Source organism: Oreochromis niloticus, unplaced genomic scaffold (assembly GCF_001858045.2).
Source record: "Oreochromis niloticus isolate F11D_XX unplaced genomic scaffold, O_niloticus_UMD_NMBU tig00007375_pilon, whole genome shotgun sequence".
Taxonomy (NCBI): Eukaryota; Metazoa; Chordata; class Actinopteri; order Cichliformes; family Cichlidae; genus Oreochromis; species Oreochromis niloticus.
Window position 1 is genome coordinate 4,234 of NW_020328524.1, and position 72,089 is coordinate 76,322.

Here is a 72,089-nt window from a genome sequence, read left to right on the forward strand (position 1 = left end):
TGACTGTCTGAGGCAAACTTCAGCGATTAAAAGGGAATGGATTGTAGAAATGAGTGAGGATACCAGCCCTGTTAGCAGGTGTCCTCTGGTGGCTCCTTGACTGTCACACAATCATGTGCTGACAGGAAATGTTGCAGCAGCTTCAGTAAATGTTCCTCCCTGAGTTGTGCTCAGTCATGTGGTGGAGAGCTTCAGATGTTCAGAGCAGGAGAGCTCCAACAAGACCAGGACTGTGGATTTCCACCATCTGCTGACATCACAATATAACTGCTTACTGTTAGTAGTGCAGTGTCAGTGGATGCATTTGACCAAAACCAGAGTGGAAACGGTCATAGATGTGGTGTTTCTTCAAGCAGGCTGTGAGGTGGGCAGCAAGCGGCTTCTCAACAAGCTTTGACCTGAAAGAGAAACTGATCTATAATGTTGATGTAATGTTGGATCTAAGCTGGGTTTGCTGAGCTTTGCTTCCACAACGGCATGTTTGAAAAAGCTGGAACACTCCAGTCTGAAGAAAAGCGTTAAAAAGGTTTACAAGGCAAAAAGCTTTGTGGGGAGAATCTCTGAGGGAGCTGAAGACGGCTGATTCTCATCAAATGTCACAGGTGTAAAAGTAGAGCAGCAGTGAGCTGCCACAACAAGAACGCTCTGGGGGGGTTGTCATTGATTTCTGTGATCTACAGAAAATCAGACTTTTGTTGCTGTCTGCTTTAGAGCCACATTTATAGGTGAGGCAGCTCGAGACGCAACAGCTGATTGTGTCAAACAAAACTTTGAATTTCTCCCATTTTCTGATCTGAGTTTTGTTTCTGAAGTTTCAAATAGACTCATTTATCCAATGACACGTCCTCAAGTGAAGGTCAACAAAGACGCAGCTGTGGTCACTCAAAGCTACATCCTCCGCAGACACGTTGCTGATGCTGAGGCCCAAAGAAAGGAAGCCTGTGAGACATGGCCGACTGTGGAGGCTCAGTCTGTCTGTTCTTCTTCATCCAACATGTCTGCAGCTCTTTACAGGACGCTGCAGACTAGTTACCAAAGAACGAGTCAGGAACACATCAGGAACAAACTCAGACACACAAGTTTTACAGAGACCCAACGAAGATGAAGAGAAAGCTGCTGTAACCTGGAGACCTCAGTCTGACCCTGAAATACCCACAGATGGAGACACAAACACCTCCACCTGCACCGTCTGCAGCAGGGAGGGAAACATCCTGCTGAAGAAACAAGTGCTGCTCACTGTCAGGGCTCAGTGCTGTAGATGCAGGTCAAAGGTCAGAGGTCATGGTGGGACCAGTATCAGTTTACTCCATTGAATCCATTCAGCCTGTGGCTGATAATGTTTCTAATAATGACAAACTGTAAACACAACTTTACGGTTGTTTCTTTAACATCATATTTCCTGAAGTATTCAGACACTTATTTGAAGCCCCTTCAGCAGGAATCACAGCAGCAGCTGTTTTTGATGCAACGAGCCTCGTCCACACCTGGAGTTTCTGTCCTTCTACTTTCTAAATACTCACAGGCTCAGGCAGTGGGCTCACAAAGAGGTGGCTCTGAGCCCGTTTGCAGTGCTGATGAACACTCTGATGTTTGCAGACAAAGTTCTGATCTGTAGTGAGAGTGAGGAGGAGAGTCTGGAGAGAAGAGAAAGTACAAACAAGGAGAGATGAGGAGGAGGTCAGGGCTGATTTATGACAGGAGGAGAGCAGTAAGAGTGAAGAGGAGGAGATGGCAGTGAGACCTGCTGTGATGGAGACGGTGGCACACAGACAGGAGGAGCTGCAGGTGGCAGAGCTGAAGATGCTGAGAGTTTGGTTGGAGGTGAGCAGGATGGACAGGATTAGAAAGAAGAAGATCAGAGGGATCGCTCAGGTCCAGCAGAGCTGCAGTCAGACTGTGTGCTGGATGCTCCAGAAACTGACTCAGTGTGTGTGTCAAGTTCACACAGTGCAGAAACAAACTCACTTTACAACATGATCACAGGTTTATTGATCCATCAGAGCAGCTGGAAGGAAGAGACGAGCTCCTGAACATTTCCTGCTGCACAAACAAAGTGATTCATTATTAGTTTGATTAGATCTTTAATGTCACAGCTGTCTGAAACATGCTGATGTCACACAGTTTGATCAGACTGTGCATTGGTGCATAGTGTTGGTTTTACCTGCATGATTTTATTGTCATATTTATGTTTGTTTATTTAAATATCAGGTTTTATCCTGATATTGTGTGTTTTAGTGTTGTTGCACAACATTCTTTTAATCCACTGTGGACTAAGCGCACAATAGTAGAACCTGTGGAGGTGGGGGCGTTCCCCGAGGCGGCCTATCAGCCGCCAGGCTGACCTGTTAAAGGGGATGGTGAGCGCAGAGATGGAAGGCGACGCACGAAAGGCGAGCAGGAGGAAAAGAAATGCGTGCAAGCCAGCATAGTGGGAGGCGATGCAATCCACAGCAGGGCAGGGGTGTCCCTCTGCCTGCATCTGGCGGTGCTACGACGGAGGCCATGTTCAGGTGTGGAGTGGGGCGGGACTGTGACGCGCTGTCAGGAGGAGACAGGTCTGCGACAGGAGCCCCGCCCCCTTGTTCTTCTGGCCGGCGTGGTTTCCATCCCGGAAGAGAAATTCCTCTCCTGTTTCAGATAAGGAACATCTGCCCGCGTGTGGCTGGACTGTGGCATTATGGGAATTTTAGCATATGGAAACATTTGTTTAGCCTTTGTGTTGACAGTGTAGAGTTATTTCTGCCAGCAGGGTTTTTAGCGTGTTGAGACTCTTTTTATTGTATAGGGGGATTTAACCTGTATCTCTGGTTGTGTCTGTTTCCATGGAAATAAATGGTGTGTTTAAGGCCAACTTAGTGTCTGAGCCCTGAGCGCTGACCCACTCACTCCCCTTCTACTTGTATGTGAATGCACTTTGAGGTGCAGATTTAGATCCACCACTTTTAGCGGCTCCACTAACACTGAAGCCTCACACAGGAAGTCATTTCCATGTGACGTTTATTTACTTTCCGGCTCTTTGAAGCTTCGCTGCCAAATGTGGAGGAAAAGTTTTATCTGGAGCTCTGCAGCAGGTATAAACTGATATTAATCTTTAATCTGTCAAAACTGAGAGCAAACAAAAGAACTGCTGTATAATGCCGTCCACCCACTTAGTTTAATTGGTCACGTGACTGCATCATATGATTAAAATGCATCGTTGTTTTCAAAGGGCTCAGTTTTTGCAGTCCAGATTGCAACATGAAAACTGCCTTTTCAAAAAGCTCAGTTTTCCTTGAGCAAAAACGCCATCTCAGTGTGGAGGCCAAAACGGAGAGAAAAAGAAGCTTTTAGAAGGAAAACGTATCAGTGTGGACGTGGCCTCCGTCCTCTGCTCTGATCGGCTTCAGCTTTCTCTACACCTCTGAAACCTGCTGCTGTCTGTACACCTCATGCTGTGTTTGCTGTTCTCTCACAGTGTCAGGTGGAGGTGGAGGTGGAGGAGGGGGCGGAGTCTGTTTGATTATTGATCAGTGATGTCAGAGTGGAGTCAGTGTGATGTTGTTGTTGTGTGTTTGAGGCTTTTAGTGTCCATGAAGGTCTCTGCTGCCGTAGATCCTCTGAACTGTGACAGAGGTCTCACTCTGGAGGAAACTCTCAGCACTTTCCAGCAGCTCCTCCATCATGGAGGACGTTCCCTCACTGTAACAGGTGGAGGAGAGGAAGCACAGGTGGATCCTCTGAGGAAGAGGAGCGTTCCTACAAACCACATGATCACATGACCAGAGGGGCGTGGCCTTCAGTGGTAGTAATAAAGGAACAGTCCACATGTGACACTTTGAAGGCTCCAACAAAGCAGACCTGTGATCACTTTAACTCAGTATGATGGATTGTTTGGATTTGTCTTTGTTTCTCTGGCTTTTCTTGTGTGTCTGTGTGTCTTTGTGTGTTGGATAGAGTCATGTGACCTGCCCAGGGACGACACATGAGCAGCTCAAATCTGGCAGGTTTCCATCTTCTGTTTTTATCCTGATGTCCATGAACATGAACTCTGTCCCTGTCAGATAAATCCAGATAAAAACAGCCGGTTACATTAAATCTGATCCAGTGTTGTTCTTCTTCTGTGGTGTTTGTGATGGAGCAGCTGCTCCTGATGTGTGTGAAGATGAAACCTGGGCTCCTGCAGCTTTCTTTGCTACAGAAAGTTACATTTAAGATGTTTAATGTCACATACAATGAAGTTTAGGACTCATTTAAACCAGCATGAACTAACAGTTGTATCAGGAAAGGGAAATAAATGAGATGTGAACACCAAGAAATAAGTGAAATGATGATGAAGAATGCAGAACTATAATTTAACCAAAACTAGATCCCCCAGAAACATCCTCAGAAATCCAAACCTTGTCTCTAAGACCCAGAAGTAACACAGTCCACACTAGACTGTGGATCCACCACAGCCCTGCAGGACTGTTTGGACAATATGGTCTGGAGTGTATTCACAGAAGGAACAGACTTGGAGGGCCACACATCTGCTGTACTCTCATACATCTGCACTGAGAGTGTAACAACAACAAAGACAAAGTGTTCCCAAAGCAGAAGCCATGGCTCAACAGTGAGGTGCAGCTCTACTGAGAGCAGTGCCTTCAGATCAGGAGACCAACAAACCTACAAAGAGGCGTCTGATCTAAAGGCATCAAAGAATCCAAACGCAGATTCAAACAGCGCATCGAGGAACACTTTAACACAAACCACTCAGAAACATGTGGCAGGGATCAAGACACTCACAGGCTACAAGGACAATCACACACAAACAAACTCCCGCACATCACCTGACACCATAAAGCAGTTCTTCGCCCGCTTTGACCAACAAACAGTGACACCAACACCTATCCTGCGTTACAGAGAGGGACGACGCCCCCATCCAGCTGGAGCAGCATCAGGTCAGAGCCACACTGCGCAGAGTCTATGCGAGGAAAGCAGCTGGTGCTGACGGTGCAGCCGGTGGAGAGCTTAATGCATGTGCAGACCAACTAGCAGAGGTTTTCACCACCATCTTCAACCTCTCACTGCTACAGTCTGTAGAAGGCAAACAGGTGGACAGAGGACGCCATCATTACAGCTCTTCACACAACCCTCACACATCTGGACAGTAGGAAACACGTACGTGAGAATGCTGTTTGTGGACTTTACCTTCAACACAGTTCAAGCCCACAAACTGGTTCATAAACTCAGCAACTTAGGACCCAGCAGCTCACTGTGCAGCTGGATACTGGACTTCCTGAGCAACACACCCCAGAACGTCAGGATGGGAGCCACACCTCCTCCACCCTCACTCTGAACGTGTGTCCTCAGTCCCCTCTTATACTCACTTTTCACCCATGACTGTTCTCCAGTCCACACCAGTAACACCATTATAAAATGTGCTGATGACACCACCATCACAGGACTGATGGACAACAACGATGATTCAGCTACAGAGAGGAGGTTCAGCATCTGAAGCAATGGTGTGACCACAACAACCTGCATCTGAACACAGCCAAGACCAAGGACATGATAATCGACTTCAGCAGAACAAAGTGAGCACTCCACCCTCTACATTGATGGAGGAGGTAGAAAGGGTGGAGAGCTTCAAGTTCCTCGGAGTCCACATCTCGGCCGACCTTACCTGGTCCACAAACATCTCCCACCAGGTAGGGAAAGCACAACAAAGGCTGTACTTCCTCAGGAAGCAATGTCAAGCCCCAAAGCCTGCTAATTAATTTCTACTGCTCCACCATCGAGAGCCTTCTGACCTCCTGCTGCACCCTCTGCTTCAACTGCTGCACTGTGGAGGACAAGAGGAAACTGCAGCGGGTGGTGAGGGCAGCAGAGCGGCCAATCGGCACTTCACTAACTCCCCTCAGAGACATCTATACTGGCAGCCTTCAGCAGGAAGCATCATCATCAAGGACCCCTCCACCCTGGACACTCACTTTCCCACCTTCCCTCTGGTAAACTCTACAGGTCCAACAAAGACAAACAGACTCAGTAGAAGTTTCTACCTCCACCCTGACTGAAGCCCTCTTAAGCCCCAAGGGGGTTTCTGAGCTTCCTGCTCGAAAATGCAATGCCTAAATTAAATTGATTATTTCTCTGCAATTACAAACTCTGTCCTTACAATCTTGGTATCAAAATGAAGCTAACACTTGGGACATTTAATCAGAGGTGTAAATATTAAAGCAGATATTACTGTGTCAAAGTTACTGAGACTGGAACACAGAAAAAGTAAGTAGATTTTATTCTCGCCTAATTTTTTTTTGTAATTTTTAGCATATAACCCTTTTAAAAATATGCCTCAGCTCATATTTGGTTCCAGAAATCCAGTAACCAACATATAAGCATAATCTGTGCAAAGATTTGTGTTTCTAAAGTAAAACAGTGAAAAACTACAGCCCTGTCAATACATGAATATCCAGACGTTGTACAAAAATGTCCAATTTTGGCACACAATTGGACACCATGCCAGTTTATTTTTTTAGGTATTAAAGAGCAGAAATTAATAAATTTTATTAACAGGCCTAAAAATGCTTTTTTTAAAAATATATTTTTGAAGAATTAACCACACATTTAAATGCAATGGTCCTTTTCTGCCGTGCGCATAGAGCGCTTCATTGGCCTCTGGCCCTTTAAATTCTGAGGGGCTGTAACTTTGGTTTCTTTTGGTCAATTTGCATGATTGACACCTCTTTTTAATCGTTTTAGCCAATAGATTCAAAGTAACGATGCCACGTTCACGTCACTTCAACCAATCAGACGTTGTAATGCCAAAACCCACGTGTGTCCAAATTTATTGCATGTGGCGTCTGTCCAGTCACGTGTCTGTAGGTGGGTCTAAAATGGAGGTTGTTGACGGAAAACGGCTCTGATGCGGCTAGGTTGGCATGGTAACTACCGGCTATCACATGGCTACCGGCTACCGGCGAAAATAACGGAGGAAATCGGGACGGTAAGCCAATTTCTGTCTTAGCGCATTTGCGCCGCTGTGTGTTTTTGTGGTCTTCTTTTGCGGCTAATTCAGTGAATTTTGGTCTGATCGTGGTGAAACTTGGTGTGTGGAGTCAGTGATAGCCCTGGAAGCTAACCAGCCTATTTTTAACCGGTTACATGAAGTCTGAAGAATTTCTGGTTTGGTTTTGTGTGTTTAGCGGACTTCTGCGCATTTACGTAACTGCTCGTTTAATCGCGGCTTGTTTTCGGTGTGTTTGGTGGTTGTAGAAATGGTTTATATGACATTTTAGCTGAGATTCTGAGGTTTCTGTGGATACCACACATGTCTGGATTTATATTTCTCAACCGGCGTTATAACCGATTAAACGTGATCTCCTCCTTTTTGCCCCCGGTACCGGGGGCGTGGGGCTTAAGAGGTGTGTTGTTAACACTCATGGACACTTGCACTAGATTTATTTCTAACCAGTATTCATTACAGTAGAATTCCTGCCTCTATTTATAGAACTGTATTCTTTTACAGCAGCAACCAGCATTCCTACCACTTACTCAATGTGCAATCCCACCAATCACAGAGCACCTTATACTGACCTGATTAGGGATGGGTACCGGTATCCGGTGCCGTGATGGCACCGGTTCTGACATAAACGGTAGTAACCAGACCGAAAAGCAGCGCACATTTCGGTGCTTTATTTCGGTGCTTTTTTTCCTGAGCTGTGATACACTTTAGATTATAGCCAATCATTTTACGTTTCTGAGGATAGTAGGCGGGGCCAGGTACGTACATTCTTTTAGAGCAGAGCTACAGATTAAAAATGCCCAAGGCGAAGCGATCAAAAGTCTGGCTGTACTTCACAGCAAAATATGCAAACTCAGCATAGTGATAAGGTGATACTGTGATACTGTCAAAGGAGGTAACACCTCAAATCCGATGAAATGCCTGGCGCCGCATAGCGTTTTTTTTTAAAGCCGAGAAATGCGCCGTGTTTGATAGCTTGCTGCGAGACCTCACACCGAGCACATCTACTGTGGGTGTGGTGCCTGTTATCGCACCCGTAGTTAGCAACATCCCCCAAAAACCCAAAGAGGAGAGTCCTGGCCCCTAGCCCTGTCAGCGTAGCAGAAATGATGACGGATGATGATGGCAGCAGCAGCCGTTCTCCTCTGCGTGAGTAGCTTCATGTTGTTCGTGTGTAATTAACGTTGAGTACGCTAACCACGTTATTACATTAATGCATGTAAGGTGAACTAGCAAACACCGTCGCAGTTACATGCGGCTGTCTTCTTGTTTGATGGCAGATACTCCCTTCACCCTGGCCAAAAAGGCTAAAATGACCAAAGAAAAAGTGGAAAACAGTTAAACATGAGAGGTTTTTGGACAAAGTTTGTGTTTTTTCCATTGTTTAAGCACTGCTTCCAGCCAAGAGTGATACCATATATGCCCTATAGCTGCAGAAAAGGCTAACATTGTTATCTTTTTACAAAAAAACAGCTGAACATGAGAGGTTTTTGGACAAAGTGTGTGTTCTCCATTCTTGAAGCACCGGTTTGAGCACCGTTTAAGCACCGGCACCATTTCAAAAGTACCGGTTTGGCACCGGTATCGGATAAAACCTAAACGATACCCATCCCTAGACCTGATCCTCCTCTTTACACTGTACCTGCAGATATATCTATAGATTTGTTTCTGTATAGAACTTGTGCAGATCCTTTTGTTTAGATACTTCATTTATTGTGCATTACACACATTCCCTGTGTAGGTACCTCTGAAACTTGTTCTTATCTTTATTTATCTTCTTCTATTATCCTGAGAATCTGAATGTAAACAGATACAAGCTGCCAATGGAGAGATGCCAAACTACTCATTGTTCTGGTAACAGTGACAATAAAGATCTTCTATCTTATCCTGATAGGATTTCTATGAATTTCTGTCAAACTGTGGACTCACGGGACGAGTCTTCAGATGACGTCTCTGCTCATCGCAAGAACTCGAGCAACTAACCATAAACGTTCATCCTCTCTGTGTCTGACTTTTAGCTTCAAAATCGCTTCATTTCATTTTCTTCTTTTCTTCTTAACATAGAAAATTCCATTATGAACATTTGGCTGCATATGAATATACTTCACTTTATGAAGCATCAACCCATGCAGTTCATCTTCAGTTAGATTCACCATCAGCTCATTTTCACATCAACATCCACATAATGTCTTTTTGATTCAAACACACAGGAAAACTTTCTTCCCAGAAACAAATATATTCAGTATAACTGATTTGATTTCCATGTTAATGTTAGATTAGTGGCTCCTCCATCCTTTCCACACAGACTCTCAGTGTGGGGCCTACAGAGTTATTATCAGATTTTCTTATTGGTTGCTTTGGTTAAACTTATACCTGATTGTATTCTAAACAGTTTCAGTCAGTTAAGCAGGATTAACTATCAGCACAATCACATATGAATTATGACTCTATTGTTAACTCTTAATATCCTGTCTTTTATCAGGATGGAGTTCTGGCACATTTCTTATCTTCCAACATTCCTGCAGCCACACACACACTAATCTCTCAAAGCTGAGTCTACACACACAACATCTACACATTTAAATCATGTCAATTATTCTCATTCAACATATTCATTAAACTTCTGATTCAGAATGAAGATGATTTACTAACAGCACTTCATATCATTGTAAACACAACAGCCTGAATGTTAAAACCTTTTTATTTCTCTCAGAGCCAATAAGAGGTGAGGGGGGGACGTCTGTCTCTCTCTGTCCCACCTCTCTCAACAAGGGCTCATTAAATTCATCCCACTTTCATCATTCGTTAAAAACATATTTCTGCTGACTATGTGATGTAATGCAAGAAAAGTAGAGGTGAATGGATGGATAATACAATCCAATAATAAAATGTCATATAATAACTGCACCTGTCAGCAGGCGCAGAGCAGCTGAACTAGAACAGCAGTCGTACATTTATTTACAAACCCCACGTGTACAGGGCAGGATGTGCAATGGTCCAGGGGAAAAGGGACAAAGTCCAACACTCGCTCCGCTCACTCGCTCCTCTCGTATTTGTTTTCAGCACACTCACTCTCACTCCACTCCACGCCACCAGGGAAACAGATCGGGGTCGCGGACGAGTCCGAGAACCTGAGCACAAGAGAACTGCGGTGAGCATAAACAGAGTAATCACACGACAAACAGGGTTTATCGGGGCTGTACTGACGAGAGTAAGTCCACCACCCAGCGAAGAAGCCTTCTGAGCCTCAGCTTAAATAGCCCAGGAGTCCAGGTCATCAGGTAGATTCACGGCAGGTGCGTGGGCCAAGGGCGGAGCTCAGCTGGGCTCCGCCCAGGCAGACAGGTGAGAGACAGGAGAGAGAGACATATAACCATAGTATGCTAATAGCAAATTCTTTTGTCAGGTTTAAAGTGAGATCCTGCTTTAAGGGCAGCTTCATCTGCTGGTAATGACAGATGTTTCTAGTATATCAGGCTTGGCCAACATTACAGGGACTTACTTGCAGAGACCCACGAGCTCCAAACTTGGTGCTTTATGATTGGTGCAGATGCTCTAAGCTACTATTAACCAATAAGAACCACGGGGTCAGGGGTCACTACAAGAACTTATCAGCCACCAACTTGTATATATAACTTTACTCACACTTGTAAAACTCTGTAAGTAGAATTCAATGGGGCAGAGTGACCTGAGCACAGGCCCACTCTGTGACACTCAGAGCTTTGTGGATATCATCTGCAGGTGCACGTACTGGGAGTACTGGACACAGTGCATGTGCAGCCAGCTTGCAGCCACTTTGCCACCACTTTAGGACAATGTTTACAGCAGACTGAGCCACACTGACTTTGAGCAGTCATTGTGCTGCTGCATGGCTGATGGCACTGTCCCTGCAGCTGTCAGGGACAACAAGAACCACTCAGCTACCTCAGCCAAGCCAAGACTGTGCTGATGTTGTGACCTGAGACCAAGACACTAACCCAGGATGGTGATATGATGGTGTGAGAGTGGCTGGATGAGCCCATCCCACCTTAAATATGTGTCATATAAATATCTGTAATGCAACACGTGTTTTATGCAACATGAACATATTTCCAGCTGTTTCATGTTGTGTTTCCAAGATTTCAGTTTACTGTAACTTTCATTTGTATTTCCTTCAGTCTGTTAATCTTGGAGCTGTGAGCAGCTTCTTATTACCAGGTGAGAATATGTAACAGTCTGTAGATGTGATGACACTATGGAGCAGGATCTCCTGTCTAGTTCTGCACAGAAAGCTGATGTCACTGCAGCTGCTAATATGTGCTGCAGCCAAGCCTACATGAGAGGGCTGTGCTGTGGAACAGGGTGGTGCAGGTGGTGTTATCTACATGTGAACATTAGACAACAGTCACATGAAGACACTTGTTAGCTAAAGACCTACAATAAGAGAAAGAGAGCAGCAGCACTAGTGCAGCAACAGCAGCTCATGTTATAAAAACACTGATCAATGATTTGACTGTAACTGCTCCAACTGTCTGTGTCAGTGATGCTGTTGGAGATGAATGTTTCAGTAACACTGAGACTGAAATGGTTTAACACTGGTTTCATGTTCAGATAGATTTGACCTGCTGTTAAATGTCACATATTTCTGATATATGTATAACACATAATCATGCTGTTACACACATTCATATGTGACTGTTACTGTATCATATTCAGTCCTCGTCTCACACTCAGGTGTTCATCACAGTCACAGACGTGTCTGTAGTTGTTGTTGTCAGTGTGTGTGTGTGTGTGTGTGTGTGTGTGTGTGTGCGTGTGTGTGTGTGAGACTTTTACTGCTACCTTTCATTACATAATTACCAACAAGAATAAACTGTTATTTACCACCAAAGAACAGCTCACTTCCAGATGTTAGCTGCCAAAAGATTTTGTCAAATGTTTATTATCAACTTATTTTTTATTTTCCAGCCTAAATATCACCTGCTTTAAAGCAGCCTGGTTGTCTAGCAGTACTAGTTTCTGTCACTAGATGGCAGTGTAGGCTTTGGTGTGTGTTTGATCACTTTGTGTTTGTCTGTTTCTGGTGTGATCACAGCTGAGACGTGTTTGGTTCTGTGGGCCTTTCAGTTTCATCTAAAACCTCCTGAAAGTCTGAATAATCGTCACCTTCGTTGAGATCAGACAAAAGCACTAACTAACAATAACGACTAGTAAGTGCCTCAGTTACCAGAAACTACAGTCAGAGATGAGTATTTATGAAACCTCAGAGAAATCAAACTTCACAATATTTATAGAAGCAGAATTATCCTGTATGTTAATCATCTGAAGCATTATTTTTTTTATAATTAAAGTTTTTATTATTTTGAACAATTAAGAAAACCATAACATAACATCCCAAAACAACAAAAAAAACACACTCAGTGAAGAAAAATAAATATATAAATAAAATAAAATAAATAAATAAATGAATAAATAAATAGATAAACTGTTGCACACACAGTTAATTCTTAATTCATACTGTATCTCACATTGTCTTCATGTTGTTGGCCCATATAAACAAAAAAACTGTCCTATTGTTCTGTTAGAGTCTCTGTCTTACTGCTCAATCTTCCCAGCATTTTCTCACATGCGGCGTTTTCAGTCATTTTCTCCTTCCACTTTTTAGGGTTGGAGTCCGAGGGTCTTTCCAAAGTACTAAAATGAGACCAACACACGTCACAATCCCAGTGTTTAACACTCTAAAGCCTGCTTTGTCTAATTTTGGCACCTCGCCTCTGTCCCCCAATAGGTCTTGGTGATCTAGGTAATTTAAGTTTCACCCAACCCTCCATATATTTTAAAACATTTTCCCATATTGGGGAGACCAGTGGACATTTCCATAAAGCATGTACTAACGTACCTTTTCCTTCTTGGCACTTCCAGCACAGGCTATCTTTACGGATTCCCATTTTATGAAGTCTCGTTGGTGTATAATAGTACCTATTGAGAATTTTATATTGAATACATTTGCCTCTAGCTTCTCTAATGTAGAACCCATTTTCAGAAATAATTGAATCCCATGTTCCCTCATCGAAGGAACAATCCAGATCTTTTTCCCAAGCCCTTTTAAGACTTTTACATATGCTGTTTTTAACCCAATGACATAAATGATACCATTTTGATGCCTTTGCAGTTAAGGGTGGAAGTACAAAGAAATTCTCTATGACATTTCTCTCCTGAGACAATTTTATTTTATCTTTCAGACAGTCTCTCATTTGTAAATATCGCCAAAAATGGCCGGGTCCTTCCAAATTAAACTTTACTGTCAAATCATTGAAGGACATAAACATGTTATCTTCATATAATCACTTATTAATCTTATGCCTTTTTTGTGCCACTGTGGCCAATAAATTGTTTGTTTACCTATTTTTATTTTTGGGTTGTGCCACAGGGGTGCATATTTTTTGAAAGTATGGGGAGAGATTACAGCTCTTGTGAACCTCTTGCCACACCATTTTTGAAAACTTTAAAATAGGGTTATCTACCCTATTCCCTTTATTATTCGGTTTTTGAGCCAACACCTCAATGGGAGTGAATGGAAAGACCAGTCCACGTTCCATTAGAACCCAGTCTAGGTCCGAATTTATTGCTGCCCAGTGTTTACACAGCTTGAACATCTCAAATGAGATGCTGTACTGTTTTATGTTGGGTAGGGATAAACCCCCTTCTTTTCTCAGTTGGTACAGTCTACCAAGATTAATCCACGGTCTACCACCATCCCGAAGAAAGTGTTTTATCATATTATCATATTTTGAGAAAATTTGAGGTGAAATACAGATTGGTATCATTCCAATGAAATAATTGATCAGAGGAGCTACTGCCATCTTTATCGTATTTACTTTGCCCCATAATGTCAAGTGCAGCTTACCCCATTTCTCCAAATTAGTTTTAATCCTAGTAAGTAGTTTTCCTACATTATCATTCATAATCTCATCGACATTCGGATTAAGTGTTATTCCTAAGTATTTTATCCCTTTTTCTAACACATTGAAATTGAAAGCTGATAATGAATTAGCAATACATGTTTGAGATATTGGCATTGCCTCCAACTTATGCCAGTTAATTTTGTAGCCTGATATCTTAGAGAATTCACCAATAACATTTAGCAATTTTGTTATAGAATTAGTAGGGTCCTGACACACCACCAAAATATTGTCTGCATATAGAAATAATTTATGTTCTCTCCCCCCTCCATTCACACCCACAATACTTGAATCTTACCTAATTTTAATAGCCAGGGGTTCCAAAAAGATAGTGAACAAGAGTGGGCTAAGACTACAACCCTGACGGGTAGACCTGGAAATATTAAAAAAAGGGGACATCAGTCCATTGGTGAGAACAGAGGCTTTCGGCCCTGAATAGAGTGTCTTAACCCATCTACAAAAATTATCATCAATTCCAAATTTTGACAGTGCGGTGAATAAAAAACTCCATTCAACCCTGTCGAAAGCTTTCTGTGCGTCAAGCGAAATTATTACTACCGGTTTTGGGTTATTTTATTGGCCCACATAATATGTGATAATCTCCTCATGTTATCAGCTGATGATCGATGCTTAATAAACCCCACTTGGTCTTTGTGAACAATCTGTGGCAACACCGTCTCCAGTCTTGCTGCCAAGATCTTTGACAGTATTTTACAATCCACATTTATTAAACTAATAGGTCTAAAATTGGTTGTGTCAGTTAGAGTCAGTCACTTTATCATCTTTTGACAAGACAGTTATAATAGCTTGATTGAAACTTTCAGGAAGCGTTCCATATTGGAAAGCTTCCTGAAATACTTTAGTTAAAAATGAGGCAAGTATATCTGTAAAATTTTGATAATATTCGGCTGTTAAGCCATCTACACCCGGTGACCTCCCAGTTTTCATTGCATTGATGGCTTTTTTAACTTCTGCCTCTCTTATAGGTGCCTCCAATCGGCCCTTTTCTTCTGGAAGAACTTTTAGCATTGTTAATCTATCAAAAAAGGATTCCAATTCTTCTATACTAGCCGTGGTCTCAGAAGTATAGAGATCCTCATAAAACGATTTGAAAACGGCATTAATATCCCAAGATGATGTCAGAAACCTCGAAGCACAGGCCGAGGGGGCGGTGTGGCAGCAATTTTTCACACCAGTCTATTAATTAACGAAAGACCAAGACAGACTTTTAATTCATTTGAAAGCCTGATGCTTAGCCTCGTCCACCCCAGCTGTAAAACTCAGAAACCAGTCTTACTTGTTATCATCTATCGTCCACCTGGGCCTTACACAGAGTTTCTCTCTGATTTCTCAGACTTTTTATCTGATTTAGTGCTCAGCTCAGATAAAATAATTATTGTGGGTGATTTTAACATCCATGTAGATGCTAAAAATGACAGCCTCAACATCGCATTTAATCTGTTATTAGACTCAATTGGCTTCTCTCAAAATGTAAAAGAACCCACCCACCACTTTAATCACACTCTAGATCTTGTTTTAACATATGGCATAGAAACTGAACATTTAACAGTGTTTCCTGAAAACCCTCTGCTGTCTGATCATTTCCTGATAACATTTACATTTACAATAATTGATTACACAGCAGTGGAGAGTAGACTTTATCACAGTAGATGTCTTTCTGAAAGTGCTGTAACTAAGTTTAAGAATATAATCCACCCACTGTTATCATCTTCAATGCCCTGTACCAACATAGAGCAGAGCAGCTATCTCAACGCTACTCCAACAGAGGTCGATTATCTTGTTAATAATTTTACCTCCTCACTACGTACGACTCTGGATACTGTAGCTCCTGTGAAAACTAAGGCCTCAAATCCGAAGTACCTGACTCCGTGGTATAATTCTCAAACATGTAGCCTAAAGCAGATAACTCGTAAGCTGGAGAGGAAATGGCGTGTCACAAATTTAGAGGATCATCATTTAGCCTGGAGAAATAGTTTGCTGCTTTATAAGAAAGCCCTCCACAAAGCCAGAACATCTTACTATTCGTCACTGATTGAAGAAAATAAGAACAACCCCAGGTTTCTCTTCAGCACTGTAGCCAGGCTGGCAAACAATCAGAGCTCTACTGAGCCAACAATCCCTTTAACATTAACTAGTAATGACTTCATGAACTTCTTCACGAGTAAAATTTTTATCATTAGAGAAAAAATTACCAATAATCATCCCACAGATGTAATATTATCTACAGCTACTTTTAGTACCATCGATGTTAAGTTAGACTCTTTTTCTCCAATTGATCTTTCGGAGTTAACTTCAATAATTAATTCCTCCAAACCATCAACGTGTCTTTTAGACCCCATTCCTACAAAACTGCTTAAAGAAGTCCTGCCATTAATTAATGCTTCAGTCTTAAATATGATCAACCTATCTCTAATAATCAGCTATGTACCACAGGCCTTCAAGGTGGCTGTAGTTAAACCTTTACTTAAAAAGCCATCCCTAGACCCAGCAGTCTTAGCTAATTATAGGCCAATCTCCAACCTTCCTTTCATATCAAACATCCTTGAAAGAGTAGTTGTCAAACAGCTAACAGATCATCTGCAGAGGAATGGCTTATTTGAAGAGTTTCAGTCAGGTTTCAGAGCTCATCACAGCACAGAAACAGCTTTAGTGAAGGTTACAAATGATCTTCTTATGGCCTCTGACAGTGGACTCATCTCTGTGCTCGTCCTGCTAGACCTCAGTGCTGCGTTCGATACTGTTGACCATAATATCCTATTAGAGCGATTAGAACATGCTGTAGGTATTACAGGTACTGCACTGCAGTGGTTTGTATCATATCTATCTAATAGACTCCAATTTGTTCAAGTAAATGGAGAGTCCTCTTCACACACTAAGGTCAATTATGGTGTTCCACAGGGTTCAGTGCTAGGACCAATTCTGTTTACATTATACATGCTTCCCTTAGGCAGCATCATTAGAAGACATAGCATAAATTTTCACTGCTATGCAGATGACATGCAGCTCTATCTATCCATGAAGCCAGGTAACACACACCAATTAGTTAAACTGCAGGAATGTCTTAAAGACATAAAGACCTCGATGGCCACTAACTTTCTGCTTCTTAATTCAGATAAAACTGAGGTTATTGTACTCGGCCCTGAAAATCTTAGAAATATGGTATCTAACCAGATTCTTACTCTGGATGGCATTACCTTGGCCTCCAGTAATGCTGTGAGGAACCTTGGAGTCATTTTTGACCAGGACATGTCCTTCAACGCACATATTAAACAAATATGTAAGACTGCTTTCTTCCATTTGCGCAACATCTCTAAAATTAGAAATATCCTGTCTCAGAGTGATGCTGAAAAACTAGTTCATGCATTTATTACTTCTAGGCTGGACTACTGTAATTCATTATTATCAGGATGTCCTAAAAACTCCCTGAAAAGCCTTCAGCTAATCCAAAATGCTGCAGCAAGAGTCCTGACAGGGACTAGAAAGAGAGAGCATATTTCTCCTGTTTTGGCTTCCCTTCATTGGCTTCCTGTTAAATCCAGAATTGAATTCAAAATCCTGCTCCTCGCATACAAGGTCTTAAATAATCAACCCCCATCTTATCTTAATGACCTTGTAGTACCATATCACCCTATTAGAGCACTTCGCTCTCGCTCTGCAGGCCTACTTGTTGTTCCTAGAGTATTTAAAAGTAGAATGGGAGGGAGAGCCTTCAGTTTTCAGGCCCCTCTTCTGTGGAACCAGCTTCCAGCTTGGATTCAGGAGACAGACACTATCTCTACTTTCAAGATTAGGCTTAAAACTTTCCTTTTTGCTAAAGCATATAGTTAGGGCTGGACCAGGTGACCCTGAATCCTCCCTTAGTGATGCTGCAATAGACGTAGGCTGCCGGGGATTCCCATGATGCACTGAGTTTTTCCTTTCCAGTCACCTTTCTCACTCACTATGTGTTAACAGACCTCTCTGCATCGAATCATATCTGTTATTAATCTCTGTCTCTCTTCCACAGCATGTCTATATCCTGTCTTCCTTCTTTCACCCCAACCGGTTGCAGCAGATGGCCGCCCCTCCCTGAGCCTGGTTCTGCCGGAGGTTTCTTCCTGTTGAAAGGGAGTTTTTCCTTCCCACTGTCGCCAAAGTGCTTGCTCATAGGGGGTCATATGATTGTTGGGTTTTTCTCTGTATTTATTATTGTGCGATCTACTGTACAATATAAAGCGCCTTGAGGTGACTTTTGTTGTGATTTGGCGCTATATAAATAAAATTGACTTGAATTGAATTGAATTGAATCAATTTATCATCTTTTTTAATTGCTGTGATCACACTTTGATTTTCTAGCCATTTAAGTTGTCTGGCCAGTAATTGTCCTGTATTTTCCCCATTCTCATAGAAATTTGTTTTAAGTCTGAACAATGCATACTCTGCTTTCTTATTATAAATTTCATAAAGATTAAACTTCAATTGGCATATTTTCCTGAAGTTACTCTCTACATAATTTTCTGCCAATTGTTTTTCCAAATGACTTATCTGTTTTACCAAAGTCTCTATTTTTTGTTTACTTTCTTTTGCCTTCTTTGAAATATATACCAGACATTGCCCCTAATAAAGGCCTTTAGGTCGTCCCATACAGTAGCCAATCTCTCTGTGGTCCCAATATTTACATCCCCAAAAAAGTTAATATCATCTTTTAATGCTGCCACGAATTGTTCATCCCGTAAAAGACTTGGGTTTAGTTTCCACCTGCCCCGATTATATTTCTCAACCTGTAAGTCTATATTTAGTTCTACTGGGGCATGATCTGATATTATGATTATACCTATATCACAGTTTACAACCAGATCAGCGCTCAGACTAGATATTAAAAAAATAATCAATTCGGGAATAACTTTTATGAGAATGTGAGTAAAACGTATATTCCCTTTCTAAAGGATGTACTAGTCTCCAGATATCAACCAATCCAGCTTCCTCTTTAAAGATAGCTGCTGCTGATTTATTTTTTGTACTAGGGCCTAGATTTGCACCACTCCTATCCAAATACTGATCCGGAACCTGATTAAAATCTCCTCCCAGCACAATCTGGCCCTCAAAATCACCTAATATCTTAATTATTTTGGCAACAAAGTTGGGGTCTTCCCTATTTGGGGCATATATGTTACATAGTATTACTTTTGCACCATTTATAAGTACTTGGAGACATATTACTCGTCTTTCAGTATCTTTAAACTCTCGCAATGGTACAAAGTTGATTTTCTTATTAATAAGTATTATAACTCCATGGCTTTTTCTAGATACAGAGTTATGAAACACCTTCCCAACCCAATCTCGTTTCATTTTCAGGGCTTCTGTTTCATTTTCAAAATGCGTTTCTTGTAAAAATGCTATATCTGTACTACGGGACTTAAGATAGCTTAGGATTTTTTTCCTTTTAACTGCTGTACTACAACCATTGATATTCCATGTCACAATATTAATATCTAATTTACATATTCATGAATGATTGCTTGCTGGCAATAAAACGGGCTGTAGCGAAGGAATCAGTCAAAGTTGGTTGAGTTCAGGTGAAGGAATCTTTTCTCAACTTTGACTGACTTCCCTCGCGAGCCACAAAGACAAAGAGCTGTGTCTTGTCTTGTTTTGTCGTGCAGTTTGTTGGTCTCGTGTTCCAAGTTTGTGCCTAGATAAACCCAACAGTTTGCCGTCCTGAATATCACGGCACAAGCAGGATTCACTGCACTGTAAAGGTTAGCTATGTTATATTGCTGCTTCTTGTTAGAATGAAGTTACCTGAAGTGCTTCAATGCTGTGCCTTATATTAATCTTATATTATCCAAAATGCCATATAATCATATAGTCTAGTATTAAGTGGACACGGCCCTGAAAAATAAAGGCATTAGACTACGTGTCCTTGGGAGATAGAAATATAGTAGACTTTCGCTTGCCTCACAGACAGGCCCCAGGTGGTGAGAACTGGTAAGCACACCTCCTCATCACTCATTCTAAACAGAGGAATGCCACAGGGTTGTGTTCTTAGATCCCTCCTATATTCCCTGTTCACACACGACTGTGTTGCTAAACATGAGTGCAACATCATCATCAAGTTTGCGGATGACACAACCATCATAGGCCTCATCACAGACAATGATGAGACGGTGTATAGAGAAGAGGTGATGACACTGTACAAGTGGTGCCTGGAAAATAACCTGTCTCTCAAGATCAGTAAAACTAGAGAAATGATAGTGGACTACCAGAAGTGACCAGTCAGGGAACACCAGCCCATCCACATAAACAGTACCAAGGTCGAAAGGGTGAGCAATTTAGAAATTCCTTGGAGTCAACATCACCTCTCCTGGACCCTTCACACAGACACTGCTATCAGGAAAGCTTGCCATATATAATGTATACTTTATTGATCCCCGTGGGGAAATTCTTCTCTGCATTTAACCCATTCACTCAGTGAAGCAGTGGGCAGCCACCAGTGCGCCCGGGGAGCGGTGTGTGAGGACGGTACCTTGCTCAGGGGTACATCAGGGTAGCTGTTCAGGGGATTCAAATCCCCGACCTTCCGATCATGGGGCAACCGCTTTACCTACTGAGCTATCCCTGCCATCGACTCTACTTCCTGAGGAGGCTGAAGAAGTTTGGCATGAATGCTAACATCACCTCAAATTTCTACAGGTGTGCGATCAAGAGCTTGCTGACGAGCTGCATTACAGTTTGGTACGGAAGCTGCTCTGCCAGCAGCCGTAAATCACTACAGAGGGTGGTGAAGGCAGCAGAGCACATCACAGGCATGATGTTTCCTGCCATTCAGGACATTTATCTTCAACGTATAATCTGCACTGGTCACTTCATTCATATTAGTATTTAAACAAATAAAAATCTTACTCAGTGCATTACTGTACTAACTGCCACTCAAAATTTTGTACTTGTGAAACTGTACTAGTTTGTACTGATGCAATTTGCCCTCCACCACCAAAAAAAGAAAAATACATGTCAACGGTCACATTCCTATTTAAGATTTCCTTTACCTATTCACAAGTGTGTACATACATTTATATAGTGGCTTGCAAAAGTATTCGGCCCCCTTGAACTTTTGTCACATTACAGCCACAAACATGAATCAATTTTATTGGAATTCCACGTGAAAGACCAATACAAAGTGGTGTACACGTGAGAAGTGGAACGAAAATCATACATGATTTCAAACATTTTTTACTAATAAATAACTGCAAAGTGGAGTGTGCGTAATCATTCAGCCCCCTGAGTCAATACTTTGTAGAACCACCTTTTGCTGCAATCACAGCTGCCAGTCTTTTAGGGTATGTCTGTACCAGCTTTGCACATCTACAGACTGAAATTCTTGCCCATTCTTCTTAGCAAAACAGCTCCAGCTCAGTCAGATTAGATGGACAGCGTTTGTGAACAGCAGTTTTCAGATCTTGCCACAGATTCTGGATTGGATTTAGATCTGGACTTTGACTGGGCCATTCTAACACATGGATATGTTTTGTTTTAAACCATTCCATTGTTGCTCTGGCTTTATGTTTAGGGTCGTTGTACTGCTGGAAGGTGAACCTCTGCCCCAGTCTCAAGTCTTTTGCAGACTCCAAGAGGTTTTCTTCCAAGATTGCCCTGTATTTGGCTCCATCCATCTTCCCATCAACTCTGACCAGCTTCCCTGTCCCTGCTGAAGAGAAGCACCCCCAGAGCATGATGCTGCCACCACCATATTTAACAGCAGGGATGGTGTGTTCAGAGTGATGTGCAGTGTTAGTTTTCCGTCACATATAGCATTTTGTATTGTGGCCAAAAAGTTCCATTTTGGTCTCATCTGACCAGAGCACCTTCTTCCACATGTTTGCTGTGTCCCCCACATGGCTTGTGGAAAACTGCAAACGGGACTTCTTATGGTTTTCTGTTAACAATGGCTTTCTTCTTGCCACTCTTCCATAAAGGCCAACTTTGTGCAGTGCACGACTAATAGTTGTCCTATGGACAGATTCCCCCACCTGAGCTGTAGATCTCTGCAGCTCGTCCAGAGTCACCATGGGCCTCTTGGCTGCATTTCTGATCAGCGCCCTCCTTGTTTGGCCTGTGAGTTTAGGTGGACGGCCTTGTCTTGGTAGGTTTACAGTTGTGCCATACTCCTTCCATTTCTGAATGATCGTTTGAACAGTGCTCCGTGGGATGTTCAAGGCTTGGGAAATCTTTTTGTAGCCTAAGCCTGCTTTAAATTTCTCAATAACTTTATCCCTGACCTGTCTGGTGTGTTCTTTGGACTTGATGGTGTTGCTGCTCCCAATATTCTCTTAGACAACCTCTGAGGCCATCACAGAGCAGCTGTATTTGTACTGACATTAGATTACACACAGGTGCACTCTATTTAGTCATTAGCACTCATCAGGCAGTGTCTATGGGCAACTGACTGCACTCAGACCAAAGGGGGCTGAATAATTACGCACACCCCACTTTTCAGTTATTTATTTGTAAAAAATGTTTGGAATCATGTATGATTTTTGTTCCACTTCTCAAGTGTACACCACTTTGTATTGGTCTTTCACGTGGAATTCCAATAAAAATAGACTACACGTCTTTGGAGCAGAGGATCGCTAGTCGATTCCTGCCTGGGGCATCTGTATCCAGTAAGGGTCCTAAGGCTAGACCCCCTATGCTAAGCAAGCCTACCGCAGACATGAGCGAGACAGATAAATATGAAGGCATGCCGGCTCGGACGTCGCCCGGATCAACAAGGTCCGCGTCAGGTGTTGAGGAACCAGGGCACCCTGACGAGAAGTGGGCTACTGGAACAAGAAGGCATCGGTGGGCAAGAGACGAAAACAGGGCGTTGTTGGAATGCTACTACGCAAGTAACCCTGGCGGAAGGGGTTACATGAATAGGATGAGGGACCAATGGATTCTTCGATACCCAACATCCACAATTACAGCAAAACAACTAGTAGCCCAGTGTTCCAACATTCGAAAGAAGGGACTGCTCTCACAGCTAGAGATTGATGAGGTACAACATAAATGCTATGGCAAGGGGGAGCCAGGACGCCAGGTCAGGGGGGAGATATCATCACCCCCACCCGAGATTGGGTACCAAGCCCCAAGTGCGATAGGAGAAGGATCGTTGAGTGTGAGAGGAACTGACCTGAAAGATAGGATCATGGCCAAGCTCGAAATCTGGACCCCCCGTAGCCGGTTACCAAGATTACGTGAAGTACCCTCAGAAGGTCTGCTAGATGATGTTAATGCAGCACTACGGATGATACCTAAAGCCACGATTACCGACACTAACAAGCTGATCTACAATACGGCAGCAATGATCAGTGAGATGCTTGGCTACAAGTTGAACAGCCACAAGGGGCAGTACCCTCCATGGAGAAGGAGGCTAGAGGCTAAGATCAAGGTAGCATGGAGGGAGGTTAGCCAACTATCGGAGTTGCAGAAAGGATGAGGAAGGTGCCTAAGTACAGGAAGCTGTCCATACCTGAGGCCTTGGAAACTGCCAAGCAACGACTCACAGCCTTGGCCAGCCGCTTGAGGAGGTACACCAGAGAGATAGAAGGCAGGAGAATAAACCAGCTGTTCTCCACGGAACCAGCCAAGGTGTACTCTCAGTGGCAGGGGAACAATATGAGAACAGCACTACCAAGGCTGGAGATGGAGCAATACTGGAAGAGCATATGGGAGAAGTACGCAACCCATAACGGCAATGCTCAGTGGCTAGTGGATCTGAGGGCAGACCACAGCGACCTCCCTGAACAGGGCCCAGTAACCATCACAGTGGCAGATATCCAAGAAAGGGTCTCCAGTATGAAGAGTTGGACAGCACCAGGCCCTGACATGGTTCACGCCTACTGGCTGAAGAAGCTGACTGCACTCCACGAGCGCCTGGCAGCACAAATGAACCAGCTGCTAGTTGACGAGAGACACCCAGAATGGCTAACCGAAGGCCGGACAGTCCTGATCCTCAAGGACCCCCAGAAGGGACCGGTCCCCTCCAACTACCGACCAATAACCTGCCTCAGCACCACGTGGAAGCTCCTGTCAGGCATCATAGCGGCTAAGATGAACAGGCACATGGGTCAATACATGAGCGGGGCACAAAAAGGGATGGGCAAGAATACCAGATGCGCAAAACACCAGCTACTGGCAGACCAAGCAGTCAGCCGAGACTGCAAGACCAGACTGACCAACCTGTGCACTGCCTGGATTGATTACAAGAAGCATCCAGCATCCTGAGGCTGTATGCTAAGTGGAAGGAAGGAGGCCAGGGACTGGTGAGTGTCAGCACCACAGTCCAGGATGAGACAACGAACATCCACGAATACATCACAAAGATGGCCCCAACTGACAGCGTGCTCAGTGAATACCTCAGGCAGCAGAAACCCAAGAAAGAGGAGGAAGGCGAGAAACCATCATGGAAGGAAAGGCCCCTGCACGGTATGTACCACCGGCAGATAGAGGAGGTGGCTGATATCCAGAAATCCTGCCAGTGGCTGGACAAAGCTGGACTGAAAGACAGCACAGAGGCACTAATCATGGCAGCACAAGAACAAGCTCTGAGCACAAGATCCATAGAGGCTGGGGTCTATCACACCAGGCAAGACCCCAGGTGCAGGCTGTGTAAAGATGCCCCTGAGACAATCCAGCACATAACAGCAGGGTGCAAGATGCTAGCAGGCAGGGCATACATGGAACGCCATAACCAAGTGGCCGGCATAGTGTACAGGAACATCTGTGCCGAGTATAACCTGGAAGTCCCGACTACGGTGTACATTTTAGGACATCGTCAGGTCTCAGGAAAAAAGGTGTCAGGTATCAGTCTCACACGAAAAATTGTCAGGTCTCAGGTATCAGACTCACATGGAAAATTGTCAGGTCTCAGACTCACATGGTAAATTGTCAGGTATCAGACTCACATGGAAAATTGTCAGGTCTCAGACTCACATGGAAAATTGTCAGGTCTCAGACTCACATGGAAAATTGTCAGGTCTCAGACTCACATGGAAAATTGTCAGGTATCAGACTCACATGGAAAATTGTCAGGTATCAGACTCACATGGAAAATTGTCAGGTCTCAGACTCACATGGTAAATTGTCAGGTCTCAGACTCACATGGAAAATTGTCAGGTATCAGACTCACATGGAAAATTGTCAGGTCTCAGACTCACATGGTAAATTGTCAGGTATCAGACTCACATGGAAAATTGTCAGGTCTCAGACTCACATGGTAAATTGTCAGGTATCAGACTCACATGGAAAATTGTCAGGTATCAGACTCACATGGAAAATTGTCAGGTATCAGACTCACATGGTAAATTGTCAGGTCTCAGACTCACATGGTAAATTGTCAGGTCTCAGACTCACATGGTAAATTGTCAGGTATCAGACTCACATGGAAAATTGTCAGGTCTCAGAAAATCTTCCTGCAGGTGGCGCTGTTGTCATGTCCCATCCAAATTGATTTCCAAATACGTCATCAACGTGTGACAGTGGGAGAGCGCAAGGTCATTGACCTCACCGGAGTTTTACCGCGGTCCAGGCTCCTAACGACACAAGGTAAGTTTAACTTTTTCTCCCTTTTGTTCATATTTTTGACACAGTTGTGTGATATTAAGTTGCGGTAATGTTGTGAAAGTTACCTATCAAAGAAGGAAATCTAGTTTTGTACGAAACCAAATCAGCACTATTCTTGTCTGGCCAATTCGTTCTAGCTAGCGACAGTGGTGGTGAAACGTGATTTAAATTTAAACTGTTTAGTAATTGTTTTGTATATGTTTCAGCAAATGGACAAGCTGAAAGCTTACGAGCAGCTGAAAAAAGACCTTGATAATGGTAATCAAACGCTTTATTAAATGTTTTTGTAATGCTTGCAATTTCCTTTTTTAACTGCCAACAACCCTGACAATATCGTGCTTTAATGGTTTAACATTGTTTGGTATTCCTATTTACTTCTCTTAATTAATATGCATGTTAAAAGACGTATATAGTTATTACTTTGTGATATTGTCGGAGTGCCCTAGTTTAAAAAAAACTGACAAAAGATGGATTTCTTCATTGCAATTTAAAAGTTAGATACTCATGTTGTCATGATCCGGAGTCTGTGACTCCGTGTTTATGTTTTAGTTTATTATTATTATTATTATTCTGTGGTTTTGGTTACCTTGGGTGTTTGTACTCTTCTGTTTCATGGTTCTTGTTGCTATGTTCTATGTCCCCCAGTCTGTGTTAAGTTGGTGGGTTATGTCATTGCGTGTATGTGTTTCCTGTTTTACTTTGAAGGTCCGTGTCTGTTTTCGGTGTGTTCAGGTTACTTTTCCCCTGTCTCGTCAGGTCTGATTACTTCCAGCTGTGCCCTCCTTTTGTGTCTCATTCCCTCGTTATCCTTCTGTGTATTTTAACCTCGTGTCTGCCTCTGTTAGTTGCTGGTTCGTCTGCGTTATTTGGTACGTTATGGTCTGCGTCTCTCCGTCCGTCATTCTGTGTATTTCCCCGTGCCTCCCTGCATCTCTGTTTCTGTTAGTTTTTCCCAGTTCAGGTTTTCTTAGTTTTACGCTCATCCTCGCCATCTCTGTTGGATTTACTTTTGGATAATAAACTCACTTGCACCAGAGCTGCCGCATCTTGGGTCCTTAATAATTCACACACGGCTTGCCTCGGCAATCCGTGACAGGACGAACCAGCCAGCATGGACCCAGCGGCTTGCAACCCGTCTGAGGAGCTCAAGGATGACATCATTTTCAATGTGGAGAACCTTCTTGGCTTGTGGCTGGAACACCCCCCGGAAGAGCTTCGCCGCGCAGTGGAAAGCCGGCTACAACGGCTCTTTTCCGGCCTGCCATGGCTGTTGGAGTCGCTTCCCCCGACCATGCAGGCCTTTCTCCACCTCACACCACACCTTTTCTCCGCCACTACTATCTCGCTGCCCGACCCGCCGGATGTGGTTTTACCCGGCCGGTCGGAGCCATCTGCGGGGAAGAAACGGCGATCGCGCCGCCGGCGCGCCACCCCACAGCCGGACGTTCGGACTTCTAATTCGCCGGCTGTGGTGAGTGAGGACTCTTTTCCATTTTCGGATTGTGTGACTGTTTATTCCGGGACTGTGTTTTGTGTGGCAGATACTACCGTGAACAGCTATTCACCTGCTCAGCAGCCTCCAGTAGCTCACTTAGCTGCCCAGCCTCCAGTAGCTCACTTAGCTGCCCAGCCTCCAGTAGCTCACTTAGCTGCCCAGCCTCCAGTAGCTCACTTAGCTGCCCAGCCTCCAGTAGCTCACTTAGCTGCCCAGCCTCCAGTAGCCCAGTTAGCTGCCCCGCAGCAGTCTCCAGTGCTCCCAGCTTCACCCTCATTGCAGTCTCCAGTGCTCCTAGCTTCACCCTCAGTTCAGGCCCCAGTGCCGCCTGTAGTTCAGGCCCCAGTGCCGCCTGTAGTTCAGGCCCCAGTGCCGCCTGTAGTTCAGGCCCCAGCTCCAGTGTCCCCCGTAGCTCCAGTGTCCCCCGTAGCTCCAGTGTCCCCCGTAGCTCCAGTGTCCCCCGTAGCTCCAGTGTCCCCCGTAGCTCCAGTGTCCCCCGTAGCTCCGTCGCTCATTCCGTCACCAGTCTCACACACTCACCTTATGCAGGGAGAAAGTCCAAGTTCCACCCAGGGAGATTCTTGCTCTTTAGCGGCTTCAGGCGAAGTAATGCACTCCAGGGCTTCCCCAGAAGCTAGGTTTCACCCCCCAGCTATTACTGGACCCCTGCAGATTAAGCAGCCCTCAGAGAACTCCTCCATGTTAGTGTTGCCTGGGCAAAGCCAGTGCTCCGTGCAGTGCCAGCTGCCTTTATGTCGGCTAGTGGACTCTTTGCCTCGTGTCTCCGCTGGAGGGTCCGAAGGACCGCTCCGGCCTTTGCCTCGTGTCTCTGCTGGAGGGTCCGAAGGACCGCTCCGGCCTTTGCTTCCTGTCGTCGCTGGAGGGTCCGAAGGGCCCGTCCGGCCTTTGCTTCCTGTCGTCGCTGGAGGGTCCAAGGGGCCCGTCCGGCCTTTGCTTCCTGTCGTCGCTGGAGGGTCCAAGGGGCCCGTCCGGCCTTTGCCTCGTGTCTCCGCTGGAGGGTCCGAAGGACCCGTCCGGCCTTTGCCTCGTGTCTCCGCTGGAGGGTCCGAAGGACCGCTCCGGCCTTTGCCTCGTGTCTCCGCTGGAGTAGGATGTAGGATTTGGCTCCTACAGTCTAGCTATAACTCCTTACTTTCTAAAATTTTATTTGAAGGCGAGATTACCCAAAAAGGCTTTGATAACAACGTAAAAAAGCTCCTGGCAGCAGAAAAATCAGGTAGGTTTTGATACTTTTGAACAACATGTAAAATAATCTCCTTTATATAACATGATATGCTTAGCAGGTTATGATTGACTAACCACTTTATTTATAGATGCAATACATTTTGAAAGCAGATCAGTGTGCAGTAGTCTGTGATTGTAGTAGAATTCTATAAAGCACATGTTTCACATCACTGCCCTATTTATATTGCAGATGACACTCCTTCAACAAGTGGCAATGAATTTCTCAGTAAGAAAACCCCAATTATTTTGCTTTAAGATCAGTTGTAATATAGAACTTTCTGCGGATCAGTTTGATTAACTTTCAACTTCATCCATTACAGGTGCAGCAGAGGCCTTTGGTAAAGCCAAGAAACTACTACAGCCTCAAGTAAAGAAAAGGCAATTTCCATTGAATGATAAACGTTTGGACCATGGCAAATCATTATTGAAGGTTAGTTAAAAAGTGAAGCTATGTGTATGACTATCAGCAATATATTAATAATTAACTGTCTAAAAAGGCATATTTTTTCATAAACTTTGCTTTTTCTCCTTGATGCTAGGTCAGAATGGCTCCCATGGAGTGGAAACCAAGAACTCCGAGAAGGTGTGGACGGTACCAGAAGTTAATAATGGACGAAGCTCCACCTCGAATCATCCTGCAAGGCCATGAAACCTATGATGATTTAATTACCATAGCCAAAGAACGCTTCTGGCCAGAGCGTACTGAGGGGAGTGAGTTCACTCTTTGTCATTCTGACGGGACCAGGTGGAGTAAGGAGGATTTCCACAAAGAATACAGAACTGTTTCTGATATTACACATCTGTGGAAAAGAACACTATACATCGGGCGAAGACAACTGGGTAATAAAGTGATCAATATTGCTATTAACTACTGTCTAGCACTCGATTTTGTATGGTATGAAATAATTTTACTTTTTGTACAGAGGTCGTGTGTTTGGATGATCAAAGTTCCATCTCAGGTGTGTGCCTGCCCAAACCAAATTGAATATTTTTGATTGTGTGATTGAACATGGTACACCAGGGGTGGACACCGAGGGCCGGTGTCCCTACAGGTTTTACATGTGTCCTTGAACCAACACAGCTGATTTAAATGGCTAAATTATCTCCTCAACATGTCCTGATGTTCTCCAGAGGCCTGGTAACGAACTAATCATGTGATTCAGGTGTGTTGACCCAAGGTGAGATCTAAAACCTGCAGGGACACCGGCCCTCGGGGCCTGGAATTGCCCACCCCTGTGGTACACGGACTATGGTGGGCATTCAGATATATTGCAATTAATGTGTTATTTTACAGATGAAGACCCTGTAACTAAAGTGGGTGGTGATGAAAGTTGCAGTTTAGGTGAATGCCTGGACATCTAACTAAATCATTAAAATTGACTTCTTATTTTGTTTGCATTACATTTCCAACCTTTACACACTTGTTTACTATGCTTGGTCATTGCACATTTGTAATATGCATCTTATTCTGCAGATGAACTTCCTGAAACCCTCATAGGACAAAATGTTGCAGAACAGGTAAAACCATGGCTTCTTTTTGAACAGACCAATTAATTTCTTATCATTGTCATAAATGTGGATATTTTCACAGTGCACCCTGCAAAAAGTATATCTTGGCTGAATGTGTTCATAGGATTTCCATCCAGAAACATCCAGCTCAGGTGAATTTGAAACAGGGAGAGTCAGAAAGAAAAGCCAGTCCAAGCAAAGGAAGGAGGAAAATGTAGGGTCATCTCTAGGTCCAGGTGGAGCAGTGAGCCAAGACATGTTACCACATGCAGTTATTGAGGCAAAAGAAGCTATGGAGGGAGCTGAAGAGCTATCTGAAGGTGCTGGAAATAGTGAGCTTTTGATAGATTTTGCAGAGTCCTTCAACACAACTCCAAAGTCGCCATCATGTAAGCATTATTTCGCATTTAGGGCTAACATCATATCATCAGACAAAATTGTAAATAAAGGTTTTCATTCTTCACTATTTGGTACTCAAGTTCCTGGAGTAAACCTAGATATTACTAATCCAGCAGTTAATAGAAGAATGTTTAGCAGTAGCTGTATGTTAATGTATGTTACTTTGTGTTTTTTATCCCCAAGTGTATCTTCCACGTGTTCCATATGTGGAAGAGGCTTTAATTACATACAGCGAGGACAATCTACTGGGAGAAGGGACATTTGGCAAGGTATATAGAGGTTCTTTTCATGGTACTCCAGCAGCTGTTAAAAGGATCGTGTGTGGCCAACAAGGGATGGAGGACAGCGACATTCATCATGAGATAAATGTTTCACTGTAAGAACTTTGACACACTTATTTTTGTTTCATTTTCAAAATCGATTGTTCCTCAAGCTGTAATGCCTCTATTTTTTTTTTTTTTGTTATTAGGAGACTGTCTCACCCCAACATCGTCAGACTAATGGCAGTTGCCCGCACTGAGTCCTGCTTTTTGTTGGCAGCTGAATACATTCATGGCGCAACCCTGCAGCAAGTGCTTCACACAGACAGCTGCTTGGTGAAGGTACCAATACTCATAATTTTATATTGAATACATTTTGTGAATAATCTTAATACCATCATATTAAAACAGAACTTCTTATTGCTGGCATTTCTTTAAATATGTACTTGAAACCATCTTTGCGTACAACATATAAAAAGACTGATTAATTTTTTTTCTCTCATGTTTTCAACCATTTAGAATTACAAAAATGATCTTTAATTGCCATATGCCAGAAAAGTATGAACTTAGTAAAATAATAATCTTAACTTTCTAATAATAAGCTTCTTTACTATTTTGGTAGAATTGCTTTTTTTTTTACATGGATGAGTTCAGACATTTTAGGTTTTCTTCTACAATATTCTTACAATATTTTTCAGGGATTTTGGTCCAGTCCTCCAGACAGGACTGGTGTAACTGAGTCAGATTTGTTGGCCACCTTGCTCACACACACCATTCACCTCTGCTTACAGTTTCACAAGAGGACTGCAATCAGGGATTTTTGATGGACACTTCCAAACATTGACTTTGTTGGTCTTAGGTCCCATTATATATTGTCTTGATAGCTTGAAGGGGATGATGCCGGTTTCATATCACTGGACTTATCCATGGCAGTAGAGTACATCCATGCACAGAGAATCATTCACCAGGATATAAAGCCAGCAAATGTCATGGTAAGTGTTGCAAAAAGCAGTTTCACCACAGTTCGTGTATTCGTCAGGCTTCCAGAAAAACACCGGGACTCAGAGTAGTCAATTAACAATATTTTTATTAATACACACTTATTGATTATAGCTTATAGAAGGGAGATGTACAGAACCCCGGACTTCCTCTGCAGATCTCAACTCCTTTGTCCGTTACATGCAGTTTTGTATAAGTGACCCCCCTTCTAACCCCTCTACGAGGTGCCATAAAACTAATCACCATGTTTACATGTTTGTGTGTGTGCGAGCACGTGAATGCCTACATGTGCGCGCTCCCACGTACCTACGTGAGTGTTCGTGAGTGACTATGTGCGCATACCTGTGTATACACACAGGTATGCGCACATGCACTCACTCATGCACACTCACTCATGCACGTGAGTGAGTGTGCATGTGGGTGTGGGTGCGTAAAGTAAAGCACTGCAGGTGTGTGTCTCAATGTAGTGACTTCCCGGATGTCATAAAAACCCATCTCCGTTCCAGACCACCGTTATCAAGTCACAAATGTTGAAACCCCCTCCTAAGTATACCCTGAGGAATTTCCACTTAACATCAACTCCTCTTTGTCTTAGTTTCACAGCTCAAATGGGGGAGGGCCTCATAAAATCTACTTCTAAGTTCATGACACAATCAGGCCTTTATTACATTGAGGGCAGTGTCAGTGTCTTTACAATAATTCTACATTCTAAGTTAACATATTTCTAAACTCTAAAAAACTAAACATTCCTACATGTCTAAGCTCTAAAATAAGCTAAACATTTCTACATAAGCCATACTGAATTTTTCTTTATTGAACTTTATTCTCTTCAGTCTATTAAACACTACATTTCAACGAGGAACTGTTCTGGTATATTCATATAAAGGACTTTTTTTTAAGTAGGAAGCCTTACATTGTTTCTTTAATATGTTGGTTGTTGCACACCTACAAAATTCCCAAACATGTTGTAATAAGTTTAGGCTTTACAAACTGAATTTTTCTATTGTTCTATTAGTCTGTACCACTTTCTTAAGTGGAATGGGGATAAAAAAAAAGAACAGGACTATAAAACCGTGTTTGATCATTATCCAATCTGTTAATTTCAATGTTAGGTATAATAAACAATCTCAGAATAAATCTGCAGTGGTTGGGTGATCTGGGTGCTAAAAGCTTTGAGGGTTTTTTTTTTTTTTCAATTATGAGCTGTGGTCTTTGGAATGACAGTTTTGATAACATTTGTGAGATTTAAGACAACCTGATAAGTTCTCGTGTGTATACCTTATAGGTTCACCACCCTTCTAAGAAGGCAGTCCTGACAGACTGGGGCATGGCAAACATAAGAGACACTGTGATGCTTCGTCAAGGGAGTAAGTTCACTGCCCAGGTTATTGGTCCAGCTGGTGGCACATATCTTTACATGGCTCCTGAATGCATACTGATGTTTGAAGAGGCCTCGTTCCAGACAGACATGTGGTCCCTCGGAGCCACATATCTGGAGATCCTGACGGGGTCCGCTCCGTGGACTGTTAAAAAACAAAGAGAACTGGCTGCACTAATGGCCACCAAAACCCCACCACATGCCCTATCACATCTCAGTGACAAACACAGTTTTCTTGGTGGTTTGGTGAGCTATGACCCAGACTCAAGGCCTTCCGCATCTGATGTTGTTAAGTTTCTCAAGTCAGGCCTTGATCTTACAAGCCGATATGGCTACAAGTGGTAATGTTGCTACAGTCTGCAGTTCAAAAGTCTTTCAATGTTAATTATGTTATACATTAGGGTTAACAAAAGTTGTGTTAAATGAAACACTGAATCATTATGAAAGATGGCACCTTGTCAATTGTTTTTCAACATTTTATTGTACATTTTGTTGGTCAGACAGTTTTCAAATTACCTGTTGATTGTAAACAAGGATAAATAAATGTTAACAAACAATGTTGTATGATTTTATTGGTCATTGGAAATGTTTACTGGTGCACCTTCCATCCTCTGTCTCTTCAGAAAGATGTATATGTCATTTGCCTCTGCAAACGTAGAAGGTGTAGGAACTGCATTTCTGTTCATGGCAGTTGTCAGCTCTTGGACTAGCATGAGGTATGCAGCAAGGCAACCATCAGGTGTGCAGGGAAATTGGCTGTTTTCTAAAATGTTCTGGCACATGTCTCTGAATTCCTGGTTTGCTACCAGTGAAGGCTCTTCCACCTCACAGATTAATTGCTTGGCGTAGTCTAAAAGGTCTGGGTCAACTATGTGCAGCACATTGCCATATCCTGCGAATGAAAGACAATATTGAAAAGATGTTCACTTTGGAATGTTAAAAATAAATGAATAATCATAAAGCTGTTCTACAACCTGTATAATAAGCAGTCAGTTTTTACAGATGTTATTGCAGAAACTGAAAGATGTAAATATCACTCAAACATTTTGATTAATTTTTAGTTAAAGGTGCCAATATGAAGCCATATTTGTATTGACAGTAGAAATTCAGAAATCTCAGATTGTACCAGAAGTAAGCTTCTTAGGAAGACAAATAAAAGAAAGCACATTATAACAGTTTTACGCTCATTACACTGGATTCCAGTATATTTTAGAAAAATCATTTTAAAATTTTAGTAATGACTTTCAAAGCTCCGAATCGTGAAGCTCCTGCCTACATTTCTGATCTTATAGAACCCCACACTCCCTCTCCCAGCCTGTGATCATCTAATCAATGGCTGTTAGTAGTCCCACCAGAAGACCAGAGGCAATAGATCTTGCAGAACGGTGGCTCCCAGGTCATGAAATGCTCTGCCCTACATCATTATGTTTCCTTGATTGTATTTATTCTGTATGTTCGATTGTGCTGTTATATGTCTGTTTTACATAATTGTGAAGCCACTTTGTGGTTTTTATCCTGTGAAGAGTGCTATATTAAAGTAAAAGTAAACTAATGAAAGTTAAAAGAAAAAAAAGAAAAAAAACCCCACAGACTTTCAAATGACATACCAGGAGGTGGTGAGGTAAACAGAAGGTCGGGTTTCCCAAATGGACCTGGTGCATTGCGTTGCTTGCGGATGTCATGGGTGTTCCAAACTGTTTGCTCCGTTTTTAAGTCTCTTTGAAGCAGTGGCAAGTGTGAGTACTGCAAGCAGTTGCTATGAAAAAGGATAATTAAAAAGTTAATATGTTCATCTGCTTCTTTGAGGAAGAATATGTAAAAGCTAATTTTTAATCAGTACTCAAAAACAAAGGCATTCCTAGACCACATACTTTCATACTGCTGCTTGATCATTTTTCATGTCTAAAAATATTGACTTACATGTGCACAGGATTGTCCAGTTCAAGGATCCCAGACTCCATCATGGTCTAAGCATGTGGTTTTGAAAAAGACATAAGTTGTGAAGGTGAGCATTTCATCAGTGAAAAGGTACAGATGTACAAAAAAAAAAAAGTTCCAGCATAGTGTTTTCAGATAAACTAATCCATCGTATGTTTAGCGCGATTTTGATGGCTAGTCTTTGTTATTAGGTTTTACAGGTGAAAGATTTGCTTTACCTCAAATGTTGTCAGCCATTTCTTAATCCATGTCCGCTTTAAAATACTGTTAAAACATTCAGCTCTCTAAACAACATAAACATGACATTATCAGTTTTGTTGTCAGGTTGTTACTTTAGAAATAGTCATTTACCAGCTTAAAGACATACCTGGTTGTGCACTGATGTCCCCATTCTGAAGCACCTCCATGCCTGATTCCCAAGATCTCGCATGTGAAATGCCATCTGCATTTGACCCACAACAAGGTTCTCCTTTCCTCTGTCCCCCGAATCATTTGAGGACAGCCTAAAGACACAAACTGAAGATAATTAGTGAATGATGAAAAAATAAATTTATAACCAAAATGTAATCTTTTTTTAACCCCCCTTTTTTAAGTATATTGCATACCACCTTGTTCTTGAACAGCCTCAAAGAAGTATCTGGCCACAAAGTTTTGTTTGCGGTTGGATGTGCCCACCTTTAGCCATAGAACCTTCCTGGAAAATCTGAAAAGAGAGAAATTGAAAAGCGGCCACTCGTACATATGATTTAATCATGTTTTGGCAATATGTTTGGTTTTTGTTACATTCCCCAAGAGTATTCTGGTTTTCCATTGTATTCTGTCTAGGCGTTGTTTCTGGTTCCTCCGGCCATTTTGACTGCCATAGTTATGTAGGCTTACATGCCTTTGGAATTGAATGTGACCCTTGACTGTGTTCAGACTGATGCGAGGAGAGAGCTGCCTTTTGTTTTGTATTCTCCTGTTTATTGTGTTGGTTAGGTAGGTTATCGTAAATTGTACATTTTATTTTCTTTGGAGTTAAATTCTGTTTACTTTATATCAGGGATGTTTTATTTGTTGTGTTGTTCTTGGCCCTCCCTGAAATAACTGCCAGTCTGAAATGGACTAGCAGGAAATAAACCTTTTAAAAAATGCCATCTTGAATCCTCCTTCACTATTCATACTTTATCTTGGTCCCTTAGACCAGGCTTGGCCCATTCCAGACCTCGAGGGCCAATGTCCTGCATGTTTTAGATCTCACCCTGGGTAAACACACTTGAATAAAATGATTAGTTCATTACCAGGCCTCTGGAGAACTACAAAACATGTTGTGAGGGTAATTTAGCCATTTGAATCAGCTGTGGATCAAGGACACATCTAAAACCTGCAGGACACCGGCACCTCGAGGCCTGGAGTTGCCCATCCCTGCCCTAGACTACTCAGGAGAGATAACACCTCAGTTTACCTCACATCCTTATCTTGAAGCAACTTTGTACTATATCTGAATATAATCAATTAAGTAGCGAATGCCATATTCAGACCTACCCATCAATCCCCAAATGTATCCACATTCCAAAGAACTTCAGTTTATCATTGCCTATATGAAACAACAAATAAAAATTACAATTTGTTTCGACAGAAGTAACATCAAAACATGACAGGAAGGTTAATTGAAAAGATAAAATAAATACCATCAATGTGCCAGGTGTCATTTGGACCACGGCTGATGTAATTCCGACGGGGAATTTTCTTCTTTCCAGGAGATCTCCTCTGAAGACCACTTGCATCCATATCCCTCATTATATTAGCAACATCGTCTCTACAGTAACAATAGATTTTACTCTGAGCTCAACAGTAAAACAAGAGAATACTTGATTATATTGAGTACACACTATGGAAACCAACCTGTAACAAGGCCGCACTCCTCTGACATCCCTTACCCGCTTTACCATTGCCCTGATTCCTTGTTCAGGAGACCACTGTTTCATCTCACTCTAAAAAACAAACAAACAATTAATTGAATGGGCTTTTTTAAATAACTACAGAAAATAACATTTATTGTTTCAACAATAGCTCCTAACACAGACTTCAGGAAAATATGTATTTTTTGCACTGATGTTTTAACACTTACCTCCACTGCTTTGTGGATTTCAGTAAAAAGTCGTTGGGGGCATCTTCGCTTCAACCCTAGAAGTTTTAAAACTCGTCTCAGATGCCTCTCACTGTTAAAAGACAACACAGACTTGCATTATATTAAAGGACAACTGCATGTTTTGTAATTTTAGAGAGTTGTCATGGAAACTGTTGAAATGCAGACTTACCTTATTTTATGCCCATATGAATTGAGTACACAGCTGATTTCCTTTTGTTTTAAGCCTTTGTTGAACAATGTTATTATCATCGTATCTTGAAAGGTTAAGTGTAACAAAAATAGTCTAATTGATCACCCACCTCTTACACTGAACATAAGTAATTAACCAGTAAATTACTAAATCTTTTTAGGTGGCAATTATACTAAAAGCAGCGTCTATTCAGTGCCCACAAATAAAATATGTGTAGCAAAAAATACACTTCTTTAATATGAAAGAGGTGAACAGTAGTTAATAAATAAGTTGTACTTTCGTCATTTATTTTTAATGCTCTTTAAAAAAAAAAAAAAGTATTTTTGGTACAGTCATAAGAAACAGCCAGAGTCGGATACTCCTTTCATCATCGTCGGATGACATTGCAGAAAACTCTAAAAACAACAACAGAAAAATACATATCAGGATCACAAAATATCTCAACAGTAGCAATATAGAAAAGAGAAAACAGCGAGAGAAAGGATGCAGGCTGCTCGTAAGCTTTCAGCTTGTCCATTTGCTGAAACATATACAAAACAATTACTAAACAGTTTAAATTTAAATCACGTTTCACCACCACTGTCGCTAGCTAGAACGAATTGGCCAGACAAGAATAGTGCTGATTTGGTTTCGTACAAAACTAGATTTCCTTCTTTGATAGGTAACTTTCACAACATTACCGCAACTTAATATCACACAACTGTGTCAAAAATATGAACAAAAGGGAGAAAAAGTTAAACTTACCTTGTGTCGTTAGGAGCCTGGACCGCGGTAAAACTCCGGTGAGGTCAATGACCTTGCGCTCTCCCACTGTCACACGTTGATGACGTATTTGGAAATCAATTTGGATGGGACATGACAACAGCGCCACCTGCAGGAAGATTTTCTGAGACCTGACAATTTTCCATGTGAGTCTGATACCTGACAATTTTCCATGTGAGTCTGATACCTGACAATTTACCATGTGAGTCTGAGACCTGACAATTTTCCATGTGAGTCTGAGACCTGACAATTTTCCATGTGAGTCTGATACCTGACAATTTTCCATGTGAGTCTGAGACCTGACAATTTTCCATGTGAGTCTGAGACCTGACAATTTACCATGTGAGTCTGATACCTGACAATTTTCCATGTGAGTCTGAGACCTGACAATTTTCCATGTGAGTCTGAGACCTGACAATTTTCCATGTGAGTCTGATACCTGACAATTTTCCATGTGAGTCTGAGACCTGACAATTTTCCATGTGAGTCTGATACCTGACAATTTTCCATGTGAGTCTGATACCTGACAATTTTCCATGTGAGTCTGAGACCTGACAATTTTCCATGTGAGTCTGAGACCTGACAATTTTCCATGTGAGTCTGATACCTGACAATTTTCCATGTGAGTCTGATACCTGACAATTTTCCATGTGAGTCTGATACCTGACAATTTTCCATGTGAGTCTGAGACCTGACAATTTACCATGTGAGTCTGAGACCTGACAATTTTCCATGTGAGTCTGATACCTGACAATTTCCATGTGAGTCTGATACCTGACAATTTTCCATGTGAGTCTGATACCTGACAATTTTCCATGTGAGTCTGAGACCTGACAATTTTCCATGTGAGTCTGAGACCTGACAATTTTCCATGTGAGTCTGATACCTGACAATTTTCCATGTGAGTCTGATACCTGACAATTTACCATGTGAGTCTGAGACCTGACAATTTTCCATGTGAGTCTGAGACCTGACAATTTTCCATGTGAGTCTGATACCTGACAATTTTCCATGTGAGTCTGAGACCTGACAATTTTCCATGTGAGTCTGAGACCTGACAATTTACCATGTGAGTCTGAGACCTGACAATTTTCCATGTGAGTCTGATACCTGACAATTTTCCATGTGAGTCTGATACCTGACAATTTTCCATGTGAGTCTGAGACCTGACAATTTTCCATGTGAGTCTGAGACCTGACAATTTTCCATGTGAGTCTGATACCTGACAATTTTCCATGTGAGTCTGAGACCTGACAATTTTCCATGTGAGTCTGAGACCTGACAATTTTCCATGTGAGACTGATACCTGACACCTTTTTTCCTGAGACCTGACGATGTCCTAAAATGTACACCGTACTCGAGGTCAAAATGGGAGATGCCCCCAAGGGTGATGGAGAATGACCGAGCTAAGATCCTGTGGGACTTCCAGATACAGACGGACAAAATGGTAGTGGCTAACCAGCCGGACATAGTGGTGGTAGACAAACAGAAGAAGACGGCTGTAGTGATCGATGTAGCAGTTCCGAATGACAGCAACATCAGAAAGAAGGAACACGAGAAGCTGGAGAAATACCAAGGGCTCAGAGAAGAGCTCGAGAGGATGTGGAGGGTGAAGGTGACGGTGGTCCCAGTGGTAATCAGAGCACTAGGTGCAGTGACTCCCAAGCTAAGCGAGTGGCTCCAGCAGATCCCGGGAACAACATCGGAGATCTCTGTCCAGAAGAGCGCAGTCCTGGGAACAGCTAAGATACTGCGCAGGACCCTCAAGCTCCCAGGCCTCTGGTAGAGGACCCGAGCTTGAAGGATTGACCGCCCACAGAGGCAAGTGGGGAAATTTTTTTTTATGTATATACATAAATGTATGGCCTGTTAACTTTTTTTTTTTAACTTTTCTTTTACTAGTTTTATAAACATTTTGCTCTTACTATTTTTTACTTACTATACTGCTTAGTGACTGTCTGTTGCTCGTCAAATACATTTCATTGCAATGTTGGCCCTATGCTAACTTGCATATGACAAATAAAACTGAAACAGAGTAGATAATGGGGAACCATCTTTTAGTGGAAAGTTACTGAAATACTGTTGTTTAGACTAGACAGCTTGGACTAAAAACTGTTAAGCGTGTGTCACCATTTTGAGATTCGCGGCAACATGTCATGCAGGACGTATCTCCCTTCTAAAAGTATTGTGTAACAGAGTAAAAGTGTGAAATGGTCTACTGAGCAGTGTTTTGTTTTCCATTGAATGCCTATGAGGAATCAAAAGAACTCAGTGAAGTGTTGATATTCAACACTCTGTTCGGTTGTGCCCAGCCAAATGGACTTTAACGTGTGTTTGAACGAGCTGACGGTTCACTCGTTAAGCTGAAAGAAAGATGCATTAATCACAGGAGTCACACATGTGTCCACTGGACCATCTGGAAGAAGGAAACAAAGCAAACTTACAGTTTCTTCACACACACCAACAGCAAGCTCCACTCCGCACCTGGACACTAAACACGGACACACAGGTGAGCTGCTTCCTGGAAGGAGGCAGGACTCCACCTGAAACAGGACCGGTGGGAGGGAGTATCTCTGTGTTAAGATTTGACTTCTGCCTGATAACCTTTGACTCTCCTGTTGAATCTCCATGTCTCCTACAGTAGTACCTTTGTCACACAAACAACATGTTCAATAATTTGACTTTTAGACCTCAGAGATTATTTTTCTGCTCACACATAAAATGAAAAAAATGTAATGAACAGAACACATTTAAAAAGACATATAATCAGTATTTCTTTAACTACAATAAGTGATTTAATCAATGATTTCCATCCATCCATCCATCCTCATCCGCTTTATCCGAGATCGGGTCGCGGTGGCAGCAGCCTAAGCAGAGAAGCCCAGACCTCCCTCTCCCCAGCCACCTCCTCCAGCTCATCCGGGGGAACACCAAGGCGTTCCCAGGCCAGCCGAGAGATATAATCTCTCCAGCGCGTCCTGGGTCTGTCCCGGGGCCTCCTCCCGGTGGGACATGCCCGGAACACCTCACCCAGGAGGCGCCCAGGGGGCATCCTTGTCAGATGCCCGAACCACCTCAACTGTGAAATGATTTCTGGAAACAAAAAAATGATCCCTTACTGAAGAAGAATCTAATTACTCTGTCCTTTGCTCACTGAGAGATTATGATCATTCTGCAGACCTTTGTGCTTTTTAACTTCAAACTGGTCGGACTGGATCAAGTTAAGGTTCACTTTTTTACATTAAACCTTTTTGTAGCTGCACTGTGAACAGAGCTAGAATATGAACAATGCAAACATTCACAGTGAATTTCTTTTCTCTGTGTTAAAGTAATAAAGAATCACACAGCAGTCTATAAACAATGTGTCCTTCCACTAGTAATAAAACAACCAAACGGGCCTGTTAACAGCAGGATTTGTGGTTACAGGTCATCTTGTAACAGTGTGCATGCCTCCACCCTGATTGGAGGATAACTGCACTGCCAATACTCATGGACATTACACCTTATTTATAAATCGTATTTCTGTTTATACTTCAAAGACACCAACACCCTTACCTCTTGAAACTGTATTTATTATAACCTTATTTATAAGGAGCTCGCCTTGCAATCGGAAGGTTGCCGGTTCGAGCCCCGGCTTGGACAGTCTCGGTCGTTGTGTCCTTGGGCAAGACACTTCACCCGTTGCCTACTGGTGGTGGTCAGAGGGCCCGGTGGCGCCAGTGTCCGGCAGCCTCGCCTCTGTCAGTGCGCCCCAGGGTGGCTGTGGCTACAATGTAGCTTGCCATCACCAGTGTGTGAATGTGTGCGTGAATGGGTGGATGACTGGATGTGTAAAGCGCTTTGGGGTCCTTAGGGACTAGTAAAGCGCTATATAAATACAGGCCATTTACCATTTATTTAGTATAGTTCCAACAGCACCCCCACCCCCCACCCCCACTCAATGTGCAATATCACTGATCAGACTGCACCTCTCAATGCACCTGCTAGTTAGATGGCATGTATGTGTATGTATATCGATGTAAGTGTGTATGTGGAAATATGTGTGTGTATGTATGTACGGATGCATATATGTATATATACATATATGTATGTATGTGCATGTATGTTTGCAGGTGCATGTATAACTTGTACATATCTTTCTTGTGTAAATGTAAATTTGCCTTTCACTGTTCTTGTAACAGTGACAATAAAAAGCTATTCTATTCTATTCTAAAAATGAGAATTACATTTGTTTAACTGTTTTTTGTCCTTCAGTTCCTGTTTTCTTTAAAATACAAATCCCACTCCTGTTTTGTGTAGATTGGTGTGTAACAGGTCAGTTCAGTGAAATCAAACGTTAATAAAAGGTTATAGTCAGGTCTAAGGAATTTTAGGGGGGAAAAAACGTGTGCACTTCTTTAAGTTTCTTGAAAACGTTTTACCTCTCGTCCTAGATTTTTCTTCAGTCAGGTAGGCATCAATGTTAATAGATGTCAGCATATCACATCACAGAAACTGCCTCAGGACATAACACACAACAAACTGGAGCAGGAAAAAGAACTAAAAAAACAAGAACTATAAATGTAAATAACAAAAACTAAGAGGAACTACAAAATACGGAACTCAGGACTAACTAATACAGAGCTTAATAAATATATATTTAATTCCAGAGAAAGGAATAGAGCAAACTGAAAACTCAGTAAAGGATGCAAGACCAGGGACGGCTGGTATAAATGGGCTAAGCCTTCCCTCCATATATATATATATATATATATATATATATATATATATATATATATATATATATATATATATATCTACATATAACAACACCCAGCACGCCCCTGCAGGCGGTTTATCCTCCAAGCTCGGGTCCTCTACCAGAGGCCTGGGAGCTTGAGGGTCCTGCGCTGTATCTTAGCTGTTCCCAGGACTGCGCTCTTCTGGACAGAGATCTCCGATGTTGTTCCTGGGATCTGCTGGAGCCCCTCGCCTAGCTTGGGAGTCACCGCACCTAGTGCTCCGATTACCACTGGGACCATGTTACGCCCCAGTCTAGGGGTACAGGAACGCAACATAAGTTTGAAAAGATGGCCCCGCCCTGGTCCCCAAAACCATACACAGAGAAAACCAATTTCTTAATGAATGGTGGTTTATTTTTGCTACACTGGAATAAAGAAGCTCAGGGGTGAACAAAGGCCAAAATAACAAACAAAACAAGCTAAGTCAGGAGGAGGTGCTGTCTAAACCCTATGTGAAACCAAAAACCAAACAAAAGACAAGCGCTACACCTTACTCCCTAACCATGATAAACAGGAGAAAACAGTGCAAGGAAAAACAGGAAAAACCCCTTCTGTTCCAGTGCTATTTACAAAGTGCTATTTACAATGAAAACTAATGTACACACTATATACAAAACTGAGAAAACCGCAAAAAGTCACAGGCACAAATGTCATGGGTTTTGGAGGCCAGGGTCAGGTCTGCTGCTGCTGTCAGTGGCTGCCCCGGGACAACTGCTGGTAATGCATTTTGAATGCGGCCACATGATCCGCGGACCAATCAGGAGCCGTCAGCTCATCCAATCGGGGCCTGCAAAGATTTAAAGACACAGACAAAGAAAACACAGCCACCAAAACAGAATCTGGCCAGGGCCATAACACCCCCCTTCCCAAGACCAAACATCTCCCCTATAGATGTATAAAACTACGCGACAGAGCATCTGCCATTACATTCTCGGTCCCTTTTTTGTGATGGATCTCCAGATTGAAATCCTGCACTAAGAGGGACCATCTCATGAGCCTCTGGTTAGAATTTTGCATCCTAGTCAAAAACACGAGGGGGTTGTGATCAGTGTAAACAATGACTGGTGATGAACTAGAGCCGACATAGACTTCGAAATGCTGTAGAGCAAGCAACAGAGAAAGAGCTTCTTTCTCGATAGTACTGTATTTTTGCTGGTGAACATTGAACTTCTTCGAAAAATAACCAAGTGGGTGTTTAAAAGGAAGTGTGAAATCAGGAGCAGCAAGTACCGGAGTGCTGCAGAGGAGAGTTTTGGCAGACTCAAAAGCATTCTGGCATGTGGGCGACCATACGAATGGTTTTGACACACTTGTGAGACTGGTGAGAGGCGCAACTACATCTGCAAAATTCCTACAGAAGCCACGATAATAGCCGGCCATTCCAAGGAACCGGCGAAGTTCACGTCTAGTGCGAGGCACAGGGAAATCTAGGATAGCCTGGATTTTGGCCAGAAGGGGGCGCACCTGTCCCTGACCCACCTGCTTCCCTAGATAAGTCACAGTGGCCTTACCAAAGTCACATTTGGAAAGATTTAGGGTAAGGGATGCCTCTTTTAATCTTTCAAAAATCTCAGTGAGTGTTCCAAGGTGTTCTGACCAAGTCTCTGAATAAGCTACAATGTCATCTAAGTACACTTCACAGTTTGTGACACCACCTAAGACAATGTGCATATGGCGTTGGAATGTGGCAGGGGCATTTCGAAGGCCAAAAGGCATGACGGTGTATTGAAGGAAGTGATCAGGGGTGACAAAAGCGGAGATTTCAGATGCACGTGGAGTGAGGGGAACTTGCCAATAACCCTTTAATAGATCCAGCTTGGTGACAAACTTTGCGGAGCCAACCCTGTCAACACAATCTTCCATGCGGGGAAGAGGATAGGAGTCGGGTTTGGTCACACTGTTCACTTTTCGAAAATCAGTACAAAAACGTGGGGTTTTGTCTTCCTTCGGCACAAGAAGGCATGGGGAACTCCATGAACTAGAACTAGGGACAGCTAGACCATTTTCCAGCAAGTAGGAAACTTCTTGCTGAAAAAGTGCACGTTTGGTAGGGTTAACACGATAAGCGTGTTGTTTGATCGGAGGGTGGTCACCTACATCTATGTCATGTTCGAGGACAGTAGTGCGAGACGGAGTGTCAGCAAACAGAGATGGGTAAGAATCGATCAGAGAACACACATCGTTCTGGGCAGCCTCACCTAAATGGTTTAGGTGAGATTTTAAATTATCCAATATTTCAGAGTTTCTGAGTCGGGAGCAACCCTCAGCACAAACGAAAACTAAACCATCACTTTCTGGGCTATACTGCGACGGAGATGCTGGCACAACTACCGGCACGGCAGACGGCGCAGCGGGGGATGAAGAGGAGTTTATACCTGCATCACGAACAAAATAAGGCTTCATCAGATTAACATGACACACACGACGTTTTCTCCTACGGTCTGGGGTACCTAAAACATAATCTGTGTCACTCAGTTTCTCTTGAACAGTATAGGGCCCACAGAACTTTGCCTGGAGAGAGGATCCAGGAACGGGTAGGAGAGTCAACACTTTGTCACCCACTTCACATTTTCTCTGCACAGACTTCTTATCAAATTTCTTTTTCATTTTCTCCTGAGACGCGGAAAGAGCCTCGCGTGCAATTTCGCATGCTTTATGCAGACGGTCCCTAAAACAACTTACGTAATCTAATACGCTCTGCTCGGAGATAGCTGTGTCGGACAGATATTTCTCTTTAAGCAGGCGCAGGGGACCACGCACTGTGTGTCCAAACACCAGCTCCGCGGGACTGAAACCCGTGGACTCCTGCACACTCTCTCTCACTGCTAGAAGGAGAAGTGGCAGACCCTCGTCCCACTCTCTTCCTGACTCGAGGCAGAACTTCCTCATCATGGCTTTTAAAGTTTGGTGGAAACGCTCAAGCGCACCCTGTGATTCGGGATGATACGCACTGGATTTTTGATGCTTGATGGACAGCGATTTTAATACCTGAGCAAAAATCCAGTGTAGCAAAAATAAACCACCATTCATTAAGAAATTGGTTTTCTCTGTGTATGGTTTTGGGGACCAGGGCGGGCCATCTTTTCAAACTTATGTTGCGTTCCTGTACCCCTAGACTGGGGCGTAACATAAAGTGGGGGCTCGTCCGGGATAACTGCTGGTAATGGATTTTGAATGCGGCCACATGATCCGCGAACCAATCAGGAGCCGTCAGCTCATCCAATCGGGGCCTGCAAAGATTTAAAGACACAGACAAAGAAAACACAGCCACCAAAACAGAATCTGGCCAGGGCCATAACAGACCACCATCACCTTCACCCTCCACATCCTCTCGAGCTCTTCTCTGAGCCCTTGGTATTTCTCCAGCTTCTCGTGTTCCTTCTTCCTGATATTGCTGTCATTCGGAACTGCTACATCGATCACTACGGCCGTCTTCTTCTGTTTATCTACCACCACTATGTCCGGTTGGTTAGCCACCACCATTTTGTCCGTCTGTATCTGGAAGTCCCACAGGATCTTAGCTCGGTCATTCTCCACCACCCTTAGGGGCATCTCTCATTTTGACCTCGGAACTTCCAGGTTATACTCGGCACAGATGTTTCTGTATACTATGCCGGCCACTTGGTTATGGCGTTCCATGTATGCCTTGCCTGCTAGCATCTTGCACCCTGCTGTTTTGTGCTGGATTGTCTCAGGGGCATCTTTACACAGCCTGCACCTGGGGTCTTGCCTGGTGTGATAGACCCCAGCCTCTATGGATCTTGTGCTCAGAGCTTGTTCTTGTGCTGCCATGATTAGTGCCTCTGTGCTGTCTTTCAGTCCAGCTTTGTCCAGCCACTGGTAGGATTTCTGGATATCAGCCACCTCCGCTATCTGCCGGTGGTACATACCGTGCAGGGGCCTGTCCTTCCATGATGGTTCCTCGTCTCCCTCCTCTTTCTTGGGTTTCTGCTGCCTGAGGTATTCACTGAGCACTCTGTCAGTTGGGGCCATCTTCCCAATGTATTCTTAGATGTTCGTTGTCTCATCCTGGACTGTGGTGCTGACACTCACCAGTCCCCGGCTTCCTTCCTTCCGCTTAGCGTACAGCCTCAGGGTGCTGGACTTGGGGTGAAACCCTCCATGCATGGTAAGGAGCTTTCTTGTCTTTATGTCAGTGGCTTCTATCTCTTCCTTTGGCCAACTTATTATACCAGCTGGGTACCTGATCACGGGCAGGGCGAAGGTGTTGATAGCCCGCATCTTGTTCTTACCGTTCAGCTGACTCCTCAGGACCTCAGGATATATATATATATGTATATATATGTATATACATACATATATTAGGGATGGACCAGTCCGATATTACGTATCGGTCCGATACTGACCTAAATTACTGGATCGGATATCAGAGAGAAATAAAAAATGTAATCACATTTCAACTGCTGAAGTAAATCTTTTTAAATGACAGATATTTCTCCTGAATTCCTTCTGAAAAAATTTGAACACAACAAATTGGTGACCCGACGTGATTTTTCGATTGGAAAGGAGAAAAGGAGGATTGGAGAGGCTGACAGAGTTGCTGTCAGACACCAGAACTGGAGAAAACTGATTCTGGTGATCCTCACAGAAGGCCTTCAAAATAAAGGTAAGCAGAGTCTGTTATATCAAAAAGCAGCAAAATTGGGCATAAACCAAATTAAAATGTGAGCGGTGAGTGGTTAAAGTTCTCTCAGTCAAATTGATCGACAGTTTAGATGATAAGATACATATTTATGAATAAAGTTGGAATTACAAGTTGGTAAGAAGGTTTTTAACAAAGGTTTAATTTAAGCCTCAGGTTTAAAGGTGAAAGAAATTTCAAGGTTTGATCAAGGAAGATCAAGGTTTATCAAGGCTAACAAGGAAATAGGTCAAAGGTTACAATAAGGTAAGGTGATAATATATAATAGATATACATAATAGAGATGGACCGATCCGATATTACGTATCGGTATCGGTCCGATACTGACCTAAATTACTGGATCGGATATCGGCGAGAAATAAAAAATGTAATCCGATCCATTAAATATCAAAAAAGCACCTCACAAAACTTGCGACACGGCGTAACTTTGCTCATAACCGTAGCATGTCGGAGCAGTGTGCATGACGTGATAGAGCGGCTGTGTGTATTTGTAGCCTCTCTACCAAACCAGCATTTCATCTCTGAGGAAGTTATCCCAGAGAGAAGTAAAGCAAGTGTGTAAGTTCATCTCTGAATGTTTGTAAAGCATTCCCATGTTAAGCTTAACAACCGATATATGGAGCGACTGCCTCTTCTCTCTCTCTCCCTCCCTCTCCTGTCGCTACTTCATGAAACTGCTTAATGATCAGCTGATCGGCTTTTCTGTCGCGAGTCCGTCTCTCTTCTTTGTTTTTGGCCCACTTTGCACCAGAAAGAGGAAACCAGCGGCTGAACAACAGCAGCACGTTTAAGCTTGATAAGCTGTTGTTAGAATTTATTTAATATTACTTTCTAGACCAGGATCCTTTTCTACGTAGCTGACGGCTGGTAACTGTGCAGGGGCGGATCTAGCAAAGTTTGGCCAGGGGGACCGATTAACAGGGAAAAGGGGGCACAGAGACATACTTTTCTTTCTTATTCTCATTTAAAATGTCTAGCTTTTAATAAATAATTATCTGAATCTTACACCCAAAGTTTTAATCTGATGTAAAATGTATAGAAGTCCATTACTGTATATAGTAACTGTTAAGTCTAATATACCCTAGTAAGCTAGTAATTTTTCCTTTGGGAAAGTACCATCTGTGAATTCTGCAATTCTGTTGAAGAAAGATGTTGAATCTATTTAATTAATCTTGAAAAATAATTTATTTCTGAGCATTTTTTTCACCCTGCATCAAATTAAAGTTGATTACATCGATTAAGCATCATGAGGTGGCGGGTGGGGGGTGGTTCCCTTTTCTTTTTTTTTTGCTGGGAGTTTGCAACCCTATTAATTAGGTTGCTTAATATTTCTGCTAAGTACTCTTTAAAATACCAGAATAGGGAGGATGGAGTAGGTTTAAGTTTATTAGATTGATCAGTGTTGCTGAACTATGAAATATTTTGGGCGCAGTGTATTTTTTACATACAGGTATAACAGAATAGCTTTAGTGTTGTTGTTTATTTAAACTTGAGTATGAACTTATACAAAATGCAGCAAGATATTAAAAAACAGTTTTATTGATTAAAAAACACACTATATCGGATTCATATCGGTATCGGCAGATATCCAAATTTATGATATCGGTATCGGTATCGGACATAAAAAAGTGATATCGTGCCATCTCTAATACATAATAGATAAATAGTGTGAAAATATAAAATAAAAGGGGTTTTTTTTTGGTTATAAGGAATAAATAGGTCAAAGGTCAAAACAAGAGTACAGTTAAGTTGAAATTAATATGTCAAAGGTCAGATTAAACAGGTTAAACAGATAAGATTGGCAAAATTAAACAAAGATAAAGAAATAATACATTAAAGAAAGAAAGAAATTAAAAGTATGAGTTAATGAGAAATTAAACACGTTTGAATTAGGTTATTTTCTCATTAACTCATACTTTTAATTTAAACAGGTTTAAATTAGGTTACCCCTCTGTGAATTGCTACCTTATCGTGGTGGAGGGGTTTGTCTGTCCCAGGGATCCCAGGGGCTATGTTGTCCGGGGGCTTTTGCCTCCTGGTAGGGTCTCCCATGGCAAATTAGTCCCAGGTAAGGGACCAGACAAAGAGCGATTCAGAAGACCCTTATGAGGAAAACATCCTCATAAGGGCCCCGGTAACCCTATCCCAGGCAGGGACAGGGTTATCGGGCGAGGCGAGCGTCTCGTGGCCGGGCCTTAGTCGATGGGGCCCAGCCAGGCACAGCCCGAAAAGGGGATATGGGCCCATCCTCCCGCAGGTTTGGCCATAACAAACACCTTGTTCAAACATAAGAGTGTCCATAAGTGCACATGGCACCAGGACGCTCTAGGCAGCAGGTCGATGATCGATTTTGTAATCGTATCACCAGACATGCGACCATATGTTCTGGACACTCGGGTAAAGAGAGGGGCTGAGCTGTCAACTGATCACCAGCTGGTGGTGAGTTTGATCAGGTTGCCGGGGAGGACGCTGGACAGACCCGGTGCACCTAAACGCGTAGTGAGGGTGTGCTGGGAAACCTAGCAGAGGCCCCAGTCCGTGAAATCTTCAACGCACACCTCTGGCAGAGCTTCAACAGCATTCCGAGGAGACTGGGGACATTTAGTCCGAATGGACCATGTTCAGCATCTCCATTGCCGAAGCTGCTGCATTGAACTGTGGCCGCAAGGTGGTTGGTGTCTGTCATGGTGGTAACCCCGAACCAAATGGTGGACACCAGAGGTGAAGGGAGCCACCAGGCTGAAGAAGGAGTCCTATCGGGCTTGGTTAGCCTGTGGGACTTCGGAGGCAGCTGACAGGTACCGACAGGCCAAGCGGAATGGGTGAAGCAAAAACTCGGGTGTGGGTGGAGTTCGGAGAAGCCATGTAAAAAGACTTTCGGACCGCCTTGAAGAGATTCTGGCAAACCGTCAGGCGTCTCAGGAGGGGAAAGCGGTGCTCTACCTGCACTGTGTATAGTGCTGGCGGAGCGCTGCTGACTTCGATTGAGAAAATTGTCGGGCGGTGGAAGGAATACTTCGAGGACCTCCTTAATCCCACTGACATGGCTTCCGAGGAGGAAGCAAAGTCTGGGGATGAGGGGGATGACACGTCAATCGCTAGGAGCTAGGTCACTGAGGCAGTTAAACAACTCCTTGGTGGCAGAGTTCCTGTAGGCTCTGGATGTTGTAGGGCTGTCCTGGCTGACATGCCTCTACAACGTTGCGTGGAGATCAGGGGCAGTACCCCTGGACTGGCAGACCAGGGAGGTGGTCTCCATTTTAAAGAAGGGGGACCGGAGGTTGTGTTCCAACTACAGGGGGACCACACTCCTCAGCCTCCCTGGGAAAGTCAATGCCAGGCTGCTGGAAAGGAGAGTTTGTCTGCTAGTCAAGCCTCAGATACAGGAGGAACAATGCGGTTTTCGTCCTGGTCGCGGAACACTGGACCAGCTCTAAATCCTCTGAAGGATACTTGAGGGCGCACGGGAGTTTGTCCAACCAGTCTACGTGTGTTTTGTCGACTTGGAGAAGGCATTCGACCGTGTCCCTCGGGGTGTCCTGTGGGAGGTGATACGGGAGTATGGGGTGTCTGGCCCATTGCTACAGGCCATTCGATCCCTATACAACCGTCGCAAGAGCTTGGTTTGCATTGCCGGCAATAAGTCGGACTCGTTCCCGGCGGGTGATGGGCTCCGCCAGGGCTGCCCTTTGTCACCGAATCTGGTCATAATTTTTATGGACAGGATTTCTAGGTGCAGCCAAATGGCAGAGGGCTTTCACATGGGTGGCCTCAGAATCTCATCTCTGCTTTTCGCGGATGCTGTGGTTCTGTTGGCTTCATCGGGTGATGGCCTCCAGCTCGCACTGGAACGGTTCACAGCCGAGTGTGAAGCAGCGGGAATGAGGATCAGCACCTCCAAATCTAAGGCCATGGTTCTCAGCCAGAAAAGGGTGGAGTGCCCACTTCGGGTCGGGGATGATTTCCTGCCCCAAGTGGAGGAGTTTAAGTATCTCGGGGTCTTGTGACGTGAAGTGACGTGAGAAGGGAGCTGGAAATCGACAGACGGATTGGTGCTCTGGCCGCAGTGATGCAGATGCTGCACCGGTCCGTCGTGGTGAAGAGAGAGCTGAGCGTAAAAGCGATGCTCTCAATTTACCAGTCGATCTATGTCCCTACCCTCACCTATGGCCACGTGCTTTGGGTAGTGACCGAAAGAACGAGATCATTGATACAAGCGGTGGAAATGAGCTTCCTCCGAAGCGTTGCTGGCCTCTCCCTTAGAGATAGGGTGAGGAGTTCAGCCATCCGGGAGGGGCTCAGAGTAGAACCGCTGCTCCTCCACATCGAAAGGAGCCAGTTGAGGTGGTTCGGGCATCTGAGGTGGTTCAGGCATCTGGCGCCTCCTGGGTGAGGTGTTCCAGGCATGTCCCACCGGGAGGAGGCCCCGGGGCAGACCCAGGACACGCTGGAGAGATTATATGTCTCGGCTGCCTGGGAACGCCTTGGTGTTCCCCCAGATAAGCTAGAGGAGGCTTCTCTGCTTGTGCTGCTGCCCCCGCGACCTGGCCCCAGATAAAGCGGAAGAAGGATGGATGGATGGATGGATGGATGGAAATTATGTTAAGAGTTACATTTTAAGCCTTTGTTAATGGGTTAAATTAGATAAAACAAGCGGAATAACCGATTGGGGAAAAGCACTGCAAATCCCAAAGATGTTGTGGTCAAAGCTCTTTGAAATAGTTTGTACGGCATAAAGAAAAAAAAAGGTATATTTCAGTATATTGTTACTGAGCCCAAACCGCCGTAGTCACTGGTAGTGTTACTGAAGGAGGAATTCTCCCTTAAAAAATAAAAAAACAGTAAAGTGTTGTTCAACAGTTCGACATTGATAGAGTTACAGGTGTTTAATGGGTTTGTTTGTGTGTTTTGAGAGTTCAGACCGAAAGGGATCGCACAATCGTGTGTGAGTGAGCTTGGTGTGTGTGTGTGTGTGTGTGTGTGTGTGTGACTGCAGCTGTTCTTTGTGTTTTTGCGTGATCGTTGCCTCAGGGGGAAAAGTTGTGTCTGGGTTCAACAGGTAGACTAACAGAGACTGAAGCTGTCAGGAGCCACACACACTATATTCTTTAAATCAAAATCACATGTAAACATTTTTAATGACAGCTCAGCTTTAGTATCCTATTCATTCTGTGATTGCAGCCATTCCCCAACTCTCTGTTTATCTTTAAACCAAATCATCAGAACATGGAAATATAATCATCACATCAAAATGATGTGACTGGAAGAATGCAACAGTCTGTGCTCCACCTGCTCCTTTCTCCTCCACACCTCCAGGTGGAGAACATGGATGTATGAATCTCTACAGAGTTCTTTGAATATTATCTATCTTATTCGTTTTCAGTGAACAAAAATCCTCACAGAGCCAAAATAACCAGTTTGTATCCAACATAACTCAGCTGGACTCCGAATGCTCCGTATAACACCCACACATGATTCACTCAAAGCATTTAACAAACTTTATTGTGAAATGAAGCTTTTGGACATTTATTCTCTGATATTTGCTCTTCAGCTTGAGTCTCCATCAGTGGGAACATTTCCTGATTCAACTTTTCTTCTGTTTGCATCAAACTCCATGAGAATCAAAGTGTGAATCAGAGTCCTGATAATCAGATTCTATAGAAACATGGAGACTGTAGAGGATTTACACTCAATATGTTCATTTGTTCCCTTCAATCAGAATCAGAATAGAAATCAAGTGGTTCTTCCAATGAAATCAGGGATAGATTAATGTTACTGACAGGACAGATGATCAGAGGTGCAGAGTTTTTACCACCATCATTCAGACTGGGACTGAAGTATGGGTGGAGTTTGTGAGTGAAGGAGCAGCCAGTAAAGGAGTAGATCAGAGCTGCAGCACCTACATCATAAAAGGAGACCAGACCCTCCTCATAATCCACAAACACCCCCACCTTTTCAGGACCAGGATGAAGACAGAGATGGACTGAAGGACCAGCAAGAGCTTTGTACTCATTTCCTTTTCTCAGCCACACAGTCCAGAAACCATCCTGAGGTCTCAATCTGATTATTCCCTTCCTGTTGATTGACTCTGTAGCCACTCCTAAAGCCCACTCAGTCTTTCCTTTAACCTGAACCTCAAAGTAAAATCTGCCTGAAGAGAAACTCTGCTCTCCTAAAATCATAACACAGTCAGAAAATCTCTCTGGGTTGTTGGAAGATTCTTCCTCACATCACTATGATACACTTGTTTTCCATCATCAGACAGGATGAGTTCAGGATGAGCTGTATCAGGATCCAGAGTCACATCCACTCATACTGCTGGACCCTCTGCAGCTCAGCCTCAAACAGCTTCTTCTTCATGAGTTTCCAGACTGTCTCCTCCAGCTGAGCCACAGCTCTCACCACAGTCCCCTCATATGATGGTGGACGGACTCTGACCTCTGTCCAGTCCTTGGTGGGTGGAGCAGCTTTCAGGGAGGAGAAGCTTTGGAGGAGGTGGAGGTGGTCTTCAGAGTGTGAGAGCTGCTCCACCTCAGAGCTTCTCTCCATCAGCTCAGAGATTTCCTGTTCCAGATCTTTGATGAGACCTTCAGCCTGTTTCTCTGTAGCTTCCTGTTTGTCTTCGATCTCCTTTATGAGCTCCTTCAGGCGTCTCTCAACAGACTCCTTCAGAGCAGTGAAGACCTGAACACCTTCTGCTTTCTGTCTGTCTGCAGCATCTTTACTCATCTTCACCGACTCTTTGACCTCCTGAATCTTCAGTCGTCTCTTCTGGATCATCTGCTGAATCTCAGCCTCTGTCTTCTCCAGCTCTGCCTTCTTTCCTTCATATTCTTCTCTCAGAGGAACAAACTCGTGGTTCTTGTGCTCTAAAACAGAGCAGAGCATGCAGACACATGTCTGGTCGGTCTTACAGAACAGCTCCAGAAGTTTATCGTGCTTCGTACACATCCTGCCTTCCAGGTTCTCCACAGCATCAATCAGTTGATGTCTTTTCAGACGTTTGACTGTCAGATGAGGCTCCAGGTGAGTCTGACAGTAGGAGGTCTGACACACCAGGCAGGACTTCAGGGCCTTCAGTTTGGTTCCAGTGCAGAAGTCACAGGGAACTTCTCCTGGTTTGGCAGCTTGTTGCTCTGAGCTGCTGCTGCTGGCTTTCTGCTGAGCTTCACGTCTGAACTGAGCAACCATCTCAGAGATGAAGGTGTTGACCCTCAGCTGAGGTCTAGTGTAGAAAGTCTCTTTACACATGGGACACTGACACATCTGATTCATGTCCCAGTGCTGACTGATGCAGGTTTTGCAGAAGTTGTGTCCACATGATGTAGTGACTGGATCAGTGAACACATCCAGACAGATGCAGCACAGAAACTGATCTTCAGATCGCAGATTGCTGGCAGCAGACATGTCTGCACTCTGAGGGAGAAAGAAAAGAAACATTTTATTCAAAATTCACTTTAAATTTCATTTTTAAAAAGAGAAGCAAGCATCAGTAGTCTGAGGAGCTTGGAAAGAAAAGTGTCAGGACTTCTTTAAGTTTCTTGAAGACGTTTCATCAGAGAAGCTTCTTCAGTTCTAAGAGTAACTGGTGGAGACCCAGCAACACACTCAGACACAAACTGGTTCATCCCAAACACAAACTGAACAACGTAGTGTCTGCTGTACAGTGCAGCGTCCAGATGAACAGAATCAACTTTTGGGGATGAACATAAATACAGTCGTTAAAATTGTCGTTGAAATTGTGTCTCGACTGTTTTACAGAAGGTCCAAGATTCATCCAGGTCATTTCTATATTTGAATAAATTGGTTTGTTGGATATATTCCATGAATTATTGTGAAGTAAACGTCCTCGACCTTCTTAGTGACTAAATACTTCTTATTGTAAGTCCATATCAAGGAGCCATTAATATTATAAAGTGACTGTTCCAATAGAACTGACATTGAGGAGTTGCAGGACAATGAATCATATACCTCAGAAATGTGTTATTAAATGTTTGATCCAGTATATTAATGGCATTTATGAGAACATGTTTATTCAGTGGTGTCTGTATATTTGGTCCATTTGTGCCATCATTAAAAACTGTCCTGTTTTCTCTCAGAGATACTGGAACATCACAGCTCCTCACAAACTCAGGATATGGAAGAAGATGACCTTTTCCAGTCACTCGCTGGGATACATCATTCACATTATTCTGGATCCATTTCTCAGAAAAATTTTATTTATTTTTGTATTTCATATATTTGTTTGTCCAAATCGAAGATTTATGTTTGTAGAGAAGAAGCCAACATGATAAAGCCTGTGTGTGAAAATGAGAAAAGTGAATTTTATTGAGATCAAAATCAGGATTTAAGGAGGAATTCTGTCCTCCAGTTTGTTTAAATAAGCTTTGGGATTAAACACCATCATCTATGTTTGTGTCTGATGACATGTTTGATCCAGTTCAGCTTGAATATTACAGCTGATGTATAGAACTCTAACATATTTAAACACTTGATTATCACGATGATTTAGTCCACATCTGTTTAAATAATGAGATTTATGTTTCCACACAAAGTTAGAACGTGAAGCATCGACTGTTTTCCGAATGATTAGGAACATCTGTGACTCTTACAGGATACACAAAGGCTACGTTCACACTGCAGGTCTGAATGGCCAATTCCGATTTTTTGATTTTGATTTTTATGTCTGCTTGTTCACACGACAAATAAAATGTGACAGCAAATGTACTCTAGTGTGAACGCTCAAAGCGGCACGCATGAGCAAAAGCAGACATCACACACAACGCGCTCTGTTTAGACCCAGAGCAAACAGTATTGTTTGACTGTTTCAGACTTTACGTTTCCCAATTTTGCTTTAAGTTATAAAGTTATTTTGTTATTTACATATGGCCTAATAATTATCGTTATTGCTGTTTTAGAGAGGAGCGGTGCTGCCGGTGTTGCAGATTTGTGTCAAAACCTGCAGATTATACAGTACAAATAAAATGTTCAAGTGAGATAATCCCTCCTTGTAAAATGTTTGAATGACTTTTTTAAGTACTGACCAAAATAAGATAAGATAAGATGAGATAAGATGAGATGAGATACCTTTATTAGTCCCACAAGTGGGAAATTTCATGTTAAGGCTGCTATTGCATGCAATGGCGGCGCCATCTTTCCCTCCGACCATACATACATTACACAAAAACATCACATGGGGAAGACACGTCAGAGAGGTATAACAATGGAAAAAGCACCACATGAGGAAAGATAAGGAGAAAAAAAATAACTCCCCCCAGACTGAGCTCCAATAGGGAGATCAGTTCATCAGGGATCAGGGAGATCACTGCTATTTAGGGCAATCGTGGCTCAAGAGTTGGCAGCTCGCCTTGTGATCGGTTGCCGGTTCGAGCCCCGGCTCAGACACTCTCGGTCGTTGTGTCCTTGGTCAAGACTCTTCACCTACTGGCAGCAGGCCTCTGTCAGTCTGTCCCAGGGCATGCAATCCATTATTATTTAAACAAACTGTTAACTGTATATTTCTGTACATTTACGTATTATTATTCATATTGCCACATTCATTGACCTTGTTTATAGGTAATTTCATTGTTTAATCATGATAAAATGTTCCTAATTTAATGTCTAAAAGTGTTTGGAAAAGGCAGAATCCCATGTAAAATTAGCGCAACAAACTCTATTTTCATTACTGAAAATAACTGTATTTTTATGAGAAAGTTATTTTCTGTTATTTTATGGTAGTATTTTGGCGCCCCAGCTGCCGGAATATTACTGTTTTTTTAGGATTTTTTTTTCCTATTTATAGATAATTTCATTGTTTAATCACATTAACATGTTCCTAATTTAATGTTTAAAATCACTTGAAAAGGCAAGATCCCATGTAAAATTAGCGCAACAAACTGTATTGTCATTACTGGAAGTAACCGTATTTTTATGAGGAAGTTATTTTCTGTTATTTTACGGTAGTATTTTGGCGCCCCAGCTGCCGGAATATTACCGTTTTTTTAAGATGTTTTTTTTAAACAGTGTACAGTGGATCTGTGGTTACATGAGCAGATTTCTATGGAAGCAATGTGACTGTGATGAGTCAGCATGAAGTGAACAGAGTGAAGATTTGTGTAGAAACAGGAAGTGTGATCAGCTGCACTCACCACTGTTGCTGAGAGAAACCTGATGGACTCCCCTGAATTTTCTTTTAGAAACAAACAGGGCTCGACTCCAGTTCTGCCGCTGCTCTCTCACACTTTCACTTCTGGAAAATGACACTGAACTTCTCATTTTTGCTCCGCCTCTTCCTGTCTCTTCCTTTACAGGATTTAGCCAGTCTGTACTCAGTGACTTTGTGCAGCGGGTGGGAGAAGTGAGGAGTGGTGTGTGGATTAAAATAAACACCTCCCTCTGCAATTGGATCTTGGACTTCCTAACTGACAGGCCCCAGTCTGTCTTTATAGGAAATAAAACCTCCAAAGTCGTCAGACTGAGTACAGGATTGCCGCAGGGCTGTGTGCTTAGCCCAGCCCTTAGTGGTGGGTCTCATCATCAACAACAATGAGTTTGAATATAGAGGGGAGGTACAACACCTGGTGGACTGGTGTCAGAATAACAACCTGTCTCTAAATGTTCAGAAGACTAAAGAGATGGTTGTTAACTTCAGGAAGACCTCAATGGCCCACACCCCACTGCACATCAACGGATCTGCTGTTGAGATGGTCAACAGTGTGAGTTCCTCGGTGTGCACATATCAGCTGACCTCTCCTGGAACCTGAACACCACCACCATCATGAAGAAAGCCCAACAACGTCTTGATGCATTCTCAATCATCCAGGAAAGTAAATCTCCAAAAGTTGAATCTGTTCATCTGGACGTAGCGTTTTGTGGGAGAAACGTTTCGTCACTCATCCAAGTGACTTCTTCAGTCTCAGCTGACTGCAGGTTTCCCCAACAACGTCTTCACTTTCTTAGGAAACTGAAGACGGCCAGTCTCCCTCCTCCTATCCTCACATCATTTTACCGGGGAACCATTGAGAGCGTCCTCTGTTGCTACATCACTATCTGGTACGGGAATTGCACCCTCGCTGAAAGAAGTCTTTGCAGTGGATAGTGAGGACAGCAGAGAGGATCATTGGAAGCCCTCTCACATCCATCTCCCAACTCTATGACAGACACATCATCCGACGTGCGAACAGCATAGTGAAAGACACTTTCCACCCCTCACATGCACTGTTCTCCCTCCTTCCATCTGGCATACGGTTTCGCAGCATTAAAACTGTAACGACCAGACACTGCAGACACTGCAAGAGCTTCTTCCCCTAAGCAGTCAGAGCCCTCAACTCACTACCACAAAAGGACTGACATACACATGCACCTCTACAAACACCTTTCAGTACTCATCAAAAGACTCAAAAACAAAAAGAACTTTCACAAATCCGCTTCAAACTGGTCCTGGGAACAATATGCTTATTTGCACACTCAGTCACATAGTTACTGAACACACATCCAAATTATATTATATTTGCACATTTTGCACGTCTTTGTCATGTCTCGTCAATAATATCCTGATAATAACTTGAAACTGGTATTCAATGTCTTTGTTTATCTTTCTTTATCGTACAGTTAATATTGCATAGTTACCATTATAGTATTGTATAGAATTGTATAGTTAGTAATTAGTACCTTTTTATTCCTTAATTTTTATCAAACTTAGCATTTTACTTATTTGTAATTCCTAGTTTTATATCTCTTGGAGATATATCCTTTATATATTTATAAATGCACCATGGGGGCTCAGGGTGAAACAGCATTTCGGTACACTGTTACTACTGTACTGAAAATAAAGCTCTTGAATCTTGAATCTTGATTCACACAGTAAACTTATTGACACAGCATCTTATTGAATGCAAAACACCTGATTGTTCTGTAAATAGTTTGAAATGGTTATTTAAAAAATCAAGGTAAAAGGTAAATGACTGCAAATAACTTTGTTATTTGTTTGCAAACTTTGTTAGCAAAACTTGTGCATAGGATTTTAAAACTGACAATTTATATTTGCATTTAAAGTTATGAAATATGATTCAATAAACATGTTTGTGGTTTTTACAGTAAAAAATAGAACTTTTTCTACTCTGATTTTATGTTTTTTGTCTGATTTTAGATCAATTGCGTTAATACGGTATGTGAAAATGAAAACATAACTGTAAATTTAGACACGTGAGGTTGTGCTGAAAAGGATGAAACCAAACATCATCATTAAGTAACGCAATAGTTACTTGTCAAGTAATTAATTACTTTTAGAATATTGTAACTCAGTTACTGACTCATTTACTTCTTCAAAAAAGTAACTAGTAACTATAATTAATTAATTTTTCAAATTGATGATGAAAAATCAATTTGAAAATGATCTAAACCAATCACAGTGGGTGAGACAAAAGACTGTTGTAACTGAAAAGATACAGAGAGTCTCTCTGTGTGTGTGTGTGTGTGATGGTATAAAAGGGACGCTGCAATGCCCCAAGGTTAGAGCACTCATGACTGTAAACTTGTTAAGTTTTAATGTGTGTGTTGTTCTCCTGCATGCAGTAATAAAATAGCTTGACTGCAGGTCAGATGTGTTGGTTTTAGATGTGTCCTTGATCCAGCACAGCTGATTTAAATGGTTAAATTACCTCCTCAACATGTCTTGAAGTTCTCCAGAGGCCTGGTAATGAACTAATCATGCGATTCAGGTGTGTTGATCCAGGGTGAGATCTAAAACCTGCAGGCCCTTGAGGCCTGGAGTTGGACACCCCTGCCTTAAGGTGACATAGCAACAACCACGTGTGTCTTTGTTGTGTAATGAACAGCACTGAAGGACTCCTTTGAAAAGACCAGTTCCTCAAGGCTCTTAATACCATATTGTTTTCTTTTTTTTACATCATTAATAGAAAGACTGTTTTCACCCCCATTTTGTGAATCAAGCTGTCACAACAACCCATCGTTTGTTCACTACAAGACACAGCCCATATTTAAATCAGGGTGGGGAAACATGATCACACTTTCACCAAACAGCCCAGAGGACCAGGGCTGTATCGTCACTGATTCAATTCAGTTTGGACTCAGACATAAATGATTAGAGTTACAATATTTCTGACTAAGTACATATCCATATTTTATATGTATAAAAACGAAGCTGATACTGTGAGACTTCATCAGAGGTGTGAGCATCACAGTGTGGAATGCCAAGACTGCCATAATGAATTAATTAAATACACCATTAAATAATTAATTAAATGTGGCAATAATTAATTAAAATTGGAAATAATTTATTAAATAAATATTTTTGACATATTGAATTAATTATTTATTTATTTCCACACTTAAATTAATTATTGCCACATTTAAATAATTATTTAATGGTGTATTTAATTCATTCATTTTGGCACACTTGAGTCCTTCAGATCTCACCATGAATTTATTTTATCTGTCAACCGCACCACAGCATACCACTCGCAAGCTAATGGGATGTGCGAGCGGTTTCACCGGTCACTCAAGGCCGGGCTCCGGGCTTCCTTAACAGGTGGCGACTGGGTTGACCGTCTTTCGTGGGTGTTGCTGGGATTACGTAGAGCGCTCAAAGAAGACCTTGGGGTTTCCCCGGCTGAACTGGTCCTTGGCCAGCCCCTCCGGGTCCCCGGGAAATTCTTACCTGAGAGCCCCCCACCCCGTGTTTCGATACCTCTGTGCTGCCTTTTTGCCCCCCAAGACACTCATTTCCTGTTCCTGGCCCTGTGCACCACTGCCTGCCTGACACTTTTGTTCCGAGGTCGTTGGACTCTGCTCGTTTCATTTTTGTCAGGCACGATGCCCATAGGACTCCTATGGGCGGTGGGGTGGCTGTAGCTCAGGAGGTAGAGCAGGTCACCTACTGATCGGAAGGTTGGTGGTTCGATTCCTGGCTTCCCCTAGTCAAATATCCTTGGGCGAGATACTAACCCCAAATTGCTCTCTGATGCATCCATCGGAGTATGAATGTGTGTATCTTAGAAAGATGTGCTTGTGCGAATGGGTGAATGCACAAGTTGTGTAAAGCGCTTTGAGTGCTCAGATGAGTAGAAAAGCGCTATATAAGAACCAGTCCATTTACCATTACTCCACTGCGTCCACCATATGACGGGCCATACAGGGTTCTTAAACCGGGTGAAAAACATTTCATTTTGGACTTTGGTGGTTGGCAAGAAGTTGTCTCTGTTGACAGACTTAAGCCTGCACATGTTCTGCAAGATGATCAGGTGGTCCCGGCCCAGGCCACTTGCCGCGGCCGCCACCTGCCACCGGGCTGATGGATTCTGTTTTTTCCCCCAGGAGCGCTCCATAACCAAGTTGTCTGCAGCTTTTTCTGACCGCCAGTGCCAGCCTCGCTCCCGGGCTGGGTTTCCCTCTGTCAGTTCCCCACCCCCCCGGTTCAGCCGTTCCGGCCGTTTGCTTAAACCCCGAGTCCTGGACTAGTTCTGCTGGGTGTTCGGGGGGGGGGTCATGTGTGGTGGACCACTAGAGGGCTCCAGTCACACCCAGTGTTGAGGAAGTGTGTTGCTGTGTTTTGTGGCGCGATGTGTTCAGTTGATGTTGGAGAGGAATAAAGAAGGAGTGAGAACTGAGAGCTCTGTGTCGTCCATGCTTACCTCCACAAGGGTAAACAACCCTGTACGCCACGATAACGTCAGCTCTCTGAGTTGACCCAGAGTTTCCCAGCTGGGTCACATAAAAGTGTCGGCAGCATCAAACTAATCTAACGGTCATCTACGAATAATTCACGGGTCATATCAATATTATTTTACAGAAAATCATCCTTATTACTGCCAACTATTCCAGAGATGTGAAAATCTACAGCATAAAGAGCACAAAAATATAGCAGTCTAACGCAACACTGTAACAGAGATGAACGCATCAGTTTGTCACAGATCAAAGTGGAATGAAAGTGACTGGTTGAACAGGTGTTCATAATCTGTGTTTTCTGCATTTTCATCAGCGTAAGAGACTCAGCAGCAGATTAGAATAACATGTATACATTTAATAAATCACCAAATGAATACACGCAAGAAACGATCAAACCTGTTCTGACAATTTGAGTTTGTATTCCCTCAGCTGCAGACTCCCTGCTGGTTAAATGTTTGAGAGCGAAGATTAGATATAAAGCAAACGTCAAACATAGACTCAGTCTGCGTTCACATTTGAGGCCAGCGCGTATAGTGGCTGTGTCCTGTTTTAAGATGATATATGTAAAATTGTTGTCTGACTCGTGTTGATCCAGCAGCTCACAGTCCGTGGTTACCATGGTTACTGCATAAGCAGCTGTAATTTAAACAGCTGGCACAGCCAACACATTCTCACTCCCAACTCGTCAAATGTGTGACGCATGGTCAGGCTCCCTCTGCTTCACTTATCGACGCGCAGGGTCCCCCCCTCGCGTTGAGAATTGACGTGCAGGGTCCTCTCATTGAATACTATAGCGCTCCCTAAACGTCGTTTATCGACGACAAGAGATTGCCGTGGAAGAGCTTGTTGTCCGTATATTTATATATTTCCGAAATCACATTGTAGTGACGTGTACTGAACACAATATATTATATAATGTAAACAACTACCTGAGAAACATCAGATACAGCAGATAAATTAATTATAGGCCATTACTTTTGTATCGTTTATTGCATTTATGGAGGGAGAGGTGTAAAAAGGATGTATTGTTCCGACAACAGTTAATCCTTAATATGTTTTATGTGTGTGTTTTTGTGGTTGTGGTGGTGGTGGTGGTGGGGGGGCGCCAGAGGGAGTGTTCGCCCGGGGCGCCAAACAGGCTAGGACCGCCACTGGCTTTGAGTAACCACATTTTTTACCATATTAAAAAAATATATCAATGATGTATTTTGATGGGCTGTAACCTCCCTCATTTACTTTTAGAATTTTATGAAAAGTTTTGCACTCAGTGGTGAGTGATGTAGTTAAAATCATTTGTGCGGGATTTTGTCAGTCACAGTTTTTCGAAGCTTTTGTCTCCACGCAGTGTTTTTCACTTGTGGTAATTAAGCTAAAGTGGCTCAGTCCAGCAACATAACTGGTTTTCATTTTCATGCTGTCGGAGCCCCGTGACTTTAGTGCAGGCACAGCTCACATAGAGGGATGATGCGAGTTTCCAGTTATACTTGGTTGGTGTATCAGTAAGACCCATGCTCAGTCACGATGTTTATGTTTCTGTAGAACGATCTTCAAGACAAAGGTACATTCAGGAAATAATATAGTAATATGTGTTTAATCTGACATAAGTCTTTCATAATTTGTATGTTTAACAAGATTTATAACTGCAGAAGCCTTGAGGTGGATAGTTTATGCTCAAAAAGTATTCATGTATAATAAATTAACCTCTCTGTCATTTTAGTCAGTAAAACTGTTTGGTCGCCTTAGGGCATAAATGGATAATAGTAAGAATGCTCTGTATTTAACGTCAAATTAACACCCAATGGTGTTTGGATACAGAGATGATATTGTGTAGATTAAAAGGACGTCTTTTCAAATATAGGAAGATATATACATATATGCATACATATAAATACATAAATAGTGTTATTTCATGTCATGATCTATCACCAAATCGGTACAGAAAATAGGGTCTATCCCCATTTTAATCTAATAAAGAGTTTCATGGTTTTATAAGTGAACCTCACCTTTAAAAATTTTAGTATTACTTCAAATTTGTCTTTAACAATTTGTTTGTGTAAAATTTTTACTTCGGAGAGTGTGATTGTTATTAATGTTGTGTTCTTTTCAGTTGTTGGAAGATCCCTCAGCTTAAATTCAGCTGATCAGTATGTAGACTATGCATTTTAAATAAGTTGTGATGGATGATTGTATTAATTTAAACTACTAGTTTTGAAATTGAAGCAGAAGAAAATGACTAAGTTGACCCTACTTAATATAAGTTAACTCTGCCCATTTACATTTTATTCTAGGTTGAACGAGATAGAGCTCCATGTAATCACTGATGACCAAATCGAGAAGTTGTTTCTTCCATCAGGGATCCCACCAACAGTAGAGGAGCTGCAAAGTGTTGTGAAGGATACCTTTGGGATTTCAAACGACTTCAGTCTTCAGTATTTGACACCAAAATTTCAGGACTACTTCACTATTCACAGAAGTGACCAGATAAAAGACAAAGACACTGTGAAGGTTGTTGGCATCACCCTGGTCATCCTGCCAGTTTTCGACAGCCCCTCTGATCAACTGTCAGCTGACTATGACTCATCATCCAATCCAGTTGTATCTAATGCAGACTCTGCTGCAACCACTTCTCAGGACACCATTATTAAAAAGGCAGAACTTGTTCCCCATTCCACAGTCAGCATAGGAAACTGAAATGCAACTGGAAAGAGCCACTGAGGATTATAAAAAGAATGTAAATCTTCTGCCCACCTCCAAAGTAAAGACTGACATTCTCGAGAAGTTGGCTGAAACTATATTTTCAATTATGGCCTAGTCTTCCTATTATATTATTATTATATTATATTATTATTCCAAGCACTAGTGAAAAATTTCAGTGCATACGATCTAAATTAATCAGAAAAATGTGATATTATAAATTTTGTATACGTTTTATATTCCACAATAAAAACAATAACTGTTTGAATGTTCTCTTTGTGAAATTGATTCATTTTACTCAGAAAAGAAATTAAATTAACTTGATTTTCTCTTACTATTCAGTCATTGTTTATAAAGTTTAATTGGAAAATGCTGCAGTGATGGTGGTGGAGCAGCATTAATGATGATGCTGTAGAACAACAGGAACACGGGGATATCAGGCTGTTAGTGGGTTTAGTCATTCCTGCTGCACTGTTTGTTCTTCTTATTGAAGTGACCTGCTGAGAGCTCACACTGTTCTCTGTAGAAATGATGTCAGTCTGACTCGTCACATGTTTGGAGGCACGTTTGATGTTTGCTCTTCTGGAAACTCTCAGTATCAAATATGGAACATGCAAAGGAGACACGCTTCAGTCTGGACCTGTTTCTGTAGCAGCCACCATCATTCTACATGTTTGTACATCAGCTTATCAAATCCTGTCTACTGTCTTCATTTATTACTCTTCACCTGCTTCACTGTCACTGTGTGGGCGGAGCTGCCTGAGCCCTGCCCACACATACACACCTCCTCTCTGGAGCTACACTTCTGCTTCATCTCTGCCTCTTTTCTTCATCCTCCATCTCTCTTTTCTCTTCTTCAGTGTTCTGCAGCCACGGAGCCTCACAGCCATTAGCACGCCCATACCTGAGCAGCTAGCATTACCCAGCATGCCGTGCAGCAGTGTCAGTTTGTAAATGTGCAATAATTCCTGCTCCAAACTGTTTCTGTTTCACAGATTGCTGTGTGCCGTGACCTTTGACCTGCTAAAGTGAGTCAGCTGTGGATTATTCATTGTTGTGTCTGATACTTAGAACTGTGAGGAAGAAGCTACACAGTTAATCAGGGTCCCCTCTCTCTGAATCAGGAAAGGTTGGCAGGCCGCGTGTGGGCCTTGGGCCATACGATGAGTATCACTGTTTGAAATGTGAACATTGTTCTGCTACAGTCAATAGACGAAACCAGAGAAGAAGAAAACAGACTTTACCATGAAGATCCTCAGTGTGGATCAGTATAATATCAGCCTGATGTCTGCAGTTTAGTGTCAGCACAACTTTCACATCATATTCATCTCAGCACAACTAAAACATGCTGACTGACCTCAGAGTTTCAAGTCCACATCCTGGACTCTCCAGAGAACCACACAGATGCTTCACTCCTGGATCCTGCAGCTTGTTCCAGCTCAGGTCCAGCTCTCTCAGATGGGAGGGGTTGGACTTCAGTGCTGCTGCCAGATAATCACAGCTGATCTCTGACAAACCACAGCCCCCCAATCTGTATAAAGAATGAAAGATGTAAGTTTATTAGACAAACTGCTTGAAATCATTCAGTGTTTCATCATCTGTTCAGAGCTGAAGAAGGTTCAGAATGTAGAAGTTTAGAAAATGGAAACTCCAAACAGCTGAAGCCAACAGGAAGCAGCTTCAAACAAACACAACAAGAGAAAAAACTCTGAATGTTTCATATTAAAGTCGTACATTTATCATAAAAACATGAAAGAGACTTGAAAAAGTCGTGTTTTTCCTTCCAGGAACCACATGGCTTCACTTTTAAAGGTGAAGTGTGAAAGAAATGGACATATTTGAAGTCCAACACCTTTTTCCAGTCACATTATTAAAGCAGACAAACTACAAGCTCATTTTCATTCCAACAAGTCATCTTCTGACCTGGACTAACAACACTGGTCTCTATGTGCAGCTGGCTGTGAGACTCAGGGAGCGTCTACAAAGTGCAACACTGAAAGAACATCACACACTAATTTGCTTCAAGCACTTTCACACAAACATCTACTGTCATTATTTTTACCAAACTCTGTGGATTCTTTGTTGGAAATTCAAATGGGATTCAAATGGGATTCAAACGGTCAGACAAAAGAGGGTTATGAGGAAATATGATGAAATGTTGTGTATTAGCAGCAAGTTATTAAATCATTTTCCTCAGAAACCAAACAAAATGATTGACAAACATGTTTTTACAAATTCAGTGTTGGACTTTGATCAGCAGGATAACCTGATGTTTAAAGGCATTTTGGTCTTGCTGTAGGAGAGTCCAGTTATTACTCAATATTTATGGATGATGTTCTAAATTAGGCTCAAATATGTGACAGACATTTAATCCCATTTCAGTTTGGCCTCATCTTGGGCCGGATTATCCGACACACACTCTGACCACAGGTCACTACCTCTTCAAGCCAAACACAATAAAAACATGAGCATATATTTGTTTCCTGATAAAATGATGTGACAGGTAGAATAGAGTATAGTGGTGGTGTTACAGCCTTTCTCCCCTCTGCTGCCGAGGCTGTTAGTCTCTCCCAAACTCAGCTACAGGACTTCCACATGAATGAAAGCAGCAGAAGTGGCTTTACAAATGAAAGAGGAAGAGGAGAAGAAGAGGAGAGGGAGGCCACCCTGACCATCACTTCAGCTGAAAACATCACACTTCCATTAAAGTTGGTGAGAAAATGTTGAGCAGGATGAGCTGCTGGCTAATCTGGAGGCTGTAGCAGCAATCACCGATCAGCCACCGATCAGCCCAATTGTGACCAGCAGCTCACAATCGGAGGTGGCTGTAGCTCAGGTGGTAGAGCGGGTCACCTACTCACCAGAAGGTTGAAGGTCGATCCCAGGCTCCTCCAGTCTACATGCCAAATATCGTTGGGCAAGATACTAACCCCATGTTTACATACTGGTGGTGGTCAGAGATGACTGTGAACAGAATAGATGTAACAGTAGTTGTTGTACATGTACAGACCATAAATATGGAGTCAAGCTGTGTTTGATGCTGCTGGGCAGACTGACCACTGGGAACCTCTGAGCTCTGCTGGTCCACTCTGTGGAGGAACCATGAAGGATTAGATCAACACAGGATAAAGATCCAGAAGTTTCTGCTCAAATAACTTCATCTGACTCAAGTTTCTCAAGTTTTAAATTCTCAGATTCTGAAAATATGGGTAAGTTTATGGACTTTCTTTCAGTGGTGATGTCAGGGATGATTTTGAAGAAGCTCATTAAACTGAACCATCAGCAGATCACTGCTCCAACACCAGAACATGATCCGAGGTCTCTCCACCACCAGAACACCAGCTTTACTAACGTGGTAGATCAGTGTAGTACAGATCAATAACTGATGAGTCATTTGATCAAAATCACTGAGTGCTTCACATCTGACCCTCTGATGTTTCTGTGGACATTTTGCATATTTAATGAATGTCTGAAAGTTTTACATTCATTCTATGAATACAGTGGAAATATTGTGTTATAGTCTCCATGTTTTTACCAGCATCATAAATTCTTTTTTAGATTAGATTCTTTTTTCACAGCTGAAAAACAACAACATTTATTCTCTATTGAAATCTGCATCGTCCACTCCAAAGGTCACAATCTGAAGGTCACATCTGGTTTTGTTCCCTGTGATCAAATCTGAGCATCAGTATGGTGGGATTTATCCACTACATCCACACCACTGTGGTTCAGTGTTGTCCTGATGGAGTAACAGCAGCCAGTATGATCCAGGCTTTAGCTGCTGGGTCTCTGTGTGACCTCTCAGACTGTTTAACAGATCAGACACAAAGAGAATCAGAGCAGCTCTTTAAAGACAAACATGAACCCACTCAGGTCACACTTTCCCCACAGATATGAGCATCACTGTCCTCAAACAGCAAATGACCAAGTCTAACATTTGGATCTTTTCTCTTTCATTGTTTTCTTTTTAATGAATCTTTGTAACAATCTGAGGATGTTTCAGGTCAGATTTATCCAGGAAACACAAACATGTAAAGGAGTCATCACAGCTCTCTGACCTTGTTGGTCCAGGTTCAGCACTGAAGAGTGGAGGTTGACCTTTGGACCAGTCAGTCCTCACAGACGGACAGCTGGATCCTGCAGACTCTGCTCTGTCCTCCTCTTCCTCCATCATCATTTTCAGTCAGTCTGAGAGGTAAACCACAAACACTCAGTCAGTTCACATTAACAGGAGTAACTGAGTTACAGTAGCTGTAACTCAATTACATAACATGATATAATCTGTTAATTTACACCGATGTGTTTTATATATGCATGTGTAAAGTGAGTGTGAGAGCCCTTGTCTGACACTGTGTCGGACACACAACCTGTCCAAAGGGGAGGGGTCTGGCTGCTTCCAAATACAGCACATTTCATTCATAATGTTGTCAATCCAAGCCCCTTATATATTAATTATTTTTCCTGGGTTGTGTGAAATCCCTGGAAAAAAAATCCCTAAACAAACTGAATCTGTGCACTAAGATGTAGGTCTGGTTGTATTGTGGTGATTCTCGGGTTAGGGGATGGGTGTTGACACTGGAATACAAAATAACACCAATGGAAGATGGACAAGAAGAGGTCAAAGGTCATCTGGTGCTCAGTTTAGAAAAAAGAGAAAAGAAGAAAATGTAAGCAGATTTGTCTTTGGATATTAGCAGGTATTATGCAGGCTCTAGAGTGCGACCAATTTTCTTTTCTTTTTTTAAAAAATTGAACAGTTTTTATTCATTATCAAGAAAAGCATAAAAACATAACAAAGCAGACAAACAACACTTCCTATTTAACTGAGAACATCTTAATCGCAACCACCCCCCCCCCCTCAACAGTTGGGACAAATCATTTGGCAAATAAAAAACCAAAGGGGACCAAACATTGAGAAAGAGACCCTCATTTCCTCCTAAAATAGCAGCAGTTCTTTTGTGAGGAATAACTTTAAATAATTCTCTGTACCACAAACTCACAGAGGGAGGTTTATCCTTAACCCAATTAATGAGAATACATTTCCTAGCTACCAGCAATAGTTTGTCACATAATTTGCGCTGCGAGTGATTTAATGTTACTTCTTTTGAGGGTAGGCCAAGAAGAAAATACCCGGGGTCCCTTTGGAGCAGATTGTTAAAAATATTACTTAGTTCTTGAGATATGGAGCTCCAAAAGCTTTTGATTAATTTACATTCCCAAAAGTAATGAAAAAAAGTGCCAGTTTCTTTTTGACATTTACTACAAAAATGGGAAATATGAGGTGCAATCTTATGCAAGACATTAGGAGCTATGTAAAGGCGATGTATGATTTTGTATTGGGTTTCTCGCAAGCGGTTGCAAGTAAAAGTGGAACTACCCATGTTAATGGCTCCTTTCCACTCCTCTTCGGTATATTGATTATTAAGATCTCTCTCCCATTTATGAATAGCACTCAATGTGTTGCTACTTAGAGTATATAGGAGAGAATAAAAGGCTGAGATAAAAATGAGTTCTGTCTTTTTGCTTAATAAGAAATGTCTCAATACCATCATATATAACTATTTCTGAAGACTGTGGAATTTTAGAATGCACAAAGTTATGAACCTGGAGAAAGCCAAAAAAGTGGTCTCTAGGAATATTAAAATTTGACTGCAATTGCTCAAAGTTCATCAGTGTGTTGTTTTGAAACAAATCGCCAATTACCCTTAATCCCTTTTTGTGCCACTTATCAAACATACATTATGTAGGTATTATGCAGGGCTCTAGAGTGCGACCAATTTTCAATGGTACGACAAAAAATATCCTAGATCACACGGACGAATTACAATGGCTGTTTGTTAGCCAATGCATACTATCTATCTGTGTGTGTGTATATGCATGTGCGCACACACACACACACACAGATAGATAGTACACACACACACATGATATAGACTTATTACATGTAAAGCAAGATATTTCAAGCCTTTATTTTTTTATAATTTTGATGATTATTGCTTGCAGCAAATGAAATCCCAGTTTCAAAATCTCTAATGTAGCTAATGTACATATGGAGGATATCCCCAGGGCACCAAACAGGCTAGGACCGCCCCTATCTATGTACATGTCCCATGTTTAGTCAGTCATTGTCAGGAGTTGCAGTGTGGATGTTGGAGTGAATTGGTAACTGTTTGTCATTTTTATGCTTACCATCCATTTCTACATTGTTTAACTGTAGGATGAAAGGAATTCCACTGTCCCCCTCCCCAGATTCTCGAGGTTCTGAGTGAGAGGCTGTAGTCTTTTATTACAGACATCCTTGTGAAGGTCCTTTTGATGTAAGCTTCCTGCGTTTACGACCCTTTGGTCAGCAGGAGGTCTCAGACACACACACACACACACACACATTCCTACTTACATATAGAAGTTCACACATATACATACAAAGCCTTGTCTTAGAACTATGTGGGCATTACTTCTTGTGTGAACTGTCTCTCAATAAAAGGGAGCAGGAGGAGGCCATCGTCGGGGTCATTCGTGATGAGCTAAGATACCAACGAGGCCTCCCTTGCGCAAGTAATCAATCAAACGCTGTTGCCTTGTTTTTCTTTCATGGGAATAAGTCCTGGATACAGCGGGGTCTGAGTTTAGACTCAACAGTGGATGAGGGAAGGAGGACCCAAACGCTGGACTCACAGGTAGGTGAAGGTTGGGGTTTATTGTAGACGGAGTGAACGAACAGAACAGAAGCAGGAAATGGCTGGCTGGCTGGAAAGGCTAATGACTGACTGACTGACTGACTGACTGACTGACTGACGTAACTGACGTAACTGAACAGCGACAACCTAACAGCGACAATGACACGACAGTGAACTGGTAAAACTGAGGAACTTAAATACACAGACTGGATGATGACAACAATTGGCAAGAGGTGAGTACAAGGCTGAAGATAATGAAACAAGAAATGGAACATGTAGGAAATAAACAGTGAAGAACAGAAAACACTGAGTCAAGGCGACGGCGTGGGAGCTGGCGGTGACGGCGGAGCGGCAGCTGCAGGGCCAGCAGGTGTGGAAACTTCTGGCTGGAGGCAGGCGGGGCCAGCAGTTGCGGGAACCCCTGGCTCAGGAGCGGCCGGGCCAGCGGGTGCGGACGCCCCTGGCTGAGGAGCGAGACAGCTCACAGCTGGCTCTAAATGCTGTGGCGGCAGGTCAGGTAGCAGAACAGGATGATAAATGAGTGACTGGGCCAGAGACTAGATAGGAGATTGGGCAATGGGTGACTGAGTTACTGGAGACTGGACTACAGACTGAACTGACTGGACTACAGAAGACTGGACGACAGACTGGGCTGACTGGACAGGAGGAGACTGGGCTGACTGGACAGGAGGAGGCTGGGCTGACTGGACAAGAGAAGACTGGAAAGGAGGAGAGTGGAGAACAGGAGACTGAGCTACAGGG

General features: G+C 42.7%; 1 protein-coding gene, 2 long non-coding RNA genes and 1 pseudogene across 3 annotated transcripts in view; 2 read left to right on the forward strand and 2 right to left on the reverse strand.

Moving 5' to 3' along the window:
* LOC109200488 (uncharacterized) overlaps positions 1-646 on the forward strand; it is a 1,701-nt gene extending 1,055 nt beyond the window's left edge. The window contains exon 3 of the long non-coding RNA XR_002060662.2: positions 79-646. This is a non-coding gene — a long non-coding RNA (uncharacterized LOC109200488). The remainder of the gene's footprint in view (positions 1-78) is intronic.
* A 3,192-nt stretch (positions 647-3,838) lies between these two features.
* Positions 3,839-10,995, reverse strand: LOC112845450 (uncharacterized). Its single transcript, XR_003218267.1, has 3 exons — positions 10,187-10,995; positions 9,932-10,110; positions 3,839-4,033 (listed from the first exon to the last, which is right to left on the reverse strand). It is a non-coding gene; the product is annotated as an uncharacterized LOC112845450 (long non-coding RNA).
* Positions 10,996-28,136: 17,141 nt separating this feature from the next.
* On the forward strand, positions 28,137-33,363 carry LOC109200489 (probable serine/threonine-protein kinase At1g01540). The gene is made up of 11 exons (XM_025904850.1): positions 28,137-28,253; positions 28,452-28,487; positions 28,582-28,691; positions 28,801-29,101; positions 29,185-29,220; positions 29,736-29,779; positions 29,895-30,159; positions 30,353-30,545; positions 30,639-30,771; positions 31,314-31,421; positions 32,714-33,363. The coding sequence occupies exons 4-11, from the start codon at positions 28,807-28,809 to the stop codon at positions 33,149-33,151; spliced, it is 1,512 nt and encodes a 503-aa protein (XP_025760635.1). The 5' UTR covers positions 28,137-28,253; positions 28,452-28,487; positions 28,582-28,691; positions 28,801-28,806; the 3' UTR covers positions 33,152-33,363.
* A 19,392-nt stretch (positions 33,364-52,755) lies between these two features.
* LOC100702208 (E3 ubiquitin-protein ligase TRIM21-like) lies at positions 52,756-57,511 on the reverse strand (annotated as a pseudogene).
* Between the last annotated feature and the right edge of the window lie 14,578 nt (positions 57,512-72,089).

Coding starts and splice junctions, on each gene's coding strand:
- LOC109200489 (XM_025904850.1), top strand. CDS start 28,807: ATGGCTCCCATGGAGTGGAAACCAAGAACTCCGAGAAGGTGTGGACGG. Junction 29,102..29,184: donor CATCGGGCGAAGACAACTGG/GTAATAAAGTGA, acceptor CTTTTTGTACAG/AGGTCGTGTGTTTGGATGAT. Junction 30,546..30,638: donor CATGAGATAAATGTTTCACT/GTAAGAACTTTG, acceptor TTTTGTTATTAG/GAGACTGTCTCACCCCAACA.